The sequence below is a fragment of the Myotis daubentonii genome, chromosome 13 (assembly GCF_963259705.1).
Source record: "Myotis daubentonii chromosome 13, mMyoDau2.1, whole genome shotgun sequence".
Classification (NCBI taxonomy): Eukaryota; Metazoa; Chordata; class Mammalia; order Chiroptera; family Vespertilionidae; genus Myotis; species Myotis daubentonii.
Window position 1 is genome coordinate 59,903,604 of NC_081852.1, and position 71,676 is coordinate 59,975,279.

Below are 71,676 nucleotides of genomic sequence, written 5' to 3' on the forward strand. Positions count from 1 at the left end.
TTCCTCATGTTGTGGTGACCCCTGACCATAAAATTATTTTTGTTGCTACTTCATAACTGTAATTTTGCTACTGTTATGAATCGTAATGTAAATATCTGATATGCAGGATGTATTTTCATTGTTGGCGACCCATGGGTTGAGAACCGCTGAAATAGAGAGTGTGGCCTCCCTGTCATATGTCTGTGTTCCTGCCTCTTCCTTCCTCCACTTCTACCCAAATGGAGCTAAGCTGCTGTCCCACACGGGATCCTCCCACCATGGGCTGAGCCGAGCCGTCCCCTCCCTCCCTCCCTTCCCGGAGCCTGTCTCGGTTACCCTCCCGCTGTGGCTGCCTGCTCGCTTCCCTCCATCCCCCGCGGAGTGCCAACGGGTATCTCGACACAGAAAGTAACAGACACGCTGGCAAAACCCACATCTCCCACCATGCACTCCCGGCGCTGCAGCGGGGCAGGCTCCTCGCTGCCGTGGGAATGAAATGCCACCTCCCGGCCAGGACCTGCTGCTTCCATGGGGCCAGGCTCAGAAGTCAGGTGTCTGCCCGGCTACCCCATGCCATGGATCCACCTGGTGTCCCATGACTGGAGGGGGCCCTCCCGGAAGAAGCCCCAGGGCTCATAGTTGGGACCACCCCGTGACCCACGAAGGAGCATCGGGACCCAAAGCAATCGGCTGGCTTAGCTCGCGAGGCAACATCCCTGCGAGAAGGCAAGAGCCAGCGTTCGGGGTTCCGTGGGCTCAGACACCATGTGATCGAAACCCCAGGAACAGGACGGAACCTCAGCAACAGCCTTTTGTGGGTGCAGTGATGATACTCTGGTTCTGGGCCCTCGTACACAGTCACAGAGGCGGCTTTGTGTGGTGTTTTTTTAAATCGACAAGTGGAGGTAAATGATTAAGGCTATTGTCACCATCAGGTTGAATTTCTAGCTTTCGCCTTGGCCTAAAATATGGCTTTTAAAACATTCTAAGAATCCAAAATCAGTGTCATTTAACCAGCTCTTTAGCAAAAATCTTTTAGAGGTTAATGACAGAGTAGCTGAGCTGAGCTGTGTCACAGATAACACTCACAAAATCTGGACTAAAAATGTATTTTTTTAAAGGATCTCTTTGCAGGACCTGGAGAAAGACCTTGGATAGGCAATTATTGCTCCGTGGGTGCAGAGTTTCTGTGTGGGGTGATAAACAATGTTTTAACTAGATAGTTGTGGCCATAAAACACGTGACTGAAATTGTACTGTGAAACGGTATGCTTAAAATGGAAAATTATATATATATATGTATTTTACAATAATAAAAAGTATACATGGGTGCATAAAATTGTATCTGTGTAAATTATAAGTAGGCATATAGGCAAACACTAATCATGAGAAAACAGGAGTGGCTACGTTATTAACAACATGCAAACCAGATCCTAGGACGAGAAGTACTACCAGAGGCCAGATAACGTTTCATGATAAAAGGGTCCAGAGATCAGAAAGGCCTCACCGAAGTGTCCGTGCCTAACGGAGCTTCAGACATTTGAAGCAAAAACTGAGCTAAAGGGAGAAACAGGTGAGTCACAGGCGCCGTCAGCTCGCAAACGTGCCCAGCCTCTCGGGGCTGAATCCGCGGGTCCCAGGCCACCTGGGCTCCCCACACCCATCCTCTTCTCCTCGCTCCTCACAGGGAGCGGGTTCTCACCGAGCGCCAAGTCCCTCCTGAGCTTCCGAACCAGCTGCCTCGGAGTCTCATCGGCCCCTGCGAATGGGATCCCGACTGGAAGCCGGGAGCCTTCCGGAGGAGAAGCTGAGGCAGGGAGTAGCTTTCTCGGCCTCCGGACCAGAGACTGCGCCGCCTCCCAGTGCCCAGGGCCGCTCACACACGCCTTTTACTATTCCCGGTTTCTTTCCCCTCCTCGGTGCTTAATTCTGAGCCTTATAACCTGAGTGGCGTTATCTGATTTCTCAACATAATAACATGTTCTACATTGTGATGTGAGGCGATGCAGAGGAATGCGCATTTGTGATTAGAATAGGGAGATTGTCTCATTTCTGCTGTTTTGTTCTCATTTTAAATTTGACAAATGGAACACTGAATGGAATCCTGAAACCCTGGCAGTGTACATTACTGACTTGATTCATTTGCTTAGTTATTCATTCATTTGGGCGAACAATGCCTTTGCATTTGGAGGCTGGACAACACACGGACCCACTTAGCATTCAGGGAAGGGATCCCTTAGCGGGCGGCGTCCGCACACTGCACCTCAGAGGCTGGGCCTCCGTCTCCTCTCTCTCTCTTTTTAAATATATTGTTATTGACTTCAGAGAGGCAGGGAGAGGGAGAGAGGAGAAACGTCAATGACGAGAGAGAATCATTGACCGGCTGCCTCCTGCACGCCCCTGACTGGGGATTGAGCCCGGAACCGGGCATGTGCCCTTGACCAGAATAGAATCCGGGACCCTTCAGTCCACAGGCTGATGCTCTATCCACTGAGCCAAACTGGCTTGGACAAGGCCTCCTCCTTCTCTTTGCTTATGTGAACTTGGGCTCTGAGAGGGGTGCCCCTGCTCCCTTCCCACAGCCCCACCCAAGCCCACACTCACCACTCTGCTGGCCTGGAGCCCATTCTAGCCTCAGCAAGATGAATAGGTCCCTATCTCTAACCAGGGGTCTCGCCTCTCTCCAAGTTACTTTCTCTCGCCTCCTCTCCCCAGGGGCTCTGGCTCACCAAGTGGTCCCCAGTGAGCATGGGAAGTGGGGTGGGCTGAACAGTGCCCCCAAAGATGTCCTGCCCACCTCTACGTGGGAACGTGACCTTATTTGGAATAGGGTCTTTGCACTTCTAGAACTATATCCCAAGAAACCAGAAACACCGATCAGAAAGGACATATGCACCCCTATGTTCATAGCAGCACAATTTACCATAGCTAAGATTTGGAAACAACCTAAGTGCCCATCAGCAGGTGAGTGGATTTAAAAACTGTGGTACATCTACACAACAGAATACTACGCTTTTATCAAAAAGAAGGAACCTTTACCATTTGCAACAGCATGGATGGAACTGGGGAGCATTATGCTAAGCGAAATAATCCAGTCAGAGAAAGATAAGTATCACATGATCTCACTCATATGTGGGATGTAATGATCAACATAATTTGATGAACAAAAATAGATCCAGAGACAAATGGCGGGGGGGGGGGCGGGGGGGGGGGGTGAGAGAGCAACCACAGGACTTGTATGCACGCGTATTTGCATAATCAGTGGACACAGACACTGGGGTGGAGGGGGTTTGCCCAGGGTGGGAATGCCTTGTGGGGGGCGGTCAAGTGGGGAAAAAGGAGACATATGTAAAACTTTAGACAATAAAAAAAGAAAATTGTGATAAAATTGAAAAAGAAAATAGGGTCTTTGCAGATGTAAGTAACATAAGGTCTCATGATGAGACCCCCTGCATTTAGGGCGAACCCCAAATCAAAGGCAGAGATCGATGTCCTAAGAGATAGGACAGGGGGTCCACAAGGGGGGACATGGGTAGAAGAAGGCGTGTAAAGACAGAGACCACCATTAGAGGGACGTGTCTATGGCCCGGGGATGCCAAGGCCTGCTGGAGCCGTCCTCCCCTGGCACCTGCAGAAGGAGCCGGCCTGCCCACACCGTGGCTCAGCCTCCTGCCTCCAGCGCTCAGAGAGGGGAGCTGGTTTAGGCCGCCCGGTGCGCGCTCTCTGCTCCTGCAGCCCCGCTGATTCACACGGGCCACCAGTTCTGCCCACACAGGCCCCGCTCCTTGGCCGAGGTCCCCATGGGGCAGCCACGGCTCTCATTCCTCCACCCCTCTCCACATCTGGGTACTTGGCTCCTGCCCTGGTAAAATGAATGCCTGCTGCCTCAAGCCAAAAAAAGCCTCAGGGGAGAGCACCTGTCTCCTATCACTGCCCCAGGCTGGCGTTACACCTGCTGCCTGCGGGGGGAGCTTCCGAGGAAACCACCCCATCAGGGAGGGGAGGAGGTGCTGGCAGGGTCTTTGCAGTGCTGGCCGCCATGTGGTTCTGTGACCCTCCAGGCCATCCTTTCCCTGAGCTCAGGCGTGAGTTGTCCCTCAGGCCCGTGGTCGGCAAACTGCGGCTCACGAGCCACACGCAGCTCTTTGGCCCCTTGAGTGTGGCTCTTCCTAAGCCTTAGGAGGACCCTAATTAAGTTAATAACAATGTACCTACCTATATAGTTTAAGTTTAAAAATTTTGGCTCTCAAAAGAAATTTCAATCGTTGTACTGCTGATATTTGGCTCTGTTGACTAATGAGTTTGCCGACCACTGCCTCAGGCCCTCCTGGGCCCCCCAAGGTGGCTCCGGGCAGGAGGGATCAATGCGGGGGACGCACACCTGGAACCAATCACATGACTGGAAGGACGCGAGCTCTTCACTGGAACGCACGGAATCAGCTTTGTTCTCCCCTTAAATCATCCCGATTTATTTATTTATTTTACTGCAAATTTCTCTGTTCGCCAACAGGAAGCGATTCGGGAAGTTTCTCCCAAATTGGCAAAGCTTTTAAGGCTGCCGGCCGCTGAGATTGACGGGCCTCGCAGGCGGGGAGGATAATGAGCTGCCTGGTCCGGGCCCAGCGAGCGCGTGCGAACAGGGAGGCGCTGGCTCAGACGGCCTGTTTCTAAGCCGGTGAAACGGGGCAGAGCTGTCACCCGGAAACAGGTGGCCGGCTGGTATTTGTTTTTAAATGTGTCCAGAATTAATTGGCTTCTGTGTCTGCTGGCACTGGGTCCTGACTAGCTGCTGCAGGACACGCTTTGAAACAGCTCCCACTGAGCCCTGAATACACAGACGGCACGTGCTGTGGATTCAGGGGGCACCGCAGCCCCCGACCTTCCTGCACGCGGCCCGCGCAGTCCCAGGCGGGGCCTTCAAAAGAAACCCACTTCCCTGGCACAGGCCGGCGGCTCGCCCTTGTTCTCGTGGTTTCTCGGATGGGACTTTTGTGACGATCATTAGCTTGTTTACAAATGTTTTTAATTAAAGCCGAGAGAGGCTGGGAATCAGGCCTTTGGATAAACAGCTTGCCATTTTAAAGGGCATTTCCCGAATGTGTGACAGGCCGGGAGTCTTTCTGGCCAATTCTGCCCTGGGAGTGGGGAGACGGGAGCCACGCCGAGATTTGGGGAGACTCCAGAGGGGTCCACTTGGGGCTGGGGGGACGGGGGGTCCTGGAAGGCCTGCTCTGACCCAGCGCCATGGGTCCAACAAGCCCCCAGGCTCATGCAAACACAGTCACACACATGGCCAAGGTGGCAGCTTGTATGTTTATCCCAAATCGCCAACCTCACGCCAAGGCCTCTCCACCTCACTCCGGGGCGGGGGCGGGGGCGGGGGCGGCTGTTTCCCGCTCCTCTGCCAGCTAAGCGGCTGGCTCTGGGTCCGGCTGGTCGGCAGCCCAGCCCGGGAGGGGGCGCCCTGGATAGAGGTGGCTGTGGACACACCAAACAGCGCCAGGCCCCACCAACCTACCTGGTGTGGGTCACGGCGTGGGGTTCCCTCCTCTGTGTGTGGCCCAGACTCAGGGCCGCGGACACCGGGATCCCGCTGCTGCCCAGAGCCGTCCTTCCCTGTGGCCCTTGCGGGACTGACTCCCCCCCGTGCCAGCCCCTTCCTCCTCCGGCCCCGCATTGGGCGGGCTCTCCATCCGCCTGGAGGCAGGACGAGTGGGTAATTGAAGCCACCCTTGTTTGGCTGCAGGTGCCGCTGGTAGAGCTGGAGGCCCGTGGACAGCAGAGGGCTCCCCCTCCCTGGGAGGCAGGGATGCTCAGGCGTCCACGGCTGGGCACAGGCAGGAAGGGCACGGTCTCCGGCCCCAGCAGCCGGCTTGGAAGACAAAGCACTGACTTGCCAAGCCCTGGACAGCGGCCGGCCCCGGGCGGTCTCGGCTCCGCCTCCTGCGTGTTGTGGAGGAGGAGTTGCCCAGACCAGCCCTGGAAGCGTCTCTGAAGCAGCCCTCATCCTGGGGTCGCTGTGCCCGCCCTGGGGCCTCAGAATGGGGATGGGAGTGGCTCTGGGGCTGGGCCACCTTGGACCTGGGGGAGACGTGGTGTTTTTCCCTCATGAGCACTTGAGGGGACCCTGCCAGTTCCAGGAACCCAGGGATCTGACTCCATGGTCCCACTGGGAACCACCTGGAGGCTGACCCATTGACCCTGGGGTGCGGCGTCAGATGCACCACCAGGTCTCGTGGCCGCACAGACCAAGACTGGGGTGCCAGCTCCTGAAGCGTCCAGTCCCGTCAGACATCCGCACCCCCTCCAGAGCTGGCCACAGAGGGGGAACATGTTTGTTATAGACATAGAAAGGCATGCGCACACGGAGCCCACTCTGACTTACAGGGGCGCGTCCGCCCTCGCTCACCATCCCACCAAGCGGTTCTGCCCATCGTTTGCCAGGGGAGGGAGAGGAGAGACATCGCTCTGCAGAAATCATGCCGGGACATTGTCTTCATTGAGCCGTTGTCCGCTCCTCAGAACCCCGCAGGCCTGGAGACAGTAGAAGTGACGCTCGGGACCGGCTGAAATAATACATTGATTTCTCTATCCCGCTTCAGTCTACGCCACTGCGAGTCATATTTTCTCCGGTGCCCAGTAAATGACAATATCTGGTCGGCCTTTCCCCCGGTGGACCGCTCACACAGCCCATCCATCACTGGGATGAAGGCGGAACAGCATTACAAACCCATCACCTGCTCCTCTTGCCATGCTGCACCCCCCACCCCCCCATGCCAAGACCAGCTCCGAAACGAGATAATTCAGCTAAGAATGCTATCAGCCGATCCATCATTTCACGGGAGAGAGAGGGAAGGAGTCTGGGGATTGCTGTCTCACTTCGAAACCCGGCACTTTGGTATGGGGTGGCCCGATGTGCAGGTGAGAAAGCAGACTCCACTTCCAGGAACACGGACAGCTCTGTGCTCACAGAATGACGGCAAAACACTCATGTGGGGAGCGGGGCTCTCGGAGGGAAGCTAGCGGGAGGGCCCCTGACACTGCTCCCCCATCACGGTCCAGTTCAGAGGAAGGAGTCGAGACCCGAGGTGCCTGAAATAAATGTCTCTCTGGAGAAATGCGCCCACGCCTGACGGGCTCCGCTCTGTTAGTTTTATCCCCTCTGGCTTCCCTTCAAGGCGATTGGTCAAGCCCCTGACCCAGCCACCTGGCCTATAATTAAAAGTTTGGGAAGCAGTGGGTGTGAAATGGCCTGGGCGTTGAGTTCCTGCTTGGGAGGGGCCAGTGAACCTGGCTCCCCTCCTGAGGCCGGGGGACAGTCTTTGCGGGTGACTTTTCCTTCCTTGCGACGCTTTCTTCTCTTGGATTCTGGAACATTGCACATACCCGATCTTTATTCTCACTTCCTCACCTGGGCAACCTGGGTGAAAGAAACCTCATCATGGGTGGACAGCAGGTAAGCCACCCAGCAGGGTCTTGCCTCAGTAACAGGAATAATTAGCCTCGGACAGAAGGCTGCTCTGGCCCCAACTGAGAAAGCTGACAAGCAAGACCTGCAAGGACCAAACCACTTCCCGGGAACCCAGCTGCATCTCAGGACAAATCCCAAAACATCAACACCCAGCACAGTCCATTCACAGCGATTGCACGGTTGTGAGGCATAGGAGGAAACAGGAAAACACAGTCCATAGTGGACCAAACATGAAGCTGCCCAAACTGAAAACGGACACAGGGGACTGAGTAGGTGCCAGTATTAAATAGTTATTGTGATTGTGCCCCGAATGTCTGGAAAGGTAGAGGAGAGACAGAATATGTTAGGTAGAAACGATGAAAACCTAAATTGAATTTCTAGAGATGAAATCTGCAGTGCCCGAGGCTTGGAATCTATCGTGTGGGGTTAATGGCAGATTAGACTTTGAGGAGGAAAAAACCATGTAACTTGAAGATATAGTGGTAGCAACCATCAAAAAAAAAAAAATCACACAGAGAAAAATAATTTATAAAAATGGAAAAGAGCTCAGTGTTGAGGTGCTTGGTGCCCTGAGGGGGAGGGGGCGGGAAGAAGAACATTTAAAGTGATAATGGTAAAAAGAAACTTTACAAACCTGATGAAAACTATAAATCCATAGACTCAAGAAGCTGAACAAACCCCAAGCACAATCCATATAAAAAGAACTACACACCAACAGCACCATCAAACTGCTCAAAATCAGCCAAAGAGAAAATTCTAAAACTGCTCAGAGAAAGAAGACGCGTTCCATACAAAAGAAGAAAGGTAATATCGGTGAGGCCTTCGTGCTGGAATCAATGGGGCAACGTCTTCAAAGAACTAAAGGATGGGGTGGAGGACCTATAACCTGCCTCCGGGGCCCAGGGAAATGGGTCTCAGAAAGACACTGCACACGGTTTGGGTCTCTCTCTCTCTCTCTCTCAGATACCTTACTTTTATTTTTTATCTTTTGGTGCCACAGGAACCCATTAAAGGCTTTCAAATACAGGAGAGATATATGGCGGGAGTGAAATATGATTTGTGTTTTGTTCATGTCTGGGGTGCTGAATTCTTTCAGCTTTTGTGCGTCTGAAAGTGTATTTATTTCTTCTTCATTTTTTAGATTCATTTTTTTCTAGGTATCCTGCATAAAAAGGTGTCACACCGCCAAACAAGCCTGGGGAAATGCATCCCATGCGCTTTGCTCCAATCTTCGTATGCTAATAGCTCTGCGAGGTCCTATAGTACAGTTAATCCTTGAGCAATATGGGGAGCTGGAGGCCTGACTCCCCACACAGTCGAAAATCTATGTATAAATTCTGATTTCCTAAGAACTTAGCTACTAATCGCCCTGTTGACCGGAAACCTTACCAATAACAGTCAATTAACACCCACTTTACATGTTATGCATATTATATACTGTATTCTCACAAAAAAGTAAGATACAGAAAAAATGTTAATAAGAAAATCATAAGCAAGAGGAAACACATGTACAGTAGTAACTGAAAAAAATCTTCACATAAGGGGACCCACACAGTTCAGGCCCGCGTTAAGGGTCAACTGTAAGTTATCATCTTAAAGTGTACTCTGTGTTCACTGGGGAAAGACTTCATTACTCATTTAGAGACCCAGTGAGGGAAGCCTTCCCTCCCTCGGACCCGTCTTACTTAGAGAACCAACCATACTGTTGGCAAGGTTTGGATTCAGGTTGCCCATCAATCTATTCATAAGTCCCCTGGGCACATCTATCCCGTCAGCCACCGGGTTGGAAATTGGAGCATATTTCACACTTTCGTATATTTGCAGATCCAGGAGAAACATGTCTGTGCTTGTATTTACGACACTGTATTACTTGGCAGGAGTTACTTTTATGAAATCTTTAGAGTCATTTAAAAAATGCTTAAATAGTAAATGGCCAGTTTTGCAAAGTGGTTAGAGCTTCGGCCTGTGCACCCAAGGGTTGTGGGTTTGATTCCTGGTCATGGGCACGTACCTGGGTTGCAGGTTTGATCCCCAGGCTGGGTGGGAGGCAACCAATCGATGTGTCTCCCTCACATTGATGTTTCTCTCTTTTCCCCTCCCTCCCTCCTTTCTAATCTCTCTAAAAGTCAATGGGGGGAAAAATCCTCAGGTGAGAGTCAGCAAAAAGTAAAAAATACATTTATTATCTGAATATATTGTGTTTTCTATTGAGATAGCCTATGTTTCTTGCTGATATAACAATGTGATGCAATAAATGAGACTATTGACTAATTCCAGGTTCTTAGGAAAAGCTCCATATTCTAAATGCCATGCAGTCATTCGGATTTTCATTAAAATGCCTACGGTGGGGCAGGATTGTTCCATTTTCTAAAAATACAGTAAAAAATGGGCAAAGTCCCTACTGAACTTACATTCTAGCAGGGAAGACTCATAACAAACAGGCAAACAAATAAGATTTCAGAACAATGATAACACATAACACAATAGGAAAGGGGGTGAGAAATGCACAGGGATTGTGGCTGCATTAGTTGCACCTAAAACCACTAACAGAATGAAATTTGAAGATAAAAAACAACAGCAGAGGTCTCTCCTGTCCTCCAGGGTCACGTCCCCTCCAAGGGAAACCCTGCCAGGCCCACGTGCCGTTATAGCAAAGTTCTGGCCAATCTTCCGGAACAGAATCCTCCTTGTCTCACACAAATAGTCTCATAGTCTAAGAGATAAAACAAGAAACACACCTAACCCACTTTTTCAGGCTGGCAGAGCCAAGATATCAAATTGGATTCAGACAAAAGAAGAAAGAGGACATTCAGTACAGTCTCATTTGTGAAAATAGAGCCAGCATTTCTGTAAAGGATATTACACACCCAGCCCAGCAGTGTGCATGGCAAAAAAAAGGACATCTTGTCCAAGGAGAGTTTGTCCAACATATTCAAAGGTGAGCTAACTCATTACAGTGACAGGGTAAATAAGGGGGGCATTTTTCAGTAGCTGCAGAAAAGGCATTAATGAAACTTTATGGTCAGTAGAAAAGAAAGGCTCAGGAAGTTAGAAGAGGACCCATCTTAATGAAGGTGGGCGCAGAGGTGTCCTGCGTAAGAGGTGTCCTTGCCTCGCTCTACAAGGAAACAATCGTTGCCTAGCTACATGAGTAGAGGCAGTGCCCGCCTCCTGCGGTCTGCCCCTCAGTTTACCTCATCAGTACAGGTGCCTCTCCCTGAGATGATGCCATTCTGGGGCAAATCTCACCTGGTCACTGTGCTGGGCTTTTGGCCCAACGTGGAACAACTCTGGGGTGATTCTCACCCTTCGTTTCCGCCCCGCAGGCTACCGAGCTTTGTCCAGCGTCTCCCTCTGCCCATCCAGTTCCCCCCAGCACAACCCTTCATAGGCTGATCCCTCACACACATGCTTCAACCCAAACTCCATTTCAGCAGGCACTTCAGAGAGCTGGACCTTGCCAGGAGGCACGCCAGAGCATCTTCCAAAACCTACACCAAAATACTAAAGGACCATGTTTAAAGATTACAAGTATTCTTCTGGCTCTGGCCGGGTTTCTCAGTGGTTAGAGTGTTGGCCCTCAGACCCAAGGGTCCAGGTTCAATCCTCAGTCAAAGGGCACGTACCTGGTTTGCAGGCCTGATCCTGGCCTGGGTCAGGGGTTGGGGCATGTGCAGGAGGCAACCAATTGGTGTGTCTCTCTCACATTGATGTTTCTCTCTCTCTCTCTCTCTCTCTCTCTCTCTCTCTCTCTCTCTCTCTCTCCCCTTATCCTCCCTCCCTTCCACTCTCTCTTAGAATCCATAGGAAAAATAAATTCCGGTGAGGATTAACAACAACAAAGAAGTATTCTTCCTTTAGTCAGAAGTAAGATGTGCGGTTGTCATCACTCGGTGCCCTTCAACATTCCATTAGCATTTCTAGAAAGAGAAGTAAAATGGAAAAAAAATTAAGTTGTAAGGCATAAAAGGGATGAAATACATTTATCAATGGAGCAGATGCAAGAGATTCTGTAGACAAAGTTTTCAGACTCGCCGGGGAGTGCACAGGGGTAGCGGATACAAGATGAGACACGGCGAGCCGTGTCCTCCCAGACACAGCAGCACCAACTGGAAAGCACAGCCCTAGAGAAGACCGCGCCACACTGCACTGACAACAAAATCTCTCTCACAGGTCCATCAACACAGGGCCTCGTGTGAAAAAGTCAAGCTCTTTTTAAGCAACATAAAAGGCAGCTTGAATAAGCAGAAATACAGGTCGAGACCATCTAGTGCTAAAAACTCATGTGCAAGTCAGTGCAAAGGGGCAAAACTGGCTGAAACAACCGAAAATCCTAGCGGGAGCGGGAGCACATCGTTCATACGATGCATAATGCGACAGTAATAAAAAGCATGCGATGTTGGTACAGGCCTTAGACAACTGGCCAAGGGGACACCTCGGAGGTCCAAACACAGATTCTCACGTCAGGACCAGAAGGCTTTGATGAGTGGGGGGAGAGAGAGCATTGTTTAAATAACGGTGCAGAGGCGATGGGAAGATCAACTCCAGGTATATTTAAAGCTACATGTGACGAGCAAAACTTTAAAACGTTTGCTAGAAAATGTAAAAATTCCATTACAATTTCATAAAAGCAGAGACTTAAAAAAATTTTTTAATGTTTTTATCAATTTCAGAGAGGAAGAGAGAGGGAGAGAGATAGAAACATCAATGATGAGAGAGAATCATTGATCAGCTGCATGCCCTCCTCCCCTCCCCGGCACTAGGGATTGAGCCCACCACCCAGGCATGTGCCCTGACCAGGAATAGAACCCGTGACCTCCTAGTTCATAGGTTGACCCTCAACCACTGAGTCAGACCATAAAATGGGAGATTTCAACAATAAGACACAAAGAGCAAAAAGGTTTGAAAAATATTAATTCAATTCCATTAAAATCTTTCAAAAGCTTGCATTAGAAGAAATGTTATATAAGGAAAGAGGATTGTCACAGACTGAAAAGAAGATATTTATAAACAGAGGATAACATAACACAGAATGAGTAACTTCTACAAATTAATAGTTTTCTTTAAATATACTTTTTTTATTGATTTCAGAAAGGAAGGGAGAGGGAGATAGAAACATTAATGATGAGAGAGAATCATTGATCAGCTGCCTCATGCATACCCCCTACTGGGATCAAGCCTGCAACCCAATCTATACTAATAATAGGATAATATGCAAATTGGTAAGGACGCTACCACATTAACGACTGATCAGCAGTCTGCGTGTGCAGCAGGCGGGGGTGGGCAGGGACTTGCAGTGTTGGGGACGGGGGCCGAGAGGCCTCTCTACCGTAGGCCAGCCTGGGGGCAGGGCCACAGTGGGGGCCTCCGTGCGCCTGCACCAGGGGTCCGCAGGCCTCTGCTATGACCTAGCCTGGGGGTCCGCAGGCCTCCCCTGGCCCCGGCCTACCTCTTTGGGGCAATGGATCGCAAGGCTCCCGGACTGTGACGGGGCACAGGCCAGGCTGGGGGATCCCTCCCCACCCCCCTGCCACCCCCCAGCCAAAGTGCATGAATTTTGTGCACCAGGCCACTAGTAGGTTTTTAAAAGAAAAGCAGCCCAACAGAAAAAGAGGCCAATAATATGCCCAGAAATTCATGTAAAAGGAACTGCAAAGACCCAGAAACATGTATGATTCAGTAACACCAGCAATTGGAGAAAAATAAAATGGAAAGAGTGTAGGATTTCATTTACGCAAAATGTTCAGAATTGAGACCTAAAGTGGGTTCACGGTTGACCAGGGCTGGGGAGCGACTGCTGATAGACCTTTGCTTTCTTACTGGGGTGAAAAAATGCATAATTGGATTGTTTTGATGGTTACACAACTGTTGAATATAGTAAAATAAAAACCATGGAACTGCACACCTCAGTGGATAAATTATATGGTATATGAATTATATCTCACTAAATCTGTTTAGAAAATGGAGTGATGATTGAGTCATTGGTGAAACAACACACTGGAAATGTTAAATGCTCAACAACATATTATACATACTTGTGGGTGTCCAGCCCCACGGCGAGAGTACGTGGGGGAGGATCACAGAATGCTGTGCACCCGGAGGAGGGGAGGCTCAGGAAGGGGTGCAGTCACTGTCTTTTTCTCTCTTAAAAAGACTGGACATCGACGTTTGTCAACCTGGACAGTCACGCGTGGCTGTGACTCTGAGGAACTTTTCTGTTTGTTTCACCTTCTATTTGGTCCCAGCTTTCCTGCTCCTCAGCCACATCTGCATTGCTTTGTGGTTTATCCCTGTGCAGTGTGTGTACCAGAAGCCTGGAGAGAGAGAGAGAGAGAGAGAGAGAGAGAGAGAGAGAGAGAGAGAGAGAGAGAGAGAGAGACACCTATGTGTACATTATACATCAAAATGTAGTCAATAACTATTAGGGAAATTGCATTTCTCTTTATCTCCTGTAATTAGGTCTTAGCTACAAGCCCTGTTCTTTGTTCTCGTCTGCAGCATGACCGATGTGTGCGGCACCGTTCACTGTAAACCCCCAGTAGCTGTGAGGCAGCGACTGCATCCATCTCTCCACAGAAAATCACTCAGTGCTTATTTATTGTGGGTCTAGCCCGGCCCCCGACATGCCATCCCCAGGACATGGCCCAGGAAAGAAGACGAGCCCCCTGGCAGGGCTGGTATCCATCCGTCCCAGCTCTCGGCTTCCCATCCAGCAGAAGAGCAGGCAGGCAAGGGGCGGCTGGGGGGCGGCTCTGGGTCCCTTGTCCGGGACCCGGTTAGCATAATGTGGAAATGGGGGCTTGGGTGGGAGGGGCGCCTCGCTGGGGTATGTTTAGTTGTCCCTGGATTTATGGGTCTGGAGTTGCTAATTTTCTGTAGAATAGTCATTGCTCTTATTACAGAAAACGGTCTATTTTTTAAAGCTGCAGAAGGCTCTGGAATACAAAACAGCTTTTGCAATTCTTTTGACTGATTTATTTATAAGGGAGTTTGTTTGTTTCTTGCCGTTAGTTGATTTTGATGGAAGCTGCAAAATTAGGCAAGAGAGTCTGGGGGCATCCGTATAGCTCCGTGAAACTAACCTGCTAAATTTATACTTACATTTATACTTATGTTTATATTTGAGTAGAAAAATGACAGCAATGATAAATGGGCAGGAGGAAGAAAGGAACTGGGGTTATTCTGTTGTGATAGGTGTTAGCACTAGCCTTGAAGTGGCAGACCTGGATTAGTTGTAAATGTATATTGCAGACTCTAGGACAACCAATACAAAAAATTGTTTTAAAGTAGAAAAAATAAACTGATAAAGAAGAGAAAATGGAATCATATAAAACATTCAGTTAAAATCCTAAAAGGCAGAAGAAGAGTGGAGGACAAAAATAGGAGACAAGAACATGGGCACCAAATAGAAAACAGCCATGAACGTGGTAGCTGTTAATCCAACCACATCAGCAATCACTCTGAATGGCAATGGTCCGAATGCATTAATTAAAAGACAGAGATTGTCAGTGGATCAAAAACACTACCCAAGCTTCTGTTGTCTACAAAACAAACAAACAGCACACATTTTAAGTATAAAGACACAGACATAAAACGTAAATGGATGGAGAAAAACATAGCATGCTAACACTAATGAAAAGGAAGCAGGAGTCACTATATTAATTTCAGAGAGAGCAGACTTCAAAGTAAGGAGTAAAAGAGGGCATCGTATAATGATAAAAGGGCCCGTGCTCCAAGAAGACATAATTTTTAATGTGTATGCGCCTGACAACAGAAGCATCAAACTGCATGAGGCAAAAACTAATAGAACCGCAAGGAGGAATAGATGGCTGTTTCATCATAGCTGGAGACTCTAACGCCCCTCACTCAGACACAGACAGATCCAGCAGGCAGGAAATCAGTAAGAACAGAGTCAAACTCAACAACACCATCAATCAACCGCACGTAATTGACATCTTCAGACTACTTCATCCAATCGCAGGAGAAATCACATTTTTCTTACGCTCTTGTGGAACATTTATCGAGATAGACCCGATTCGGGGCCAGAAAACACACTTTAAGAAATTTAAAAGAACAGAAATCATATATTGTCTACTCTCAGATCACAATGGAATTAAACAAGAAATCAATAATGGAAAGACAGCCAGAAAATCCCCAACTACATGGAGATTAAACAACAGATTTCTAAATAACCTGTCGATCAAAGAAAAAAATCTTAGGGGGAATTAAATATATATATATGTATATATGTATATAGTATTGGATGAAAATAAAAACACAATTTCAAGATGTATGGGATGCAGCAAAATGCAGTGCTTCAAGGGGAATTTATATCATTGAATGCATATATTAAAAAGATGGAATATCTAAAATCAATCATCTAATTTGTCACTTTAGGAAAAGAAGGGCAAATGAAATCCTAAATAAGCAAAGAAAACAAGCAAGAATTACAGCAGCAATCAGTGACATTGGAAACAGGAAATCAATCGAGAAAAATCAACAAAACCAAAATCGGGTTCTTTAAAGAGATCTATAAAATTAATAATCCTCATGACAAGCTAACTGTGAATAAGAGAGAGAGGACACATAGTATTAATTCCAAAAAATGAAAGTGGAGACATCACTACAGAGACAATGGAAATTAAAATGATAATAAATATTACGAAAGAACTTGATAATCACAAATTTGATCATCTATGTGCAATGAACCAATTCCTTGAGAGAGACAATCTGCCAACACTCAGTCACGAAGAGACAGATGGTCTGAATAGGCCTGTATCTATCAAAGAAGTTGAGGTGATCATTCATAACTTCCACAATGGAAGCATGAGGCCCACATGAGTTTACTGGTGAATTCTACTGAACATGTCAGGAAGAACTTGTAACGAGTGTCCACAGCCTCTTCCAGAGTCTAGAAGCAGAGTGAATACTTCCCATTCTCCTCTCATAGATTGCCATTATGCCAAACCAGACAAAGACGTTATAAGAAAACTACAGACCAATCTCTCTCATGAACATAGATCTAAAAATCCTCAACAAATAGCAGCAAATCAAATCCAACGTTGCACAGAAAGGACTGTACACCTCCACCAACTGTGATTGACCACAGGTATGCAATGTGAGCTCAACATTCAAAAAGGAACGCCTGTAATCTATCACATCGACAGGTGAAAAGAGAGAGAGCACACGATCCTATCCATAGAGGCAGAAGAGCATTTGCCAGAATCCAGTGCCCCTTCGTGATAAAACTTCTCAGTGAACTAGGACTAGAGGGGACCTTTCTCAACTTCATGACGAATATCTACAAAAACTACAGCTAACATCATACTTACCGGTGGAGAACTCAGAGCTCCCCCATTCAGGTCAGGTACAAGGTCAGGATGAAACCTCTCACCACTCCTTTTCAACAGCATACTGAAGTCTTTGCTACTGCAATGAAGCAAGAAAGGAAATAAAAAACATTCAGATTGGGAATGAAGACATACACTTGTCTTTGCAGATAACATGATCATCTCTGTAGAAACCCCAGAAGAACTGACAAAAAAATTCCTGGAACTAGTAAGGATTTACAGCAAGGTTTTAGGATCCAAGATTAACATTCAAGAGTCCATTGCTTTCAAATAATCAACAAGTGGAATTTGAAATTAAAACCACAGCATTTACCTTAGTACTCAAAAAATGAAATATTTAGGTATAAATCCAACAAAATAGGTACAAAATCTATACAGAAAAACTATAAAACTGATGAAAAATCAAAGATATGAATAAATGGAGAGCTATTCCATGTTGATGGTTAGAAAATCAATTTTGTAAAGATTCAATGCCATCCTCATCAAAATCCCAGCACGTTATTTTATAGACACTGACAAACTAATTATTTTATTTTCTTATTTTGGCTCCACCTCCTTACAATTCCTAAGTGCGCTCCGAGGCTGGCGAGGAGAAGGGAGAGGTTGGCAGCTTATTCATTTCTATCTTTTTTTTTTTTTTTTTTCAGTGAGCACATTTTCTTGGTAACGCTTGTTAAATGAACAAAGCCAGAACTGGGTTCAAATCCCAGCTCTGATCATCACCTTCTACGTGAACTTGGGCGCGTTACTTGACCTCTCTCGACCTCGGGGTCTTCACCTGGAAACGGAGTCATGCACAGAGGCTAAGGGAGGTGTGACCGCCTGTGCGGTGTGAGCCTGGTGCCTGGCGCGGAGTCAGTGGCGAAGAAGCTGGTGAAGAACCTGCCGGACACCCTCCGGTCTGTCCCCGCGTGTCCTTAGAAAAGGCGGTGATGGCGCCACCTGCCTGCCTTGTGTGGCTAAGGGGCCACCCGTCCATCAGGCGGCTGGCCTACGGCAGGTGTGTGGGGAGCGCTTCCACGCACGGCTCCATTAAATCCAGTAACCACACTGACTAGGTCCACCTGGTGGACGAGGAAAAGGAAGCACAGAGCCGTGTATGCCTTGCGGGTCGGGCGGCGGTGAGCGGCTGCCCGCCTTCAGAGTCCCTGGTTTCACGCATACCGAGGGCTCCTCGCATCCAGCCCACACGCCAGTTCCCACGGAAGAGGGCGATGATAAATGCGTCTGCAGTCTGCATACTTGTACGACATGTTGCCTCGGGTCCTTGCCTGGTTATACATTTAGGATCAATTTCTAAGAGCGAAATGCTTTTGAATACGTTTTGAGCTCTTTGAGGCCCGCTGCCAAATAACCCTCTGGATCCTCCCCCGCCCCCTTCCCCACATTTACAGTCCCGTTAACAGGAAATAAGAGCACTCGATAGACAACATTATCAGAGGCCACACATTTTTCACTGGATGTGGCTTCCATATCAGACGTTTACTTTAATTCTTCGCTGCATAAATAAGACCCTTCCCCGCATCTTGATGAATAAAGTACTTTCTCTTTGAGACCGACTTCTTTGATCAAATGCTCACGGGTCACATATCAAATTACTTCCCAGAAGAAGGTAATTATTCCTCATTGCCGCCCAGACATGGACTGAGGGCCCGCTGGGTGCCGCCTGTCCTAGAGTCCTCCTCCTGGGGAGCTGCTCCTATTAGAAATGAGTGCACCCTAGCCCGCCGGCGTGGCTCACTGGGTGAGCATTGACCTATGACCCAGGAGGTCACGGTTTGATTCCTGGTCAGGGCACATGCCCGGGTTGTGGGCTCGATCCCCAGTGTAGGGAGTGCAGGAGGCAGCCGATCTATGATTGTTTTTCATCATTGATGTTTCTATCTCTCTCTCTCTCTGTTCCTTCTTCCCTGAAATCAATAAAAAAAAAAAAATTTTTTTTTTTTTAAAGAGATGAGTGCACCCCTGTCTGTGCTTGGAAGAAGTCTCATCATCCTTCATGACCCTCAAGGCCACGGCTTGTAAAACGCCCCTTTTTCGAGGGGGTTGCAGAGACCTGCGTCAGCCTCCTCCCCCACCCCGCTCTTCTCCCCCCCGCCCCCCGACCACACCCGAGCCTGGGCTCCAAGACGTGGAGAGAGAGCCGCAGGGGTCCAGGCGGGAACTCAGAACAGACACGCTCTTGGACGGTCGCGTTGGTGATGCGGGCTTTACTTTATTTAAAAATAGTCTGGTTTTCACACGGAATTCGTTTTGTTTTTAATGCTGCTAAGCACTTGACAGAATGGAGATAAGACATGACAATTTTTATATAAATTAGCGAGCTCTTCCATGCTCGGCGCTCTTTTCAACACCTGGCCTTCGGCGGCTGTGAGTCTGCCCCGGCGACGCACGCTGGGCTCATGTGCTGGTCCGGGAGGGAGCTCTCAGGGGGAGCCGAGTTGTGACCTGTAAGTTGTATGACAAGGCGGGACATGTGTCCAGCACGATTCAGGCCCGTGAGTGCCCATCATTTGTCCAAGTATTTTTCACCCTCTGTCCTTTTCCCAGCTGGCATGTACTGAGTTACAAACAGGGTCCCAGGGTCGCCCAGGGAGGGAAGAGAAGCTACTGCTCCCGATGGCGTGGCTGAGCCTCATCCTGTGACCTCGTGTCCTGCAGGGATGTCACAGCCTTGGGGCGGAGGACTCGGAGCAGGACCTGCTCCAGCTCAGGCAGGTCCTGGGTGGCTGCCAGTGTGACGAGGCCCTGCAGGGAGTGTGACCAGGCCTGCCTCGCTCAGGGGAGCCTCTGCCATTGCTCAGTGGGTCGTGTGGCCTCACCAGGGGCGTGAGAAATGCAGAGTCCCAGGCCCCACCCAGACTTACTGACCCGGACTGTGCACTTTTGTGCAAGAATCGCTGGCTGAGGCCCATGCGGGTGGCCAATTCCTGCAACAGGATCACGTGGGAAACCGTTTCTAAATGCCCATGCCAGGCACCCATCACAAAGGTTTGTGCCATCAGAGTTTTAGAAGTGCCCTATGGGGCCGGGGGAGAGAGCCAGGCCTCGGGCAGATGGCTTCTCAGTACCCTTTAATTTTGATTTGGGTTTGAAAAAAAACGATCCTCATTAACAAAAGTTTAGTCCTTTGAATGCTGGGTTCTGACCCGCTGGAGAGGGGCTGTTCGACCTCAGCGTCCCGGCGACACCATAAAGCGAAGCAGCGTCACAGGCCGCGGGCCCCGCCTGGCCTGCGTGTGCGGTGTGGGTAACTGCAATGTCACGGCGCTTTCAAGCCATGATGGGGTTTATAACTATGATAAAACGGTGACAGCCAGTAAATTCGGATCCAGGTTCGTTTTTATTCGGAGGTTATAACCGGCAGCGCCTTAACGTGCCTGTGGGCTCCGCGGCGTCTGGCCGGTGGCATCGCTGCCCAGGAAGGCAGGGCAAGGGGTGGCGAGGCTGCAGGCAGGAGCCCTGGCCCCGCGTGTGGGCTTGTCCCGGAGCGGTCATCATGCCCCACACAGCACCAGGAAGGACGTCCTAGGAAGATGCCATGTACGTGCTCATGAACTGATTTTGTGCCCTCATCGTCACCACCCACACCGCACACACGTCTCAGGGGCCTGGGCTCGAGGCGAGGTCCTGTGGGAACTGGATTCTGGGACGGCCCCCTGTCCCCCCAAAGTTACCAGGCTTTTGAGAGAAGCAGGGCCGTTCTGGGTCACGGTTAAGGCCAGTGTCACCGCAGAATGCTCCGGATTCAAGCGACCGACAGCTCATTAGTCAGCAACCACCTATTTCCACCCCCAAAAAGCTTTTCTTTTAAAAAAACATTCCATTTTGCTGGTCTGTCACCTTTTACCCAGGCAGTTTTGAGGGGGTCCCAGGGAGTGAAGACTGCCCAGAGAAAAGCCCCCCCCCCGCCCCCCGCCACCCCAGGGCCGTGCCCACACACGTCTGCACCTCCAGGAGCGGGACTGAGCCCAGCCACACCCGCGCTTCCCCAAGGTGCACTCCCAGGTGACAGTCATCCTGGGACCCTCAGTGCTGACACCAGGCAAGGCCGGGGCACAGGGCTACAGATTGTCTCCCCCCCGGCCCCCCTCTCCCCCCCCATGAGCTCCGAGTCTGAAGATTTCAGACAGACCCGGAAGTCCTGGGCACCCTCTGCATGTCACCTCCCACCAGCCTGCTCACAGCTTGGAACCAGGACCCTAGGTTTTCATTTACCTCAATCAACAGCTTTTACTCCGTCCTTCCTAGCTGTGGGGGTTGAAGAAGCATAGACCACGAGAGCTGGAAAAGACACAGAAAATGTAGCTAGACCCGACTTCTTCACTGGAGCGCTGAGGCCTGGAGAGTCGAGACCATCGCTCGGCCAATTGCTGGTGAAACTGGGGTTAGACACGGGTCCCCTGACTTCTAGTTATCACTGCTCCTCCATGTGTGCCCTTCTCCCCCCTCACCCACCCCCAACACCACCCAGGTGCTCTAAGAACTCTTACGACCAGAAATACTGACAGAATGCAACATACCATGAACTATATACTAGATGGTGTTCTTACTAAAGTGGGTCATTGCTTTTGGGGTAACCAGGCAACTAGCTGTAATTGCTGTGCTATTTCTATGATTCCATGCCAACTCAGTGAGACATGAAAAGGTAACTTACCGGCTTTCAACACATAGGACCAGGTTCGGTGCATATGTTATTTCCATATATTTGATAAAGGCAAACATCTCAAAAATATTGCAAGCTTTAAACAGGGAGGTGACGAAACGCAGCGTGTGCTGGGGGCGCCTCCCGGTTTCTTTCAGAGTCCGGAAAGCGTGTCTACTATTTATGCAGGAGGACGGAGCGTGGCTGCGAGCACCTGCCGGGACAGCCCCTTCTGAGTGCCACGCCGCCCGCCGTGTCTGCGTGCAAGGCAGCCCGTGGCGGTGCGGCGTGCAGGGAGCTGAGCACAGCTTGTGCCAGGCAATGCCCAGGGCCTGGTGGCCCTGAGCCCGCCCCGGCATCCACAGCTCCAAGGTGCAAAGGGTCACAGGGTCCCTCCACGTCTGGCTGTTTTAGTCACGGGAGTGTGGCCCCAGGCGAGCACAGCAGCATACTATCGTTTTACCACTTTCCCCATTTTTCACTTGGTTTTAGGCCGATAGACACACACATCCACGCGGGGCTCACCACAGCCTCCTGCCGAGGGCTCCAGGGACCGAGAGCTGGCAGAGCCCCTCGCCTGGCAGACGGCTGCAGAGGTTCGGCGGGCGTGGCTGTCATCGAGGCATCTTTCCTAGAGAAAAATCACACAACTTAGGTCTTTATGCTGCTTTTCCCCTTCAAAGCGCTGGGTAAGGGAATGCAAACTTACAAAGGTAACACCATAAAGGTGCCCAGAAATTACTAATGTGCCACATGCAAACTTTAGCTGTAGTGACCACAGAAGCACTTTTCATGCCTAGAAAACTTGTGACAGACTAACTATAGAAAACACGACTCATGTAGTTAAAGCCTGTGGTCCTGTGTTTTTAAGCAATCATCCGCTGTGCATGTCCACCATCCGCTGCGCACGTCCAACATCCGCTGCGCACGTCCACCATCCGCTGCGCACGTCCACTATCCGCTGCGCACGTCCGTCATCCGCTGTGCATGTCCACCATCCGCTGTGAATGTCCGTCATCCGCTGCGCACGTCCACCATCCGCTGCGCACGTCCACCATCCGCTGTGCATGTCCACCATCCGCTGTGCATGTCCACCATCCGCTGTGCATGTCCACCATCCTCTGTGCATGTCCACCATCCACTGTGCATGTCCACCATCGGCTGTGCATGTCCACCATCCGCTGTGCATGTCCACCATCCGCTGTGCATGTCCACCATCTGCTGTGCATGTCCGTCATCTGCTGTGCATGTCCACCATCCGCTGTGCATGTCCACCATCCGCTGTGAATGTCCGTCATCCGCTGCGCACGTCCACCATCCGCTGCGCACGTCCACCATCCGCTGTGCATGTCCACCATCCGCTGTGCATGTCCACCATCCTCTGTGCATGTCCACCATCCGCTGTGCATGTCCACCATCCTCTGTGCATGTCCGTCATCCGCTGTGCATGTCCACCATCCGCTGTGCATGTCCACCATCGGCTGTGCATGTCCACCATCCGCTGTGCATGTCCACCAGCCACTGTGCATGTCCACCATCGGCTGTGCATGTCCACCATCCGCTGTGCATGTCCACCATCCGCTGTGCATGTCCACCATCTGCTGTGCATGTCCGTCATCTGCTGTGCATGTCCACCATCCGCTGTGCATGTCCACCATCCGCTGTGCATGTCCACCATCCTCTGTGCATGTCCGTCATCCGCTGTGCATGTCCACCATCCTCTGTGCATGTCCACCATCCACTGTGCATGTCCACCATCCTCTGTGCATGTCCACCATCCTCTGTGCATGTCCACCATCCGCTGTGCATGTCCACCATCCGCTGTGCATGTCCATCATTGGCTGTGCATGTGTCCCCTTCCGGCCTCCATTGTGTCCCTGCGGCCTCAGGTGGGAGGTCCCTCAGCCAGAGCTGCTGCCCTGCTCCCCGGGGCCCCGAGCCCTGCGGGCACGAGTCCTGTTCCATCCCTGGGGACGGTGACCAAGGTCTTTCCTTCCCATGGTCTCTCCGTGGGACTAGCACTACCTGGGCTTGGAGGACGGAGACCTACGCTCCAGGATCTGTTCACTGTGCGGCCACGGGAAGATCAGGCGACTCTTGATGCCTCGGGGATTAACCTGACTTGTGACAAGTCTGCCAGGAGTCCTTCTCTCTCCCTCAGAGGCTGTCAGGAATCAGGTTGAAGCCGCGCTGCCTCAGGAAGCTCCCGGCTGTATCAGGTCACCCTCCCTTTCCTGCTCGAGGCCACCTCCTTGCCCCACACACCGGGCAGCTGACTTTTCCATCCATTCACAAGGCATTTGCTCAGTGAGCGCCTCGAGACTGCCCAGCCTGGGCGAATAGAGTGGAGGCCAGAGTGACCAGAGGCAGCAAGGGGTCAGGTGAGGGACGCAGACGGGTACACTGTCCACGGTCCTTTCAGGCGTGGCACCCTGACAAAGGCACCCGGCCGGGGGAGGCTGACTCGGCTGGGAGACGAACAAGAAAGGCCCTCGTTCAACATGCGGCTCCTGGAGCCGGAGCCAAGGAGCTGCGGCCAGAAGGTGGCAAAAACCAGGAGGGCGGGGATGCAGCTGCCCCGGGCGAGAAAAATGAGGCGGATCCTGACGTTTTGATGAAATGTCTCGAAGGTTGAAAGATGCAGTATTTCCGTGGCGCTGCAGGTACATTGTCATTGATCAAAAGGTCCTGGCGACACGGAAGGCGTTCAGGTCCGTGTGTGATCGGGACCATAAATCAGGCCGACTGTGTCCTCCGGTTGCCTGGCTGGAGGAGGACGGAGAAAGTTTGTGATGGATTTACTTCCTTTTTGCGAGTCTCTGAAAGTCGTTGCAGGTATAATTCACAGGTCGCATCCGGGGAGGCTGAGGCCAGCTCCTGAGGCGCCTGGTTCAAGGTATTCAGCGTGGGAACCCCTGGGCGGGGGTCTCTCCAGGAGCGTGGGCCTGGCCACACATGACCCGCAGCTCAGGGTCGTCCCGCTTCTGGGCCTGCCCCGCCCACGGCGGCTCCCTGCCCTCGCAGACCTGCTCATGGGGCCCAGTCCAACATCGGTGCTGAATGGTGGGTGCACGGTCCTTCCCCTAGAGCTGCCCATTGAACAGAAGAAAAGGTGGTGCAGGCCTTGCTGAGCCAGGATGTCTCTCTGGGTCAAGCATCCCAGGAGCTCAACAGCCCTTCGCACATTTGCCTCGGACACACTGTCACACCGTCACGCCGCAGCGGTGGCCCCACCGGAGTCCGGCTGAGAGCTGAGACTTGTCTGGGTCCTTCTCAGCCTGAAGGGCAGGCGGGCTGACCTTCACTGACCCGTGACTCCCAGCGCTGCTGCAGCCAGGCCTCAGCACCCCTGCTCATGCCCCCCGCGCCCACACCCCTCCTTTAGACTTCCGTCTGGCCTTCCATCCCACCGATGGGCCAGGGGCCTCCTGAGGCTCTCCTGTCCCGGCTGTGACCCTGCTGGACCTCGGGCCTGTGTCCTGAGCAGGTCCACGGTCACTGCAGCCTGGGGGGGACCGGCCCCTGGCGGAGAAAATGAGAATGTCACCATGCTCCTGAGTGTGACAGAAAAGGCAAAAGAAAAACTGTCTTAATCCGGAGCCTCCGATTTGCATGCAAACCACAGCGAGGTTTCTCACGGCGATAAGATTTGATTTTCTCTGATAAGCAATTACCATTAATGGAATACTCCTTCATGTTTGTAACAGGAGTCATACCATCGGCAATTGTCATCACACACAAAAACGAAAAAATAAGAGAGGGCTGTGGGGTGGGATGCTCACCGTGACAGAGCAAGACCCTGAGTGGCGGGCGGGGGAGGGTCTCCGGGCACAGAGTCACTGCTCAGAGGGTGACTGGTTGGCCCTTGTTCAATTAATACATTTCCAACACGATTTCAATGAAATGATCCCCGCACTGTGGTTGTGGAGAGAGGAGCAGGCTTTCGCTCTCCACCGTGCTGGGCAAGCACACAGAATCCAATGGCTGAGTGGCGCGTGCTCCATGCCAGGCGATCCTGAAACTGATGAAAGTCCGCATGTGCCCCGGCCTCGGGCCTCGGCCCTCAGGCATTGGCGTGCTCCCAGCCCTCAGGATCAGGCTCCACGGAGCCAGGGGTGCAGGGCCGAGTGCTGGCCTGTCTGGGCGCCGAGCCAGGCTTTCTGGCAAAACGCATCTTTCTATCGCACACACGATGAGTTTCTCCATCGGCACCCTAACCCGAGGCTCTGGCCTTCACCTCCTGCCCGCCCACAGCACCCGGCCCCTCACACACCCCGCAAGGCGCTCGCCCCCAAACCCTCTCCCGGGCCTGCGTGCTCAGGGCTGCAGGTTTTCCTTTTTTCATAAGTAGGGGAAATGAGGAGCACGATGACAAACCTGTGTCACAGGGAAAGCTGTGAGCTCGGGCCTCACTGTGAGCATCTCTGGAAACGCTGGCTCGGCTCGTGTTGCCCGAGAAGAAGGCTGGGCGTCGGGTCCTGGTGGGAGCTGCAGGGGGTTCTTCTGCATAATCCGATCGCGCGCTTTTGCCGGCAAATCGGTTCCTGCTACTGAGCTGCTGGAAACACAGTGCCCGGCTCCCTCCCTGCTGCTCCCCTGCTGCCTGGTCCTCTGCCTCCTCCCAGGCCTCAGTTCACTCCCTGCGGTTCACCCTGTCACCAGCCCCCGCCTCCCCCACCCCCATCCCCCTGCGCCTTCCCAGGCAGGATGAGGGCGCACGCGCTGGAGCCCAGGAGCCAAACAGGCTCGCCGTGGTTTTCAAAATCCATCAGCAACAACTCCCTCTTGCGAGGATCTTTTCCTTCTCCCGAAAGTACGGTCATATGTTAAGTTCTGCCACATTGTACGTCGTATAACCTTCATCCATGGTTTACTTTTTAAAAAATATTCTGTTACCAAAAAGCACTGGGCAGCTTTTTGCGTTGCTTCCGCACGTGGTACACAGCAAAGGGAACGAGTCGGCCGCCAGGTTTGTGGGGGGCTCGCCTCCCGAGGGGGATGAGCCAGGATGCGAGTCCGAGGCCAATGCCCCAGAAAGTAGACGTTCTGTTAGGCGACACCCCCGCCAGAATCTGGGCAGCGACCCGGAGTCATTGCTTTCAGGTCTCTGCAGAGAAATGCATGAATATTCACTGGAGAGGAACGAATGCAGATTATAAACACTCTGCATCAGCTCAGATCGGGTTTTGTTGCCAAGCCAGGTTTGGCCGTAATGAGGAACAGAAAAAGGATCAGCTTGTGGGGCTGGGAACTGGGGATCAGAGGCTGTGGCCCTTCCCTCCCTCCACGTGTCCTTGCGGGACAGGACAATGGTCAGGGTCAGCGTGGGGTAGGGGTGCTGCTGTCCCCGAGGGTCTGAGGCCTGGGCCCAGCCACGGTAGCTGCAGAGGGAGACACAGGGCCGAGGGCCGTGGTCCCTCAGGAGCCCCGGGAATGACACCGAAGGAGGAGCAGAGACCAGACCTGGAGCTGAGGGGAGGCCAGGGCACGCAGAGCAGAAGGCACGCAGGGCCCGGTCCCCACAGCATCCGGTCCCGTCAGTTTTCTGACCTGCAATTCCATCGCACGGTCCTCCTTCTGCAGCTGTTAATGTCTCTGCAGATCAGACCCTGACCAAATGCCAGAGGTTCCCCCAGGTGATTCTTCTGCCCTTTGGAGATGCTGGGCGGGTCCTTCCTTGCTAATGTGTCTCCTTGACCCTCCTCCATCCGCCTGATTTGAGGGAGGTGTCATGCCTTCCCCATCATCTGGGCCTGTGAGCAGAAAACAAATATATTTCCTTTTCGGTGACAGTGCAAACAATTGCCCCTACCCAGTAGCCGGGTGTGTGTGTGGGGGGGGGGGGCGGTGAGAGGGGGGTGGTCTGTCTCCTGCACCTCTCACCCCTTCCTCCTCCCCTTCCCACCTGCCCTGCCCTGCCCTGCCCTGCCCCTCCCCACCAGCCAACATTCTCTTCCAGCGTCTGCAGGAAGCCTGAGATCTAAAACCCAGACTCCCGGCCCGACATCAATCAGGACAGGAAGAGACGCGGCCATCAGCTCCTCTGGGCCAAGAAGGGACTCCTGCCCAGCCTGCTTCTCTGTTTTTCCAGGAGGCGCCCGGGCTGGCTGGTGGCCGTGGGCTGGGACAGGCAGAGAGCTGAGTGCTTCGCTGTCCTGTCTCTGGGATCGGGGAGATACAGCGTTTCATTAGTCGATGGCGTTTCTGCAGAAACCAGGGCATGCAAATGTTACCTTGGTTTGAATACCGCCAGGTGCCTGCCCCGTTTAAGAACCTTTTCTGTAAGCACGGCCTTTCAGTAGAGAACAGCTTAAAAACACCCTGAAATGCTGAAAAACACGCCTTTACTGAACCCGAGGCAGACCCGAGAAGTGACATTCCGGGGCGAGGATGCGCAGGAGCAGAGACGACGTTTGAGCAGGTGCCTTTGCGCTGAGACGGCGCCTCCGGTTTCCGCAGAAGCCGGGAGGGCGCTGCTGCTGCCACCGCCGCCGCCGAGATATCTGAACCTGCGGCTCTGCCTCTCAGCCGATGGCCGACCAGGTTGGGAGATGCCTTCCCTCCCCTTTCTCGGTGACAGTATTCATGGCAGCCATTTCCTTGAGCCCCTGAACCTGTAAGACACTGACAAGATGCATCGTGTCTGGGGCCACAGGACCCTGAGGCATTTGTCACAGACCCAGCAGACAGCGTCTTCACATGGATAATTCCTGCCAGCCAGTCACTGAGAAAACCAAGACAGAAAGGCATGTGTACATGCCCATGCATGTGTGTGTCCCTGCATGTGTGTGCACGTGTGTATGTGTATGCCTGTGTATGTATGCATGTGAGTGTGCACATAAGTGTGAATGTGTGCGCGTGTGTGCATGTGTGAGTGCATGTAAGTGAGTGTGCATGTGTGTGCATGTGTGAGTGCGTGTAAGTGAGTGTGCATGTGTGTGCATGTGTACGTGCACGCGTGTGCTCACCTCCCCATACTCTAGGTTACAAGAAGGAGCATGCTGGCCCGGCCAGGACAATGGGCAGGGTCAGTGTGGGGTAAGGGTGCCGCTGTCCCCCGTGTGGGGCGGCAAGAACACGTGTTCACTCCCTCACGCGTCCCCCCTCTGCTTATCCAGTGCCGTTTCCCTCTGGCAGACAGAATCCTGGGAAGGAGGCCATCAGAGCAATGCGGGGCCTGGCTTCCCGGAGTCACACCTGACCTGAGGACACAGTCATGGGTGTAGGGCTGTCGTGGGACAGGGTGGTAGGTGCTGGGACAGAGCACCGGCAGGGGTGGGGCCCAGCGAGAGGGGTTGGGGGAGACCACACCCCCATCCTGCCCCATCCGGTGTGTGCCAGGCGCAGGGGGCCTGGGGCTGCGGTCAGGACACCCCACTCGGGATTAGGCTGAGCAGGACCCCACTTGGCACGACATTTGCTGCTTTAGAGAAAAACTGGCCCCTACCTGGCCAAGGACAGGAGCTTGCAGGCTGCGGGGAAAGTGGCCTTTCCTGCTGTGTGCAGCCTGGGACAACCTGAGGCTCCTGGCTCCAGCCCACCTACCCTGCCCTGCCCCTCCCCACCTGCTCTGCCCCTCTCCACTGCCCTGCCCTTCCACACCTGCCCCTCCCCCTGCCCTGCCCCTCCCCACCTGCCCTGCCCCTCTCCATGCCCTGCCCTGCCCCTCCCCACCTGCCCTGCTCTCCCCTCCCCCTCCCCCCTGCCCCTCCTCACCTGCTCTGTGCATCCTCTCCTGCCCTGGTTTTAGCTGCACCATCGCCCAGCCATTCTGATGCTTACCCTTTTCCCTCACCTGCCGGGGCAGGAGGAACTGTATGAAAAAGCAGCAATGTCAGCTGGAGCCTTTATCATGTTCACTCCAGCCTGAGGTCTGCAGGCTTGGTAAGGAGATTCCAGAGGGAGCTCTCAGGGGTGACCGTGGCAGGCCCAGGCTCCCCGAGGTCCCAGCCCAGGCACACTGTCCGGGGGGCGCTCACGTGGCCCGCGGTGAATTATCGAGGCAGGAAGCAGACACACTGAGGCAGTGCGGTATTACTTCAGTTACAATGGCTCAGGGACAGTAAGCTACATCTTCCTTGGCTTGATTTTCAGTCTGTTATTTAGACGGATGTTTATGTTAAAGTCTGGCTTATATTTTCATTATGAAATCTCAGAATCCATCCAAGCCCCCGGCACCTGCTTCCATTCCGAGTCCCCTCATTGGACAGAGACAGGGACAGAGCTGCCCCTGGGAGGCTGGCTGTGGAAAGGAGCCCCACACACTGGCTTCTCCCCACAGAAGGAGGCCCCACAGCACATGGCAGGACGTCCCTCGTCCCCCCGGTCAGCAGGTGCATCGTCCTCACCTCACCAGGACCTGCAGGTCTGTGGGTTCTGAGGGCAGGTGCTCTGGGCAAGTGTGGAAGGTGCCTCCAACCACGTCCAGACTCCCTCCCAGATTCCACACGCTGACCATGAACAACCTGGCCTCGTACCACAAGGGTTTGTCATCTCAGAGAACAAACCACAGGTGGGAACATGTGAGGTGTGGCGATCCTCCAACTTGGGGTGTCACCAACCTAGGCATGTTTGTCCCTGCCTTCCACGTTCCATCCCTCCATCCCTCCATCCCTCCATCCATCCCTCTACCCATCCATCCACCTGTCCATCCATCCTTCCACCCATCCATCTATCCATCTCTCCACCCTTCCACCCATCCCTCCATCCCTCCATCCATCCCTCCACCCATCCATCCACCCATCCATCCACCTGTCCATCTATCCATCCACCCACCCTCCACCCATCCCTCCACCTGTCCATCCATCTCTCCACCCATCCACCCATCCCTCCACCCATACATCCATCCCTTCACCCATTCATGCATCCCCTATTTATATATCTATCTACCCCTCTACCTATCTATCCATCCATCCATCCACCTGCCCATCCATCCATCTGTCCCTCCACCCATCCATGCATCCCCTATTTATATATCTATCTACCCTTCTACCTGTCCATCCATCCCTCTAACGATCCATCCATCCATCCATCCATCCATCCATCCATCTCTCCACCGGCCCATTCATCCCCCACATGCATATCCATCCACCCCTCTACCTACCCATCCATCCATCCATCTCTCCACCTGTCTATTCATCTATCCTGTCCATTCATCTATCCACTCACCCACCCATTCACTAAAACACACACAGAGGCAGAGACTTCCTGGAGAGGCTTCCAGCCTATGAAGAGTCCTGCCTGGTGCTGAAAGGAAGGCAGGCCGTGCCCACATTTCCGGTTGACTGATGAGCTGTGTGCACCCGGGCTCTCCACGACTCTAGAGCAGGCGTTGGAGCTTCTCGCTTGCCCCTTTAGGGCTGATGGGTGGGCTCTTGAAACCAAGAGGATTATGTGCCTCAAGTTCTGGTCTCCGGCTCCTGGGTTCAGGAGGGCCATTTGTATATCAGAAGCAGCTTTAACGCCCCCGTCCCCCTGTCACACTGCAGGTAACAGGGATCCTGGAAAGTTTCTCTTGAATTGAATGCAAGGGTGACACCCGAGATGCTGACTTGATTCCCCTGATTTAGAAGTCCGTGTGTTTTATACAGTAAGACCAGCCAGGGGTCCCAGGCGAGGGCCCCGTGCAGCCCCACGTCTGCACAGCCGGGTCCTCCACGGGGTAGGGGTGGGGACTGCCAGCCCGTTTCCCTCGGCGGCCTCCCAGCGGAGCAGCTGGTCCCGCCACATTCCCAGCATGTGAGACAGCCTCCCTGTGTCCTCCAGGTGTCCCCACGGCCAGCTGGCTCCCTGTCAGAGCTCCAACAGGTCCCAGCCCACGGGACCTCCTCTGAGCTCGGGCCCCCTCCCCTGAGCTGAGCAGACGTGCGTCTCTGCTCCACAGGCCTCTCCTCCGAGCCTCCAAGTTTCCATCATCCCCACTTCGCTGGTCCACGCCTGGTGAGAGCAGCTTCCGCAGCCTCTACTCCGAAGGTCACGTCAATCTCTCGTTAGCATCTCTTTCCATTCATCTCTGCCGGTGAAGATGACAGCTGGGACCGCCGCCCTGACTGGCCCCTGACGGCTATCGGTGTTTATTAAATTATTTCAAACGCAGGAAACAGCCAATGTTGATCAACAGAAGCGGAGTGTCTGGAGGGAAGTGTCTGGGAGGGAGTGTCTGGCGCGTCCAAGCCCAGAGCCCACTGATGGTGGGGGGCAGGGGGAGACCACCTCGCCCCTAAGTTTGGCCGCAGATAAGGGGAAGTTGGGCCTGAATTCTGGGTCCTGGGCCTGTGCGTCCGCTGACGGCCAGGCTATCGTCCCGCTCCCTGCTCCAAGGTCAAAGTCCCTCCAGCCCCTGCCCCCTGTGTCTTTGAGATCCACGGTCGGGCCAGGGCACCTGACTCCTCTTATATTCTTCTCGGTGCTTCTTTTCAATATGCAGTTCATTCAAACAAAATTACATAGTTGCAACGCTATTTCTCTGGGCTGACAAGTCTGGAAATGGTTTCATAGGGCAGTAGATGAGAGAGCGGTTATTGCACTCGGCGCGGGCCTCCGGGTCATTACCGGGGCGGTGACCTGAAGAAGCCCGTGCCTCCTGAGCTGATGCGTCTGCAAATCTGCTCGGCGGGGCGGGCGCCACCTGCGCCTTCGGGCTGCAACTCTGGGCCCTCCCTATGGCTCTGCTCTGTGTCTGGGGCTGGGAAGCTGCTGGCTATCCGCTTACAGGAGACGGCGGGAAACACCACTTTCTGCGGAGAAGCTGTCGCAGATGATCCTCCCCGAGTTGCGAGAATGAAATCTGAAGCTCGTTTGTGCCTCCCACTGAATTTTACAATAAATATTAGATCATTTTTGCTTCGCGGCGAAGAAGAAATAGATATTAATGTCAAACTCTCGGCGTCACTTGGAAGGGAGCGGCCTGGGAGGAAAGAACACCACATTGACGAGGGCCGCACAGTGGCGCCGGTGAAGTGCTGAGCAGTGGTCAAACACAGCTTTTAAAACAACGGAATCTATGCCACCGCGGCCGCTGCCCCTCGGCTGGGACGCATTAGGACAGGATCACTGTGTCTGCAGCGCAGCGGCACGGGCACGCAGGACGCTGGGTGGCCAGGCTGTGCCGGGCAGCACCCGGGTTTCCAGGTGTGCACACCGGCTCGCTCTCTGGCTGCGCCCTGAACCTGGGCTGCAGTTGCCGCTGAGTCCGGCCACCTGCTCCCAAGAATGCGAGCGGGGCCTCCTTCTCCTTCCATGCAGACGGCCAGCGGGCCTGTGGGACGTCACTGCGCCCTCACGGTGGCACCAGGGCGCGGGGACCGTGCAGGTGACGGGGCATAGCCTTCCCACTGCCACGGAGACCGAGCAATGGAGCGGGTTGAGACTCGGCTGACTTCCTTGTGCGCGGTCCCGGGAATATCGCGACGAGCCCCGCATCCCGGAGCTTGTGGGCGGCTCAGCAGGTGTGATTGTTGGGTGGTTTGTGGAGGAGAGCAGCGTCCTGGGAACGGGCGGGACTGTCCACAGAAGAACGCTTGTTGCCAGTGAGAGTTAAGCTGTGTTCTCCGTGGGATCCCGGTGTGGGTGGGGTTATCTGAGCAGACGCCCAGGCCGAAAGAAAAGGCGGAATTAGCCGTGATGCAAAGCCTCGAGCCCTCCCTGGGCCACGTGCTGTCGGCCCGATGCTGCTTGGTCAGACCGTGGTTCCCTGTCACCCTGAGAATGTGCTCCCGTGGACCCCCAGGGGACACACGCCGTGGGCACCGCGTCCACTGGAGGAAGATGCCACGCTAAGGTTTCCTGAATGATTGTGAGAGCGGCCACCTCAGTGGAAGGTGAATTGAGACGCCCCAAGATTCCTTCCTCTTTCACGGGGAAGAGAGAAAGAATCGTCAAGTCCCTTAGAACAAAAGTTTTGCTTGTGGCCAAGAGCGTTCTATAAACCTCCACTCTGCCCAAGACGGAAGCTGCTTTAGGTGGGACCTGCAATACGTCAGCTTCAGAGCTCCTCATGTCTAAGACGGCCCATTGCAATGCAGTTGAGGAAAACATAAAGACATCATTACCAAGAAAGTGTGCTCATTAACAAAGCGATAAAAAAGAATAAGTAACTAACTGCCGTTACCTACCAGCCTCTCTGCCCTCATCGCCCGCACAGGCAATGCGCTGGGGGTGGGGAGGAGGCGGCGGGGGGGGGGGGGGGACGGTGGGGGGGAGGCTGGGCTCTGGTGAACGTAAAGAATCAGCTGTCTTTTACTTTCAGGCGCAAACGACGTGTGTAATTAATGAATAGTCTGTGGGAACGCTGGCCCTTGGAACTTGGTGAATCCGGACAGCAAATCAGAACGCAGTCCAGACCTGGCCGGCGTGGCTCAGTGGTTGACCGTCGGCCTATGAACCAGAAGGTCATGGTTCGATTCCTAGTCAGGGCACATGTCGGGTTGCAGGCTGGATCCTCAGTGTGGGCCGTGCAGGAGGCAGCCAATCAATGATTCCCTCATCATGGATGTCTCTCTCTCTCTCTCTCCCTCTCCCTTCCTCTCTGAGATCAGGAAGGCAGTCCAGGGCCCCTCTGGATTTCTTCACTTAAGAGAAGAAATTGCCTCACTGTCTACTGTAAGTGCTGTTAATGGGGTTGGTGGTTCTATGGAAGGTACATCTTCCATGCAGGCTCCCCGTAGTCTTACTGACACGTGGCGTCTCGGTGGACACCTCTGTCTTCCTTTCACTGGGGCTCTTCCTGGGCCTTCGGGCCTGGCAGAAGCACCATATGGCCGCGTGAAACAGATAGAAGAGATTTATAAACAGAGACTATTTAGATCCGGGCAAAATGTCATCTCTCTGGGCGGAGAGGCTTATCTGCCGTAGATGTGTGTTTGTCGAGGGAAATCGGAGCGCGTTGAGCCTCGCCGGTCTATTTTCCAAGGACATAAAACTCCCATTGATGAGCCCAGTGTCTAGCAGGGCTCCCGTCCCCTGGGCTCCCGGGCCAGATATATTGGGCTATTTCTCTCCCGGGCAGAGCGACGATGATTCCAGCGCAGCCTCGGAATGAAGAAGAGATCGAATGCGCGGCTAATGTCGCCGGGCCCCATGTCGAGCTCCAAGAAGCAGAAATAGCATTTCCAAAGAGATGCGTGCGCAGCGTTAAATTTCCGGCTGTGCTTATACGGCACAGATCATCCGGTCGTGACTGGAGGCTAAACACATACCTAGAGAACGCCTCTCTCTCCCTCCCACCGAAGGAGGCGAAGGGATCATTTCCTCCACACGACGTGGGAGTTTCTAAAATCCATCTCTCGCAAACTCATCCAACTCTCCTCTCTCCTGCAGTTTGCAGGGCCCCTGAGCCCCTGGACAGGCACAGACCTCGTGGGTTCTTGTTCCAAAGGACACCCTCTCAAAGGCACCACGTCTCCCGAGAGTGTGACCGGCCTTCGGTCCAGAGGAGCTTAAAGGCTCTTCCCAAAGGATCTACAGCCTCTGGCCTCGTGGAAATCCTTCCACCTCCTTAAACGGTGAGCGTGGGATCCTGAATAAATCTCGCGTCAGAGCTGACTTCCCTTTGCTTTTGGAAAGGGCAGCGAACGTCTGCTTGCTGACCACTGAAGCCACGCGGGAGCCGCAGGAGAAATGACGGCGTGTGCTGCAGCCGTGTGTCCCCTGGCCCTTCGGGGAGCATGCGGCCGTGTGCGTGGCATCTGAAGGAGCCGAGGTGGACTGCATGGCGGCTGGCTAGGCCTCCAGCAGGGCCAGTGGGTGCTGGGCCCGCACCGTTGGTGGCAGCGACAGCAGCTCTCGCTCCGCCCTTCATCTCCGCGTGTCAGCGCCCATTCGAGGTTCTCTGGCGAGCTCTGCCTGGCGCGGCCTGGCCCCTCCCAGGGCACGCGCACCCCGTGAGGGACAGAGCTGCTTTGCCTAAGAAATAGGAATACGTCTTCGTTTACATCCTGGTTTCTATTCTTGGCCGGAGACTGAATCCTGAGTGGGTACTTACTCTAATTTGATTGCATTTCCGTGTAAACTCAGAGGCCGGATCTTCCCCACGAGGGCTTTTGGAGCGAGTGTTTTGTCAATGCCGGTTCCTGAGGTCCTTTCCGCGGGCCGGGAAGATGCGCGATGAGGTGGAAAGCAGGGTCCGCTATGGCATCCCGGTCTCCATTCGCTCGGGTGTCTGTCCGTGTTCATCTGGAGAAAGTCATGGGACGGCTACTGTGGGCCCAGCTCAGCCACGGGCGCGGGGAGGGAGGATGGGGGAGGCAAGGCCTGTCCCCGAAGAGCACGGTCAAGGCCGGGTGACCACATCCTCTGGGTAGAAGCCTTCTGGAGGCTTCCTGGAAGAAGAGCCAGGTGAGCTGAGTGTTGCTGGACGAGCCACACTTTCCAGCCTCTCCCGAGGACGCCTGAGCTCGGCAGAGCCCGGGGGCGGGCGCGTCTGTGCGTGTGGGTTTGAGGACAGACGGTCCGCCCCTGGGGCAGTCGGGAGGGCCGTGTGGCTGTCCTGGTGACAAGAGAGGAAGCCAGAAAGGCGATCTGGGATCAGCACCCCGATATCCGTCTCCCTGCCCGCAGCGCAAGGGAACAGCAAGTTCCAAAGCTCTTTTCTAACCTCACTCTGGGCCGTGAAAACCGAAAACCTGGGTCAGGACAGAGGGCCTGGGCCGAGGGAGACACATCCTGTTGCTCTGCCTTTTTTCTAGGCTCCGGTTGCTCTGGGGGCTCCCGTTAGCCGGACGCAGCATCCGGATGGCAGGGCTAATCTGTGTTACCAGGGCCGTCATCAGATACAAGTTCATGATCACGTCCATGGGGTCGTCGCGCCGCCGCCCGAGTAACTTGCACAAATCTGCCCTCCCTGCTCCCCGTCTCCCTGCATCGTCCTGTCCCTGCGCCTCTGGGGTGAGGAGCCCCCACGTGCAAGGTGCACCCGCATGGGGGTCACACCACCGGCAGCCCGCACCCCTCCCCCGCCTGACTCACTGGCACCTGCCGTTTCTCCTCAGAGCTCCCAGGGCTGTGGGACCCCCCAACCCCTGCATTTACGTGGGCGACGGGGACCCTCACCGTCGCTCCCGGTACCTGTGAGTGCCGGCATTCCCTGCGCACAGCGGCACCGAGAGGCCGTCCGCCGGCTAATTTTAAAGTAGCGGGTTGATCACTCATCTCCGGAGCGTGGCGCCCGCAGGGCTGCTGGGGCCGACACGTGCTTATTACCACACTTGGGTTTTGAGACCCAACTGAGCGATTTGACGACCTGTCTGGAGAGAGCACTCAGAGGCGTCCGTCAGGGCAGCACCATTTAGAACAACCCTCCCACCCGCTGAGCCGAGGACTCGGCGTCTCCTCACCGCCCGCCGCCCGGGAAACGTGGGCCTGTCTTCCTGTAACACGGCCCTCAGGCTCGGGGGAGGGCAGGAGCCATAATAACTGTTTAGTGGACACTCCGCATGTGTTATGTTTTAGCATGAATTATTCAATTCGATGTCCAACTGCTCCAGCCGTGGGTGCTCCCACGGCCCGTGTGTTTTATGGGTGAGAACAGAGGGGTGTGAAGGTCACCTGGCTACCCCGTCACCCCCTAGGGAGGGAGGGAGGGAGGGAGGGAGGGAGGTGGGTCTGAGTCTTGTCTGAATCTTGCTCCATAAATGGCAGTCCTGATTCTTTACAATCTCTACTGTCCGTTTAAAAATTAAAACAACAAAAAATAGGGCAGCTATACACCTTGCTCAGTGATTGTTACTCTATGGGCAGAAGGGGATGGAAGATTAAAAGTTGACTTCTACTGCCCTTGCCGGTTTGGCTCGATCCCCAGTAGGGGGCGTGCAGGAGGTAGCTGATGGATGTTTCTCTCTCATCATTGATGTTTCTAATTCTCTATCCTTCTCCCTTCCTCTCTGTAATATCAATAGGAATATTTTTTTTAAAAGAAGTTGCCGCTCCTGTGCCCTCCCCAGGAGCCTGCCCCCGTCCCCTTCTCATCCCTAACCCTGTGGGCAGCAGAGCACTGGGCCCCATTCTAAACCCACGGACAGTGAGGTCCAGGGGTGTGAGATGACCCACCCAATGGCACGGCTCCCGGGTGGCCGAGTTTGGATTGGAACCCACCACTTCTGATCGCCAAGCTGCGCTGCTTTTAGGATTTGCTTGGATGCCATGTCCATACACAGGACGAGGGGAGGAATGGCACTTGGGAGGACCGGTCCTGTCCATGGGCGAGCTCTGCGGAGGGCGGTGGGAGGCTGTGCGCGCCCGCGGAGCACTGCCAGGCTCTCCCTCTACGGAAGGAAGGGTCGGAGGGCATGCTGCTCGCGGAGGCGACTGGTGCACGTCCAGCGGCCCTTCTCTCTGGCTTCACAAAGCAAACGGACACGGTGGGGCCAGCCAGCGGGACGGGTTCAAACCTGCTCCGTGGTGTTCAGGCGGGAAGAAGCGCTGGGTTCATTCTCCTCCTCTGATGGATGTTCTCACAGATGCAACAGTAGCCGTGGCGCAGCAATAATCCACGTGTTCCCAGGACCATTAAGCCTCCCCCCGGCCCCACCCCCTCTGCCCCGGACATGGGCTCCTCTGTGAGTATCTTAGCGCCCCGTTGACTGAGTCCTGTCCGTGGTGCCTGTGGATGAGGGAATGTCCATTCATTTGACTTTGGTATGTGGGGCTCTCCCCAGACAGCACCCCCATTGTGTGGGCAAAATCCATAACATGAGATGGTCCCCCCCAAAACTCATAGAGTCACCACTGCAGCCACATGAACCTACAAGACAAAAGTGACACCTGGCAGGAGCGGAGGAGCCCAGAGGGCAGGCGCTGACTCTGAACGTGATCTTGGGAAAGCAACATCAACATTCTCTTCCCGCAGATCGAATCCGTAGCTGGGATCTGCTCCCGGGGTTGTTCTGAGGGTTGAGGGAGATGCAGGTGACCAGCACCAAGAACAGCCGGGAACAGAAAGAGTGGCAAGCAAGCATCAGCAGCTGCTGCTGTTGTTGTTGTTATTATTATTATTATTACAATTGCTCTACAAATGCGGAAGAGTACTCTTCAAAGGGCAAAAAAAAAATAAAAAAAAATCCCAAGTTTAAAACCTCTTAATAACATTTATTAATATATTTTCATCAAGGCAGATTTTCTACCTACATGCAGCTAGAATAACAATGAGTATTAAATAAAATGTTACTGCAATCGTCATTGCTTTTTAATACGTTGTATTAATTTCTATTTGACCTGCATGGAATAAAATATGAAAGAAATAAAACCGAGGAAACAGCTTCTTTTTAGGTGAACGTCTCCTCTTTGCTTCATACAGGATTCCTGAGATTTAAAGAAAGAAAGACATTCTGGGAAAGACTGCGGTGTGTGTCCTCCACGGAGAGAGCGGCTCCATTCGCTCGGTAACGCCCGAGTCACCTTCGGAAGGGGAGGCCGCGCCCCACTCATGCCTCCACGGCTCCCGCCTCTGAGAGCGCTGGCAGTATTATTTTGACTGTTGTTGTTGACTCATAAAATGTGCTGTTGTATCGCTGCCATTCTCACAAGTGTGTATCATCCGCGCTGTGAGGGGTGGGCCGGCCTCAGCGCAGCCGGGCGCGCAGCCCTCCCGTCCTGAGAGCTCTGTTTTTATCCATCCCTCGGTTTTTAAGATTCAATTGTCCAGCCAATGTTTCAGGAGGATGTGCCGCGGCGACAGTCCTTGAGCCTCTCCCGCGTCCGGATTGGCTGCCGGAGAACCTGCGCCTCCACAGCACGATGGACGTTTCCTGCTACTTACTCCCTCCGTTTATCGTCATTGTCCTAAAACGACAGCGAAAATGGTCCATAACGAGGTGAAAAGGGGTCAACTTGCGAGGCGCTGCAGGAGCACCAGCCTCACTCTGTCACGACCAGAACCTGGCTGGGCGTGGCCATCGGGACAGGTGGTACCCAGCTGGGCACAACCGCCCCAGGGGCCGTGCCCCCCTCCCAGCCATCGCCCACATGGTCTGCTCTGATGGAGGAGGTGGCTCTGCAGGCTCACCCCAGTGGTGGGCGGAGGGACCAATGTCCTAGATTGAGGCTCCCCACTCCTCCCCACGTCCAAGCTCCCACCCGAGACACCGCCCTGCATCTGTCTGCAGACTCCCTTCACTTTAGTGGGACCTTCTCATGCAGGGCAATACACTCCCCTGGCTTTGGTTTTCCAGAAACATCTCTACCTTACCTTAAGAAAACCAATCTGAGCCCTGGCTGGTTTGGCTCAGTGGATAGAGCATAGGCCTGCAGACTGAAGGGTCCCACGTTCAATTCTGGTCAAAGGCACAGGCCCAGGTTGCGGGCTCAATCCCCAGTCAGGCGTGTGCAGGAGACAGCTGATCCATGATTCTCTCTCATCATTGATGCTTCTGTCTCTCTCCCTCTCCTTTCCTCTCTGAAATCAATAAAAATACATTTTTAAAAAAGAAATCAGATTTGATGTATAATTTACGTGTAACAACACGCACCTATAGTAAGTAAAGAGTTGGGTGAATTCTGACCAAAGCACTCATCCACATGGGCACCCCCAAGAAAGGTAGCATTTCCACCCCCAGAACTCTCTCATGCCCTTTGCATGGGTCCCCACCCAAGCGACCCCCTGTCCTCTTCCCATCACTGCCTGTGTCCCCTGTTCTAGAACTGCACGCACATGGGATCACGCCTGCTCTCTGCGTCCGGCCTCTGTACCCAGCTCCCTGCTGACCCGGCCCGGCCGATCCCGGTGGGATCAGGGATTCATTGCAGGTGTGTCCACGTGGCCCTTCCGGGCGGGAATAAGCCAGAGCGTGCTTATCCAACCCCTCTCCGTGGGCGTCGGTGTGGCTCCCAGTTTTTGCGCCTTCATTTTTAAACAATAATATAAGTGGTCGTAAACATGGAGGTTGGACGGGTTTTCCTCCCAGCTCTGTCTAGACGTCACCCCAGCGTTTCCAGCAGTGGGGGTAACAATGGCCACCGGAATCAGAATAAAAAATGGCACACAGGAAGAGAAGGAAAGAAACATTCTCTGCGTAACACAAAGGCATTTGCTTTACACAGAGAGAGACCGCCCGTGTCTGTTCCTATTGCGGTGGCTGCGGGATGTTATACGACTTACATTGTCAGGGCGACTCTGTGATTGCGTCCGGCGCGCAAGTTTTGGGGGTGACGGGGGGAGGGCCGCGTGGCCGTGGATGCTTGGGATCTATTTTTCCTCTCAAGGTTCCAAATTTTGCCATCTCCCTTTTTCCTCCCGCCACCCAATGTCCAGGGGTGCCAGTCCCTCCATTTTATCCTCTTCTCCTCCCAAAACAGTGCCTGCCGAGTCCCACTTAATGTAAGAACCTCCCCTCCCACACCCCCCCACACCCTCACCCCGACCCCCGCCGCTTTCCCCCCCTGAACATTTGTTATTTACTGAAACATTTTGTTAGTAACAAAATTAAAAGGTACTTGTCAACACTCTCACATAGGGAAAAGCTAAAAGACGGTTGTCTTAAAGAATGATAACCATTCCAATCCAAGAGTTACTGTGAGCACAGAACGCAGAACAGAACCAAGAACTTGCAGTTAGAAAGTCGCTCCACAAAGCAACTCCCTAGTTAGAAGGATTCACTCCAAAAAAAAAGGCAAACAACCCGCTACATAATTTTCTCTTCTAGCTGCAAATTGAAGCAATTTGAGTGTGTCTTTCACACGGACACATTCCTTCTCCCGGCCTGCCAGGAACCAGCCTTTCCTGCCCATCATCCCCAACGTTACGACAACACAGCCATGAACCAAAGGACCCGTGAAATGACAGCATGGCAGCACCCTTAAGACATAAAGGACATAAGATGATCCAGGCCAGTCGACTTTTAAAAATAATATATCTACCACCTATGAACCCACCACCCAACCCATGGGGAAGGGGTCCATGTCCTATGCTGCGTGGCCTCTGAAAACAATTCCTGGCTTTGTCTCTATGCAGAGCGTATATTTTCCCTTATAAACCTAACCTTGTAGCTAATGTTATAGGGCTTATCCTGACATTTCACTTAATGAGGTGGTTCGTATGTGTTCTACACATCAAAAGCTTAGATCTTAACCAAGTAACTCCATGTCTAGGAATCCTATGAAGCTAATTTGAGAGGGTACAGAATAACTAAATGAGCAGGGTTCTCATAATAGTGTTATTATATCACACACACACACACACACACACACACACACTCCATCAACCAACCCAAATGACCAGCAATCAGGGAGGAGAAGCATAAAAGGATGGTGCCTCCCTAGGGTTAATTACTGCGCAGTAACTAACCATTATTATTCCAAAGTGGGGGGAGGTGCCGGGAGGCCTCATGGACTCCTGAGGCTGAGCCCTGCAGCCTTGGGGAGGTGAGTGCCAAGGCCCTGTGGTGCGGACGTTGTTGGAATATTCAAGGGAGAGGCAGGTGTACTGGTTGGTACATCGCAGATGACAATAAACATTTGCTGAACGCGTTTACAAAGTCTTAGACGCTCGGTAAACATCTGTTGCGTGAAATGCATGTGCACTGCCTCCTACACACGGAAATGACTGCGGGCGTGGCTGGGTCTTGCCTGGAGGCCCAGAGCCTGGGGGAGCAGCAGTGCAGACGTGTAAAGACAAGCGAAGTAAGGAAGTGAGCCCTGGGACAGCGAGCCCTGCTTCCCCGGGCCCTGCGCAGAAATACCCGTCATCCGAACGCATCACTCCCCACAGCCACGGGACTTCCCAAAGCAGATGACAATTACTGCAGAGAAATGAAGATGAGGTCTCGTTAGTGTTTCTGTCGAGGAATCCACAAATGGATTGTGCTCCTGTGAGGAGCCGGGAAGTGAAGGCTGCCAGCAGTCGAGGCTCCGGGAGCATCTTTACACGGCGGGGCTTCCGGCAGAGGCAGGCAGGGGCGGGGGCAGGGGCATCCAGGCCCCAGTCTGGTCCTCGCTCACCTGTGGGGAGATGGCGTTGCCTCCAGTCTGTTTGGAACCCCACAATCTCAGTGGTCCTCACGGGTGCCAGTCTCGTGCACCCCGATCCTTCATCTCAGAAACAGCTCTGTGCCGCTCACGGACGGCGGAGGTGGGCGTGAGAGCTCCGCTCCTTCCCCCGCGTGGCCGTGCCCGTCTCCCCTCAGCGCGTGCCTGGGCCCGGAGGCCATTGCCAAATGGGCCACTGGAGTTATCCTAGTGCCATTCGTCCCGCCAAACCCCTGCCCACAGAAGCTTAGGGACACTTTGTAGAGAAAAATGCAACCACAAAGAGCTGTAACTGTCTTTGATGGGTGATGGGTGGACACACTATCCAAAAAGGAAGAACGAGACGAAAGTAGAAAGATGCCAGTCCTCTTCGGGCTGAGGGATGCATCTGGGTCCATGGAAATTATTTCCACCCGAGAGGGCGGGGTCATGGGCAGTAACGGCCGTGGACAAGGAAGACTGTGTGCAGGGCTCAGAGCCCAGGGCGCCTCCTGTGCCAGGCGCAGGCTGCACTGAGGCTTCTGAGAGGCGGTGCATGTGTTCCGGGCGCAGCGGGCGTGTGTGGCTCAGGCACCCTGGCAGGCGGCGGGTGCCCCGGCACAGCCGCCTGCACCGCAGTCCAGCGGGCAGGCCAGGCCCCTTGCCTCCTCCCTTCTCTCTCCCAGGGGGACATTAGCGGTAACAGCTCACACACGCACCCTCTGTCACTTTATTTATTTATTTATTTATTTATTTATTTATTTATTTATTTATTTATCCTTCACCCGAGGCTATTTTTCCATTGATTTTTAGAGAGAGTGGAAGACAGAGGGAAAGACTGAGGGAAATATCAATGGGAGAGAAACACATCAATTGGTTGCCTCCTACCCATGCCCTATCCAGGGCCTGGGCCAGGGAGAAGCCTGCAACGAGGTACATGCCCTTGACCGGAATGGAACCCAGGACCCTTCAGTCTGCAGGCCAACACTCTATCCACTGAGCCACACTGGCCAGGGCCACCCTCTGTTACTTCAGGAAAAAGACAAGGACACAAAGGTCCTTGCAGCCAATGGGCGTCCGACCCGCTCCCTCCCTCGCCTGCTCGGGGTGCTCTGTGGCCGATTTGCTTCAATGTGTCCTGAGCACAGACTCTGTTCTCTCTCGTCTAGGGCTGAAGTCGTGGGGAATGGCCAAGGGCGGCCGCAGCCAGGCGTCTGCCCAGTGGTGCCGGCCCGCTCTGCCACCGTCCTGACTGACCTGCACCGGGGCCTGGGCTGCCCCCCGCCTGTCGGGTGGCCGGGCACGAGGCCCCAAAGCTCAGGCTCGCTCTCAAGGCTCCAGGATCCCTGCTGTTCTCTGCCGGGAGGGACAGGGCGGTGGGGGGTGCGGGGTTGCTGGGGCTTGTTCCGTAGAAAATCAGCAAAACAGCCTTGAAATGGGAGGCTGAGCTTCATGAAATGATCGATTTTCTTGGTGTGCGAACGCAAGCCTTGTGTGGGGCAGGCGCCGTCTTTGTAGAGTAGCCTTTGTGTGGGTGAAATTTTAATTTTCCATCTGCCAGGTGCTGGAAACATCCCGGGCAGGAGGGGGGGGCGGGGCGGGGCAGTGACACCAGCAGGTTTGCACATGGGGCCCCTGTGAGGCTTGGCCTGCAGGGTGGCGGCAGACTGCTTAATAGCAGAAGTCAGGACAAGAATTTACTCTGAGTTATAAAAACAACATTTTAATGAAAACAAAACAACACATGAAACAAGCCTGTGTGCCAGCATGCCTGACCGTCCGCTGGTGCTGAGAACGGCTGAATTCTCGCGGAGCTGAGCTAACGCCTCGGCGAGGCCCATGTCCTCCAAGTTCACAGTGTGGGCCGCTGCCCCGGGGGGTCCGCAGCCCCTGTTGGCGAGGCCCTGCCCCTCCCGTGGGGCCCCCTCCTTGACGGGCAGACCCTCCTCACTGCCGGCCGCTGGCTGGGAGGGGATGGAAGGGAGACAGTCCCTGCTCTTTTCAAAGGCTCGCTGCTGTTTCTCCAGGCGTTTGAAGGTACTTTTCGAGGTACTTCTGGGGGAAACGTCCGTCCGGATTATTTCATGTTGAAGGCCAGTGTTTCTGGCTTTTTTTCTCTAAGCGAATCATCATCCCATGTTTCACACGGGATGGGCGACCTTCCGTGACCTGGTGTCACCTGGCTCCTTCTGCCCTGAGGTCGCTTTCTCTGTGGCTTCAGCTCGGCACCCCGACCATGGATGCGGGAGAAGCACCATTAATGCCCCACTCCACGCCCCCCTTGCCCCCGCAGCCCTTTGAAAGACCTGGGGCTGTGGGCACGGCTGTCTGGAAGCAGCTTGCAAAAGGCCCCGGTCACCTGCTTACGCGGAGGCTCCGTCTCCAGCGCCAAGAGCCTTTGTGATGCTTTGGAGGCTCATCCCCAGAAGGGCCGCGTGTGGCCCCCGCGCCCGGTGCCGCTTCCCATCGTGAGACAGATGCGAAACGTGTCAGCTCAGATACAAGCACAGGGGCCTGAGTCATGCGCGGCTGATTAGGGACGCGCAGAGCTCATCACTTCAGACTTCAAAGAGAGGTCATAAAGGCAGTCTATTCAGTGCACGGTGCTGGGAAAATTGGACAGATAGGTGCACAAAAGAATAAAACTAGACCACCTTCTGACAACATGGACAGGAATAAACTCAAAACAGATTAAAGGCTTAAATGTTAAGACTTGAAACCATAAAAAAAAAATTGTTTAAAACAAAGGCAGTAAAATCTCGGACATTTCTCGGAGCAATATTGTTTCTGACATATCGCCTCGGGCAAGGAAACAAAAGAAAAAATAAACAAATGGAACTACATCAAACTAAAAGGTTTTTGCACAGCAAAGGAAACCATCAGCAAAACGAAAATGCAACCCACTGAATGGGAGACTATCCCTGCCAATAGTACATCTGATAAGGGGTTAATATCCAAAATTTATAAAGGACTCATACGACTCAACACCCAAAGTAACAAACAATCCAGTTATATATGGGCCAACAACCTGACATATAGTTCTACTAGAGGCCCGGTGCACGAAATTCATGCACTCAGGGAAGGGGGCCCTCAGCCCTGATTGAGAGAGGGTGCAGGCCTGGCTGAGGGACCCACCGGTGCAAGATCGATCGGGGCCAGGGAGGGACACGGGAGGTTGGCCAGCTGGGGAGGGACCATGGGAAGGCTCCAGGGTGTGTCTGGACCATCTTGCTCAGTCCTGATTGGCCGGACCCCAGCATCTAACCTACCAGTTGGAGCATCTGCTCTCTGGTGGTCAGTGCAAGTCATAGCAAACAGTTGAGCGGCCTTAGCATATCATTAGCATATTACGCTTTGATTGGTTGAATGGACCACCGGACAACCAGACACTTAGCATATTAGGCTTTTATTATATAGGATATGGTCACTTCCTCTGCCCTTTCAGAACCATAGGGAATTTTTTTTCTTGGCTCCTCTGTATGAGAATGTGGGGGGTTGCTGGAGGTAAAATCCATGGAGGTGTGCCCCCTAAAACCGTAGCCCCAGGAATGTCTCACTCATACCAGTGAGCCTCCAGCAGTTCATCAAAATCACCAGCAAATCTCCCTTCCAGTTGCGGCCCCATTGGCCTCTGTTCCCGGACGTGGACCCTGGCTTTGTTCGTCCTCTGGACCCACCTCCCTCCAGGTGTCAAGGTTTGCCTGCAGCCTCACGTCTCCGCTGGGTGAGAGCCAGGCCACCGCTTCCCCATTTGTGCAGCTCTGCCTTGTTGTCAGGGCAGCATGACGCCGTGCACAGTCGTCATACGTCAGCGCTGCGGCCGCAGGGCCTGTCTACGCTTTGAATCAGTTCGCAGAACAGCACGTGGCCGGGGCCGCGGGGTGTCGGCTCCCTGCCAGTCGGCCGGCATCTGCTGTGAGAAGCCGCTGCCAGATCGGGCACGTGGCGCAGACGTGACCGAGGCTGCCGGCCCCGTCCTGCTGGGTGGCGTGATCAGAACCAAATGCCGGTAATGCCTTCAGGAGGTGCTTTACAGAGTTCTGTTTGATAAACCGAGCGAAGTGTTATTTAGCAACTGGAAGATAATTAGGAAGCGATTACTGAAACAGAAAGGCAGCCTGAGTACCCAGGAAACAATCAGAATCCAGCCGAGTTTATGGTCACCCCCGAGCCCCTGCTTTCATGCCAAACGAAAGCTAATTTGCATGAGGGACGTGCCTGTCATAGAAACTGGATTTCTAGTTGCCCATGTGGCCGAGGAGGGTGCCGACCCCTCCCCATCATGTCGTCCTGGGTAGTGCAGTAGGTTTCCATCGAGTTTCTGCCAGCGCCCTTTCGTGGGGCCTCTTGCTTAAGACTGGGGATGCCTTTCAGACTGAGCTGGTGAAAACGTAACATTTGATCCCTGGGTATACGTGTGTGTAGGTATATCAGTATGTGTGTGCTGTGTGGGGATATCTGTGTGTGTGTGCATGCATCTGTATGTGGGTGTGGGTGTGTGCTGTGTAGCGATATCTGTGTGCGTACATGTGTGTGCGCATGCCTATGTGTGTACGTTGAAGACGGCTGTGGGGGCCGGCCCTGCCCGTGTCTTGCGCACACGCTCTCTGTGTGCTGACTACCTAAGAGAACGCAGGACGGCATGGGGTGCACCTGACCAGCTTTCGTGGACAACCGCAAACTGTTCTGCAAAGCGTTGTACCCATTCACCCTCCACTCACGAGAGCCCAGGGCCTCAGGTATCCCCGCCATTCACCGCTGTCTGCCTCCTCGCCCGGCCTTTTCTCTTCGGGTCCCCTATGCTTCTAACTTGCATCTCCCGTGACCACGGATGCTGGGCACTTTGTCATGCCCCAGGTCCATCTGGATAGTCATTTTTATACAGTGCGTCCTGGTCAAGTGTTTGGTCAGCACCCTCAGCAGCTGTGTGTCCTGGCACCTGCTCTCAGCTCCCGTTCAGCTTGGGGAGGGCTCTGGCCCTACTGGCAATGCCGGCGAGTTTCCCCTGTTGGTGGAGGTGTGTCGTCTCGGGTGCCAACAACACCGATGGGTCTGAGCACTTACTAGAACAGTCTGACTCCTTCACCCACCATTGCGGGCGGGAACAGAAGCTGGGTTGTGGCTTTGCTCTGTGGCGTGGCCGTGGCTCTCTGGAAGCGGGGCTGATGGGAGGCAGCCAGCTGTGTCCCCGGTCACCTCGCGCGTCCTCTCTGGGCCGCAGTGCGAGCCTCGCGTTCTCGTCTGAAGACTCTGGTTTCTGGATCGCTGCACCCACTGCCTGCTGCTCTAAATGAAGCCCATCGGTCTCTCCCGCTCGCCGCGCTGGAACTCACGCATCCGCTGTTCTGAAATGTGGATGCCTGCCTGGGCACAGGCTGGTGGCAGAGTGAATTCCAGTTCCACTGTCACAATGTTTCATTAAAAGAAAAACAACCAGAGCAGCGTCTCGATGAAGAAGGATGCTCCTGTCACTAGCTATCCCACGGGGAGCCCGTCTGCGTGGACACGCACCTGGTGAAGAAGAAGGTGAGCTCTGGGGCTGCAGGCTCACCCTGCGGGGGTCCGGGGCCGGAAGGGTGGCAGGTGAGGGCACACGGGACCAGAGGAAGCCGGCAGGGGTGCTGCTGTTTCCAGCGCCACGGCGTCTGACTCACCCACAGAAACCTGGGGCCACACGCTCTCCCCCTGAGCTCTGAGCCCCAGCGCGTGGCTGCCCCCACCCAGCATCTCCCCTGCAAAGCAGGTGCGTGAAGAGGCTGCTGCTGGACATGGCAGGCTTGGGCCGAAGGCTTGCGCAGGAGGCGGCCTGTGCCCTCGCAGATCTCCACCTTTCCTTCAAGGGGGTGCTAGCCCCCCGAGCTGTGCCGAGGGCCCCTGGGATGCTGGCTGTGGACTGTGACTGTGAAGGCCAGCCCGCGTGGGTGCTCGGAAGGGCAGGCACCCTACTGGGATGGCGGCGCTGGGATGTGCTGGCAGAGTTTTGACTGGAGCCTGTTTGACTGGCATGGCCAGGGAGCAGAGAGGGCACCGTGCTGGGGTCCGGCCCCTCCGAGCCAGGGGCTGCTGGCCGCGTGGCCTCCAACATGAAGTCCCTTCCCTGGCCCCGGCCCCAGGACGGAGTCTGGGGACCCAGCAGTCACCCACGGAGGCAAGGTGAACTGTCACCATGAGCACAGAGTCACCCGCGGGACTGGGGAGCGACACTCCCAGCGTGGGGGCAGCGCTGGCCGGGGCGCAGGGCACGGGCAGCCGGAAGCGGCCGCAGGAGGCCAACCTCGTCTTCACCCCCCTGCAGCGGCCCAAGGCTCGAGTCAGGCTGCGGGGAGGAGTGCATGACCCTGAGAACATAAAGGACAAAATATTTCCGACAACGAGAGGCTGGTCTTGGCCAACTTTGATGTAAACTTCCCTTTGGTTTTTATAAGATTTTCTCTCCCTAAGCAATAAGCGAGAGACTGATATGATCGTTTACATGTGAATTCACATGAACACAATATCTATGACTTTTCATTTCTTGCCATTTAAACTTTTTAAAAGTAAATTGAGACGGATGACTCAAGTTATTTCATTTGATTTCTTGAAAAATGCAGGCTTGAGAGGAAAAGTACAGGGAAGTGATTTTCTACCTGGTTAAAAAAAATTGAGAAGAAACTTTTAAAATTTAAAGATAAATATTAGAATATAACTAATTAATGTAGAAGCAGGAGTAATTAAAACAAATGAGGTCACTGAAGACTTAAGCAGTAAAATAAATTGAGTTCATGCAAAAGTTGGGCAACGTTGAATAACAGTGTACATTTAATCACGGCCCATTTGAAATTGATTAACTATGCCCTTGAAATTAACTATTGAACATTTTTAATTGGCTAGATGTAGCCCATTTATTTTCCTAAGGACTTGGGCTAAATTTTATAACTTAAGCAGTTTCTAAAAAACACATTTTTTATTGATGATGCGGCATTCCGATGGCGGCGTGAATTAGGCTGGCGAAGTGAGGGGCAGCTTTTGTGCAGTGATCAGTGCACCTGGGGTCCGAGGAAGACGGAAGTGAGACCCCGCATCTGCTTAACCTGCAGGTCGGCCGGGCTCCGGGCCGCGTGTTTCCCACATTTCATTTTCAGACGGTGTATGTAGCGTGGAGCTCAGACGGTGCATGTAGCGTGGAGCTCGGACGGTGTATGTAGCGTGGAGCTCGGACGGTGCATGTAGCGTGGAGCTCGGATGGTGTATGTAGCGTGGAGCTCAGACGGTGTATGTAGCGTGGAGCTCAGACGGTGTATGTAGCGTGGAGCTCGGACGGTGTATGTAGCGTGGAGCTCAGACGGTGTATGTAGCGTGGAGCTCAGACGGTGTATGTAGCGTGGAGTTCAGACGGTGTATGTAGCGTGGAGCTCAGACTCGGGAAGCGGGCATTAGTGAGTATTCCCCCCCTTTCATTTGACGTGTAGATTTCTCTCCACTTTCTTGTCTGTCTTCACGCTCAGCTCTTCCATCAGCTGCACCCCCAGGACCTGCCCGTCCCCCACTGGACACGAGGAGGAACTCCAGCCCCGTCTCAACAGGAGGATGCCTGGCTGCCGGCGCTGTGGCCAGGGTCTGGGTTGTGGGGTCCGATCCGAAAGGCGCCATGCGGGGAGCTTGCCCAGCTGCGAAGCCGGAGCTGCTCGGTGGCTTGGGTGCCAGGGGAGAGGCGTTTGGGAATAAGAGTTTGTGTTATCGGTTACTGACTCGGGGAAGGGTACCACTGGGTGCCTTCTGGGCATGCCCGGAGCACAGAGAGGACTTGTAAAGGGCTTTTCAATAAAAACTTTGTGGCCACACAGCCTTTCTCTACACACAATATCGAACCCCTCCATCTCCTGAGCGTGGAGCTCTGTTGCGAGCGTCCACTGAAGGAAATAACGCAGGCTGGGTCATCAGGGCTCCAGCGGAGGGAAGCCGCTGGGCTCAGATGAGCTGAGGATGGAGAGCTCTGGCTGCTCAATCAAGGCTGCTTCTCACTTCGGGGCGCACCTGCGTGAAGATGGCGTCCGGGATGCTGGATGGTGGACGTGTCCATGAAGCTGGGAGGGGTGGGGCCCGGCTGTCTGAGCGCGCGGCCTGGGGTTCCAGGTAGGTACGTGTCATCCGTGGTCAGGTGGCCACCAGGAAGGGCCATTCGGTCACCCAGGACAAGTGCTCACACTACGGTCCGTGTTCTTACTTGCTGCACGAATACAGGGCTTACCCATGAACCATGGCAGCAAGACCAGTGGTTTCCAAACTTCTACACGGAAGAACCCTAAACCATCTCCTGGAACCCTGAGAGAGGATGAAAGAGGCGACTCGCAGGGGCGTGGCGGCGGGTGATGCAGGTCAGGGAGGGCGTGGCTGCTGAAGCCTCTCTGTGACTGGGGGCGGCCACAGACCCCCACTACCTGGCCAGTCTCTGATGCTCTGACCCCTACCGATCTCTGCGCTCCAGCGGCAGTGGTGCCGACACGCAGCGTTCTGTGGCCTTTATCGCGGTTCCGGGGAGGGGAACATGGTCTCCGAAGAGCTCCCCTCAGAAACGGAAATGACTGGGAATGTGGGAAACACTCCCCTGGCCGCCTCAGGCAGGGGAGGCGCTGATTATCATTTCAGACCGTACGGATCTCTGGTTCTTGTGGTGCCTGTCCTGTCATTACTTGTGGCTGCGTACGAACCATCTGAAAACTTGATTTCAAACAACCACTGTACTTCCTCACAGCCGTGCGAGTCAGGAATGTGGAGCGGGCTTGGCTGGGTGTTTCTTCTCGGCTTCCAGGGGCGCATCTGGGGCAGTGAGCGGCCCTTGGTGTGTCTCTCTGATCCTCATTCTCTGTCCTCTGTGTCTGTCTCCATCTATCTCTGTCTCTCTGCCTCTCCGTTTGTCTCTGTCTCTTTGTCTCTGTACCTCTCTGTCTCTCTGTTTCTGTTTGTCTCTGTGTCTCTCTGTGACTCTCTGTCTCTGTGTGTCTCTCTCTCTCTCTCTGTCTCTCTCTGTCTCTCTCTCTCTGTCTCTCTCTGTCTCTCTGGCTCTCCCTGTTTGTCTCTGTCTGTCTCTGTGTCTCTGTACCTCTCTGTCTCTGTGTCTCTCTCTGTCTCTCCGTGTCTCTGTGTCTGTCTCTCTCTGCCTGTCTCTCTGTGTGTCCCCACCCCCGTCCCATGTGAGGGCCCATCGCTAGACCAGAGCCTGTGGCGGCGCTCGGACTTCCCGCAGGGTTGCCTTAGATGCCGGATTCCTTATGTGGTGACTGGCTCCATGTTCTCTGGTGCAAAGCAAGTCACCATCCCCCCAGGTTCAAGGGGGAGACTAGGGGTACCAGCCTCCCGTTCCAGGTGGGGGACAGCAGAGCCACATGCAGAAGGGACACAGTGTGCAGCCAAACGTGGGAGATAAAATGGGCCACGTTAGGGTCCTAAACATACACGCTTCCAGGAGACGCACAGACTGGGAGCGCTCGGGCCACTGAAAGGCCGACGCAGACCCTGACGGGGGACTGGAGCGCTGGGCGGGGAGCCGGAGCGGAGCGCTGCTCAGTGTCCGGGAGATGGTCGCCCGCCCTGGTCCCTCAGGGAGCCCGGAGGCAGTGGCACCTCTGCCCTTAAGGGAACATCTATACCCTCCGGGGTGGCCTCGGGCCATGGACTCACACCTGCTCCCGCCAGTCCTCCCACCACAGCGGGCCACACATGGGCCAATCCGCACGCGTGAGGAGGCCGGGACCTGCACCGGGGACCCTGACCTCTCAGAGTGTCATCTCTGCCCAACGGGATCCGAACGCCGGGCACCAGGTGAGAGGAGAACCAAGGAGACTCACCAGGGAAGGAGTTCACGGGCAACACAGGGAAGGGATCTCCCCTTGGAGGCCTGACGCGGCCAGGAGTCTCCTGGGCTCCAGGAGGGAGGGGCGGCTCGGTGAGGGTCAGGGGGACAGCTGAAGCCATGACCCCGAGGACACCAAGCCACGAGCGGTGCCTCTGCAACCAGAGGTGAAGTATCACGTGCAAACCAAGCTACCCTTGACTTCCTGTCTCCACCCCCAAAAGAGAGGCCCGGCCATCCAGAAAGCCAGCCAGGGCCGGCTCAGGAGCATCGTGCCGAACATTGTAGGTTTAGGAACTGAAACTCAGTACGTTAATTAGTCCGAATAGCAGGGAACTCACAGCCCAAGCGCCAGGGGAACCCACGTCAGGCTGTTACTCATGTTCAGCATAAACGGTTTTGAAATCTCCCGGATGCCAATTCAGAGGAGAGGGCGCTCTCCTTGCTGCCTCTGTGACCCGGAGGACAGGCAGGTCGCGCAGGAAGCCGGGTGGGGTGGGCAGGGTCCCAGGCCCGTGCCCATCCGGCCTGGTCCTGTTGGAGGGCTGGGTCCTCTGACTGATGTGCCCGTGCGCCCTGGCTTCTCCGAGTTGCTACGACCGTGCTTCCGCTCGGGGATCAAGAAGGAGGTCACAGTCTGTCGGGGGCACGTTTGGTTTCGCTTGCACGTAAGGAGCTGGAGCAGACGGCGGGGTGGGGGGTGAGGGGGGCATCCACCCCCCGAGGACAATGTCAGTGAAGTCAGGGCACAAGGACTCTCCGTTCTCACCTGCGCATCAACCCTCTTTCCTGACGAGGTTTCTTTTGTTTCTGAGACACCTTGTTCTCATACCTGAATCTCTTTTCAGACGTGTGTTGTGAGTTTCCCCTGATGACTAAATCCTGGGGAGGGTATTGAAACACCAAGGTCCCGGGCATATATGTTCCTGACTCTGGATTCACGGACTCCTGCAGGGAGATCACCCCATCACTGAGTCCACACCCATGGGGGCAACATACCCAAGGGGATGGGACACCCACTGTGTCCACAGCAGAACTTGACATTGGTGAAGCAATGATTCGGCTCTTAGGACATTTCCTGCTAAAATAACCCCAAGCAAAAAGATCTTTCTTGGTGTAAAGCAGTGATGGCGAACCTATGACACGCGTGTCAGAGGTGACACGCGAACTCATTTTGGGGATTGATTTTTCTTTGTTAAATGGCATTTAAATATATACAATAAATATCAAAAATATAAGTCTTTGTTTTACTATGGTTGCAAATATCAAATAATTTCTATATGTGACATGGCACCAGAGTTAAGTTAGGGTTTTTCAAAATGCTGACACGCCGAGCTCAAAAGGTTCGCCATCACTGGTGTAAAGTAACTGCATTTGGTCATGTGTGTGCATGTATGCATATGTGTATGTACATGCACGTGCACACGAGTGCCTATGTGTACACCCATTCATGTGTGCATGCGTGTGAGCGTGCATGTGTGTATGTCTGTATGAGTGTACATACAGGTGTATATGTGCATGCATATATGTATGTGCACATGTATGTATGTATTGGTGTGTTTGGGCATACATGTGTGTGTGTGTGAGTGTGTCTCTGCCTATGTGTGCATGTGTGTGCATGTGTTTGGCGGGGTCCCTGTCATCTGGGCCCACGTGCTGACAGCACTGGCTAGGAGGGCACCAGGCTGTGCTTCCTGAGGAAAATAGATGCTTTCCCTTCCTGAGACAGATTTTTCCTTTGTGGCATTTCCTCATGATTTCTGGCTCTGTCTTGTGAGCAAATACAGGACGTACTTAGGGGTTATTTATTATAAATGAAGTAAGCGGAAATGCTCTGGAGAAGAAAGAAATATGACCACCAGGAAGAAGCAGAAAATTGAGCTTTCAACAAATGCACCTGTGGCTGGCGCTCCATCTGCCGCTGCCTCTCTTTCCTCTTCCTCAACTGCACTCACACTGACAAGGAGCTAATTAGGTTCTGCCTTTTCAAGAGCAAAAGAGTCGTTAATTTCAGTGTTTAAGATCCCACACTTCTCCTGCCCTTCCGGAGGCCTGCGGGCACCGCTGGCCCAGCAGCCTTCCGCATGGGGACCCTCGCCGTCCCCCGTCCCCCGGGAGGCTGTGGGTGAGAGCCAGCCGGGCCGGGAGACCCCGCAGAGAACCCGTGCCTGAGAGGAGCCCCAGGCTGTCGGGTGACTTTTGGCCCAGACGCACGTCTGCAGCCCCAGCCCACACCCCGCACACCGGGCCGCGCCTGGCCCAGCACCATGTCTGCAGGAAGTCCGGAGGCTCGGCTCTGCCAGAAACACTGCGGTGAGGGTCACCATTCATCCCTTCATCCACTCACTGATCACTTCTTATTCACGCCACGTGTGGACGGAGTGTCTACACAACAGAGGAAAATGCCGCATTCTCTGTTTTAGTTCGTGTTTACCTTTTACTCACCTTTTTTTTTTTTTTTAATGGATGCACCCAATGCCATTTCCCCCCTCTTTCCAGTTATCCAGTGGAGCTGTGTGCAGCTCGCCGATCAGGGTGCCCCTGGCCCCATGGAAGCGGGCTTGCTGGTGCGTTCTCTCTGCTCTAAGCAGCGAGCAGTCCCGTCAACGGGAAAAGTGGCAGGACTCTGTCTGTCTGTCCTTCCTCAACTGGGTAGCCAAGTCTCTCCAGTTAACAGGTGTGTCTGTCTCCCTCGTCCCCAAGCCCCGTGCAGACACCCACAGACAGCCCGTGGCGGTCAGGGCCCGTGCAGACACCCACAGACAACCCGTGGCGGTCAGGGCCCGTGCAGACACCCTCAGACAGCCCGTGGCGGTCAGGGCCTGTGCAGACACCCACAGACAGCCCGTGGCGGTCAGGGCCTGTGCAGACACCCACAGACAGCCCGTAGCGGTCAGGGCCCGTGCAGACACCCTCAGACAGCCCGTGGCGGTCAGGGCCCGTGCAGACACCCTCATCACCCATGGCAGCGTTCAGTGCTCATTTAAGACAGTCCGAGAAGGCGGCCTCATCTCTGTGCAGTCACACCTACAGCCACTCTCAAAGCCGACCCGGAGCCATCGGTGAGTGCCTGGACCCGTGGCACCCCTCTCCAGCCCTGCAGGACTGTCACCAAGGCCGAGTCCCGCTGCCCTGCCCCCAAGCCAGCCGCTGTGTCATCCTCTGCGGGGACAGCTGTCTGAAGGGAAATGCGGGGAACGCTCTGTTCAGGACACAGCAGTGTAGCGTTGGTGTTTATTTGCTCCATTGAGAACATGGCCAGTTCCATTAAGGTGGGAGGGAGAGAACTCTTTCTCTGGCCGTTACCAGGCTCGCCAGGAGAAGTGCCCATTTCCCACCGCTGGGTAGTGAGTGGCCTCCTTTCAAAGCCCAGAAACATCAGACCAGACCCAGGGCTCCTGTCTCCCAGCAATGACGAAGCCGCTGTCCCGCCCGAAGCCAGACTTGGCAGAGCTGGGTCCCGCCCCCGCTCACCACGACTCTGTCCTCCGGCCACAGGAAGTGGGTCTGTTGGCAGACGGAGCACAAACCTCAAGATCCTGCAAATACAACGGAAGGGAAACGAAGGCCCAGAGGAGGGACGCTCTGGGGGGTTCTGACAACCGCCCAGCATTTTAAAGGGTACAGCGGGGGGGGCCAGGAACTAGGGGTTTCTCGTCTCCAACAGTCTCACCAAATCCTGTTTCCTACGAGGTCCTCCTCACCCTGCAACATTGCCTGCAGCCCCTCACGAGCTCAGGTTGCCTCTTCCTGTCATGAGTAATGACCTCACCGGATGATCGGTACCTGTCCACGCAGGCACGGAAGCTCCGTGCAGGCCAGTCCCGGCACCAGCTGCTCCCCGGGGCCCAGCACTGAGCGCGCGAGAGGCCTCTCTGTACAGTCGCACACAGTCACTCACTCACTCACGGACACACATATTCATCAGAGAACAGAAGTACAACTCCTATATCTATGAATGAGCGAGCTGGATACGTCCTCGTGGCCATCTTGCACTTTTGCCAAGTGGTAATGGCCCTCTAGGCAAGGTATCGACGTCCAGGGCGCTGTGTAAGGAATGCATTAGTGGCAGAGCTAGAGGGTTACGGAGCGCACTGCGGGGGCGAGGCCCTGGGCTCTGGCCGCCGGGGCCCGGCTCTCCCGGGGCTGGTGCTCGGGAACCGTGGTCTGGCGCTCCCTTCTGGGAAGCCATCCGCCTAGCCCTGGTGGAGCCTCTGCAAATCCCCGAGGCAGATGCTCTTTCGATTAAATATTAAAGATGAGGAAGGAGGACGGGAGAAAAAGCCGGAGGCACGAAGCCTCCCTCCAGGCAACATTCCTTTGGAAAAGCAGTGGGCAGCCAAGCTTTGGATGGTGCCGTATGCCCGGTGCACCAGCTGCCTGGTGTCCATCACAGTGGGCTCGTACACGTGGGACGGCGTCTCTCTCCCGTCCAGCCTCTTCTGGCTGTGAGGCCCTTCAGGGTGAACGGCCTGGGCTCTGCCCCAGCTTCCCTGGGGGGGCAGGGGGAGGCCAATGGAGGGCACTAAGGCCCCACACTCCAGTCAGCAGGGCCACACCCTTGCAGAATGACACCCCCTCACTGGGTGCCAGGGTTCCCAGGGATCTCAGAAGCCCAGGCCTGGGCTGCATCTGTGATAGACAGTTTGAGGGTTTGCAGAGAATGTGAGAAGACTGGTGCCCCAGCCCCAGCACGCTCCTGCACAGCCGCCCCGCGCCCCCCACGCCCCCGCTGGCCAGCCGGCCCCGTCAGTGCTGTGGCTCTTCTCAGGCTACAGGAGGCGAGGCGGGAGTCTGAAATGTCCCAATTCCCGGCAAATCGAAGCTTGAGTCCCCTGTGGAGCATAAACGCATCGGGCTATTTATGTCTCTCCTTCCTGCTGGGAAAATCCACTTTGAACACTTGAGCCCCAGAGCCGCTGGCCGAGGAGCGTTTTAATTTGTGTGAGGACCTGGCGCTGCGTGCGGCAGCCGCCTGGCAACAGAGAAGAGAGAAAGCGGAGGGGCCGGTCTTGCCCCCTGACGGCTGGAGCTTGGCATGCGTGGCAGGCCCTCTGCTCTCGCTGACGACTGCCCAGGGCTGTGACAGACTGTGGGGCCGAGGATGCGGTCAGCACCGTCCTGCCCGCTCAGAGCGAGCGGCCGCACTGCGAGACGCCTCATCAGAGGAGCTGACTGTGTAACGTTGTTTGGAGAACCAGCACAGCAGGCTCCATGAGGCCCCCCTGCCCGGCTGTGGCTTTGGAAGGCGCCTTGTCCCTAGAGGTGGGGGGTCGGGGGGAGAGGGGAGGCTGAATTCCGAAAGCAACGGGCGTGGCCAGGGGCAGGAGCGGAGGGAATTTTTGAGGCTCTTCCAGGAAGATCATCGGGGCCTTTTCTTGGGCGCTTAAAGGAGGATGGGAGGGTGCTCGTGGTCCTGGAGCCGGAGCTGGGCCACCGGGCGGGAAAGGGCTGTAAAGCAGACTGCTGGTCCTCACGCCGGGGGAGCAGGGGCACTTCTGTCCCCCACGTCCCCTCCCCCGATTCTGCCCGACATCCTAACTGGGGCCGCTGGGAGCTTCCCCGCTGGGCACCAAGGAGACAGGCGCATGAACCATCTGCTCGCTACATCAACTCACCACCACCCACCCAGGCTGGGGGCCACCGGCCAGAGAGGGGCGGGCCTGGCTGAGCCCGGCTGGACTTGGCCTGCCCAGGGGGCCCCGCTGGCCCTGCTGTGCCGAGGGGAGATTCTGAGAACAGACATGAGTGGACCCTGCTCCACTCCGCAGGGACCTTTCCCTGAGCCCCCCTAGCCTGTACCAACAGGGTGACTTCTAACCCCTGAGCCTTCCGGGGATGCTGTGCTTTCTCCCTGGCCTAGAAGGTTCCGCAGTCCTGGCCCTACAGGCATTTCTGTGACCGAGTGTCTCCCAAGTGCACCCAGCAGGGCCAGAGGAGACCCTGCCCAGGGAGAATGGGGGAAAGGACCCCTCCCTGCTGGGGGCCCCGTGCTCCGCCCACCCCAGGGGCCCTCTGTACAAATCCTTCCAGCCTCGGCTGGAGCACAGACCCTCCACACCCACCTGAACACCTGGGGTCCCACCTGGCATGGCACCTGGGCACTGCTGCCTGAGAGGCAGAGCACTCCCAGGACCCCCCTGCAGGGCAGGCACTCAGCTTGGTGCCCCAAGCGCCATGGCCTGTTCTCCTGCTCAGACCCTGCTGGGTCCTAGAGTTCCTTCTCAGCTGTCCCCACGGGCCCTGCACACCTTTCCGGACCATGTCCTTTCCCGTCCGTCCAGCGGCCTGGCTTATCTTCAGCCAGAAAAGCAGGCCCCTCCGTTTTCACCCCTTGGACATCCGGGTGAAGACAGGAGATCCCCTTGCTCTCGGCAACCAGAGCAGGAGATTCCCACCGCTGTGGCTCCCACGTCTGAAGCCTTGGGCCACTCCCAGGCAACCTACAGCGAAGACAATCCATCCCAAAAGGTCCCTGCCTCTCACCGCCCCTCCCCGCCTCCAGCCTCCTGGCTCCCACCACTTTGGAAACAGCAGAACATCTGCCGGTGCACGCGGCGTGATTTGTTTGGCAAACACAACGCGCCAGAACATGTGCTGTCTGTCAGCACATGGAAGAGCAGACACATCGTTCCCTCGCGAGCCGTGGGCTTCTGTGTAACCGGGGTCTGGAGGGCGTGAGGAGGCCATCAGCTGGATAAATAGAATCCCACCTGCACCGCCAGTCATCCAGGCACAGCGACGCCAAGCCCAGAGGAAGCTGGCTGCCGAGAACAGGGGAAACTGAGGAAGGGACTCAGGCGCAACCGAAGGACTTAGTCTGCAGGGGATGTCCCCAACGCCCCGTGTGATGGGCAAATGCCCAGTTCTGAAGGACCTGCACCCACGGGGAGGACATGGGGAGGTCTGCAGAGCTGTGAGGAGCAGGTGGCCACGCTGAAGACCAGGACTGTCCCTGCAGGTCAGCTGCACCTAGCAACACCTGGGAAGGTTAGGGGGAAGGGGCCTGGGGAGGAAGAATGACAGCCCACCAGACACACACTCGTCCAATTAGGAGCTCTGCCGGGAGCCGGTCCATCCTTGCTGTTTCAAGGGACCTGGCATATATGGCATACGGTTCTTAATATGTTTGCTCACCTTCTTGGCGCTGTGTTTTAACCAAGGTCACCTCTCTGAGAAAGGTTGTTTCCCCAGGTAGGGATTTTCCCCTGAAGTTAGGGAGGGAATAAAACCTCTTAACTAAGTGCCAGGCGGGTAATTAATCACTTTAACCACGAACAATCATGCTTAAACTACATAATCTTTTCTCCCTGGAATGGAGATAAGAAACGCCCTAACCTTTGTAATAGAGATTGATAGGATTGAATCAACTGGTATAAATACAGTTGTAACAAGACAGAAACACACAGAACTTAGAACACAGAACTTAGAAGACAGAACTCAGGAGACAGAATTCAGAAGACAGAACCTACGCGGAACCTGGAGATGGAGGAGCTTCGATGGAGAGAACATGGCAAGGGATCCTGGACTGAACCTGACTGCAGAGGTTGGCAAGAGAGCCTGACTAGAACCTGGTGACCGAACCTGGCTGGAGATCTCAGACAGAACCTGGCTGAAGAACCTAGCGAGGGAACATGGCTACAGAACCTCGCTGGAGATCCTAAGCAGAACCTCTCTGGAGATCGAGACCAGAACTTGGCTGGAGATCCTGGCTAGGCTGCTGATCAACTGAACGCTGTCTCCGTGTCATTCCTTCTTCGCCGACTCCGTCCACACCTTTGGGGACCCCTGGACCCGCTGGGGTTGGACCCCAGCAGGGCTCACGGCCCTGCAGGGAGGTCCTGAGAAGCCCACACTGGGCAGGGGCCAGGGGACACAGCTCACACGGGGACACAGCACAGGTGGCACACCGCACCGGTGGAACCAGATGAGGGCAGTTTGTTTTGAGGCCACAGTTTGTCTACTCAGGGGGCTTGGCCACCCCCCAACACTGCTGAGCCACATCACGAGGCCACAGCGCACTTCAGACCTGCCTCCAGCCAGCCCTGCCCCTGGCTCGGCCTCCCCTGCCCGGCCCCGGCCCTGGCCCACAGCGCGGGCTCCCAGCAGTGGGAGGGCCTGCTGCCAGGTGGGCGGCTGGGTCAGGCAGCCCTGCCAGGCCTGGCTACAGAGGACACAAGGTACCCAGACATCCACCTCTCGGCCTTCCTCAATAAGGGAGGGTTTGCCCAACGTTTTCATGGTTTGGAGGGAGAACAAGGTGTTTGAAAAGCAATAAACACCTGACCTCCACAGGCAGGGGGCGCCTTCTCATAGCCCACCTGGGCGGGGAGGGACGCGCCCTCTGACTCTGAGTCAGTAGCCTGTGTGGGGCTGTTCGGCGAGCAGCTCGGCCACGAGGGCTCTTGACGGTGACCCTGCCTTGGAGCCGGCCAGAGAGAAATCCCTCTCAGACAGCCGGGGGGGCTATCGGCTTCATTAGCAAACATGCAAATCAGCGCCAGAGCGTCATATCCAGGCCATGACACAGGAGGTGATTCAGGGACTGATCTGCTGGCGAGGAGGGCTGTGCGTCCGTGTCCGCCTGTTATGTGGATACAAACACTGTTTGTCAACGGAGAGGTTGACATGGCCCATATGTTAAAACGTTTCTATTTTGAAACTCCCAATACATCAGATGTTATTTATTTCCTATTTAACGTTTAAATGAGGAGGAAATATTTACCCCCCGAGCAAATCAAGGCCAGAACCACAATCTCGCGAAGGTCAGCTTCTATCACTTTGGTTAATTGGATCTGTCTTCAAAGCCACACTGCCGACACTTGCGGGGCCGCGGAGGGCACGGGGCTGTGGAGACTGATGGGCGTGAGGCCTGGGCACCCAGCCGTCCTCCTGCCATGTTCCTGAGGGCAGCGATGGGGCTGGCGGCACCCTCGGGTCGTCCTGGATCGGTGAATGAAGGTCTGTGCCCGGGAGATTGGCAGCCTGCTGCGTGCGCCTGTCTCCAGAGTCTGTTTCCTTCAACCCCACAGAGAATCCAATGCCTGCCCAAGCGCTGTGGTGTGTGGCTGCAGGGGAGACCTGAGCCGGGGTTTGTGCTGCGGCCACACCGGGAGGCCGCGGGGTGCCCCATCCTCGTGGCTGCCGCCGCCCATCCTTCTCCTGATTCTGTGTGAGGCTGGGATCACAGGGCCTCACACACCCCTCTCTCTCTTTGTGTCCAAACCGGTTTCTGTTCAAACCCAGAGAGGGTTCCTGAGCATAAAGTGAGAAGAAACAGCAAATCCGAACTGCCCTTCCCTGGAGGGAGCCCGAGCGCGACTGGTGGGCGCTGGTGGGAATCAGAGGGGCCGAGAGGGGCCTGGCGCGCGTGTCGGGCGCGGAGGTGCCCACGCAGGCCCTGTCGTGCTTGTTCCTGGCGGTCAGCAGGCAGCACGCCTCCTGCCTGTGGTTGGCGGCGGTGGGTGCTGTAGCATTAATGAAGCCCGAGCGTGGACCTCTTGTAGATTGGAGTCAGACGAGCCGATTTCTGCAGCATGAGACGGCAGGACGTAATTGAACGTTATGCTCACCTTGTTTTACTAAGTTTGGGGTTATTTTGAGGCTTCCTTGTTTTTTTAAGCACAATTCCATTAACCTGCCGCAGCGGGCAGCTGGCAGGGACCATAGTCATGTCCACGGGAGAAGCAGGAGGCGGGGTTTCTGCAGGGCCACTCCACCAGCCCCCCGGTGGCCCGTGCCTCTCCTCACTGCGATGAGCAGCACACCCAGCCCCAGGGAAGGAGAGACTGTTCTAAAGCACCGTTACCGCGGGTGGGGAGGCCCCTCGCCAGGAGCTCTGCAGGAGCCACAGTTCAGGGAGACGGCGTTCTCTTTACAGGGAGGAGTGAGCAAGGCTCGAAAGACCTGGGTGCGGGCGAGGAGCGGCTGCTGTGATGGGACCGCTGATCAGGGATGTTCTTGGGAACTGCTGTTAGGAAGAGGTTAGTCCACAGAGGTTAGGAAGGGGTGCTCATGCACAGCCCCCCAGTTCTCCTCTTACAATCGCTGGGTGCTCCCTAGTGCTCATGCTGCTGCCATGCCAGCCTCCAGGGAGCCGCCCTCGCCCACAGCTCCTGTCCCTCCCCCTGCAAACACAGCTGCTACTCCCCCTGCAGACACAGCTCCTACCCCCCACTGCAGACACAGCTCCTACCCCCCCCTGCAGACACAGCTCCTACCCCCCCACAGACACAGCTCCTACCCCCCTCCCCCTGCAGACACAGCTGCTACTCCCCCTGCAGACACAGCTCCTACCCCCCTTCCCCTGCAGACACAGCTCCTACCCCCCTGCAGACACAGCTCCTACCCCCCCCCTGCAGACACAGCTCCTACCCCCCTCCCCCTGCAGACACAGCTCCTACCCCCCCTCCCCCTGCAGACACAGCTCCTACCCCCCTCCCCCTGCAGACACAGCTCCTACCCCCCTCCCTCTGCAGACACAGCTCCTACCCCCCTCCCCCTGCAGACACAGCTCCTATCCCCCACTGCAGACACAGCTCCTGTCTTCCCCCCTGCAGACACAGCTCCTACCCCCCTCCCCCTGCAGACACAGCTCCTATCCCCCACTGCAGACACAGCTCCTGTCTTCCCCCCTCCCCACTGCAGACACAGCTCCTACCCCACCTCCCCCTGCAGACACAGCTCCTACTCCCCCTGCAGACACAGCTCCTACCCCCCTCCCCCTGCAGACACAGCTCCTATCCCCCACTGCAGACACAGCTCCTATCTTCCCCCCTGCAGACACAGCTCCTACCCCCCTCCCCCTGCAGACACAGCTCCTATCCCCCACTGCAGACACAGCTCCTGTCTTCCCCCCTCCCCACTGCAGACTCAGTGGGACCAGAGGCAGCGCAATGAGCACTGTGGAGGAGCTCCCCCTCCCTGGCCTCGACAGCACAGTTGTGACACTAATTAGATCCGCCGCCCAGATTGCTCAGCAAATCGGCTCCACAAAAAGGACTCTCATGCCATTTAGTTGGAGCAATGGTTTTTATGAATAAAACAATTAGAAACAGATATGTAAGTGGACGATAATAACCCATTAGCAAAAATTATACCCTTGTATTTTTCACTCTAAGTGTGAAATGCTGAGAGTCGTGCTGCTGCTCACAGACACTCATCGGCCAAGTCTCAGAAAAACGGCCAGGCATCAGGCTCACACGTGTCATCCCCCTTAAGAAACTGGGTGCTGGCTTTTCCGCCTGTCAAGGATGACACGGAACTTAGGGTTCAAGTTCTGTAGAATCCATCTCTAGTCTGAAACCAACTCACCATGGGCTCCCGGTTAAGTCACCAGAGACCTTGCTGAGCTGCGGCCGCCTCCCCTCTGAAATGGGGTGTCAGGGAGGGAAAGGGGCGATGGGATGATGGGCAGTGGTCTGTGTTCCAGGGACAACAGGCCTCTGCTGCCCAGGGTTAGTGGGCAGTACACTGTGCCGTGCTGTCATTAGGAGCTAAGCTAAGCTCTGAGGTGCTGGGCTGCGTCATGGGGACAAAGGGCCCCTGGAGGGCTATGGGCCCGGCAGAAGCAGGAGCTGGGAGGGTCAGCCACAGGTGGGCAGGAGCTGATTCCAGGGCAGTTAGCAGAGGGCACCCCTCAAATCTGACATCCTAACCTTCCCAGGAGCTCAGGGCACAACAGTGACCTCACTCACAGCAAGCCGGGGCTGGGTACAGACAGAGGCTTGGAGTCAAGTTCGAAAGAGGTGCGGGCATGTGCCATTCAAACAGCAACCGCGAGCTGTATTCGGTCTCCCCCTTCAGGACACCCGAACCCCCGCTGTTTTAAATGAATATCACTCGAGAATAAAAAATGGCAGCGTCCAGTCGTCGGGCACAACTTTGACTTTCTTGTTGTCCCTGGAGCACGAGAAATAGAAGGACAGTGCGATGGTCTGGACACCAACCATGGGATGGAACCAGACGGACGACGGGCAAACGATTTCCATTTCTCTCCAGATGGATTCAAGCCTGGCCACCACCAGCTGGGGCCTACGCTATTCTGGTCAAACAAAGACAAGTATATTTTAATCCAAAACGTGGTACTTTCCCCTTAAAGATTCGTGTTTAAGAACATTTTCAAACTTCTGTGTAAGGCTGCTTGGCACTGGGAAGGCGGCGAGCGGTAAATCGGTGTCACGCTCTTCATCATGACCCAGAAAAACAGTCACGTTAAGCACTAACCTCATCCGTGGGTGCCGTGTAATTATTTTCCCGGGGAAATGCGCGCTGACAGCTGGGAACGTGGCCCTGTATTTTATGGTGCTAATCAAACAACGCCAGCAATAGGGGCTCGATGTTTGCATCCAACTTGCAAAGCAGAGCGCACTTTGTTGCCTTAACGCCCATCAGGAAGCACGAGGGCGCCCAAGCCCTGGACCCGCGTGGGAGGCAGAGCAGCCTGCCCTTCCTGCTCAGTGGTTTGCAGACGTCGCCGCCTCTTTGACATGGAAGCAAACATGGCTCTCGCCCAGGGGAGCAGAACAGGTGACGGAGGATTGAAGAAGCTCCCTCACACTCGTCTGTGTCTCGATTGCACGTTCCAGGCTGCTTTACGCGAACAAGACTCCCCGGGAACTGAACATGGGGCCCCCTCCTCACAGCCCCGACGGCCTGCGGCAAAGCCGGGAGAGCCGGAGACAGGCTCACTTCGCCGATTTCACCCAGGAACCCATCGGACGCATCAGTTTGGACCCTCGCTCAGAGGCGGTGTCTGTGCGTCCTGCCCAGACAAATGGCTCCTTCCAGGCAGTAAGTGGAGAGACAGGGATGCTAATGGGAGCGCAGACAGGCTCCTCCATCCTCAATGGATGGGCGCCCTCTCGAGTCACCCCCTCGCCGGTCCCCTCCTCTAGGCGTCTCTTCCATCCCCAAAGGGACCCCGAGGTTAAGTGCAGTAAAGATGACAGTCAATCGTTTCAAAAAGACAAATCAACACCAATTCCCTGGCAACCCATTCTTCTTTCCCTCTCAGAGGAAGTCGGACAAGCCAGTCGCTCAGAAAGAGCCCGGCACACGTGGTACAAGTGATTGCCCACGTCTGCAGACATTTGCTGGTTATCACTGGGAAGTAAATGGCCTCATCGCTCCATTTTTCCTCAACACATTTCTGTGAGAACACAGCTTTCTCTGCAAGCACAGGCGAGGAGCTTGCGATTTCTGTTTCTAATTACCAAATTAATTACCTCTGAATAGAGCACTTGTCTCCGCCGCAGAGAAGTGCTCTTGCTGTCAACATGGCTGGGGCGTGCACACAAGCCGGAAAGCGCAAGACTGTCCCTCCTGTCAGACCCTCAGGACTCACCAAATTGGGTGCGTTGTTTATTAAAGGTGCCCCTTTATTTTCTTAAAATATTTTTGTTGATTTCAGAGAGGAAGGGAGAGGGAGCTAAACCATCAATGATGAGAGAGAACCATGGATCAGCTGCCTCCTGCAGGCCCCCCACTGGGAATCGAGCCCACAACCCGGGCATGTGCCCTGACCGGGAATCGAACCGTGACCTTCTGGTTCATAGGTCGACGCTCAGCCAACTGAGCTGCACCAGCCGGGCAAAGGTGCCTATATATTTCATTATTTCAATTATCCTTTTTTCCCCCTACAGTGAGGATTTGATATTTTTTACTGTTTCCATAACATGAGCGGGTCTGCCCCATCTCACTGCAGAATTTAAAGAGCTGAGTAACTTATCACCCTTTTCTCTGCCAACCCCCTCAGTCGTGTTTTTTTTTGAACACCCGGAGCCACTGCACCTGCCCGGGAACAGAGTGGGCACCCAGCACCGCGGCTTGGAGACAGGCAGGGAGGACACCGTGACGGAGAATGGGCCCTTTAGACCCTTTGCGAGCGACTCCATCGCTTGCCATTATCCTGTAGAATCCCCGAAAGGGAGGGGGCAATCTTTCCACGTTACAATGGAGGAAATGGGGTCTCAGAGCAGGAAGTCTCCCTTCACAGTGACCCCGACACCGAGGGACCCAACCCCCAGCCTGTGGGACATGACCCTCACCTTGAAAATGTTTGAAAAGATGGAATAATTTTGACCAGATGTCACTCCCCTTACTGGAGGTGCAGCATCTCCCTCCCCTGCCTCGTGTCCAAGGGAAGTGTCCACGCAGGGAGCAGCCCGGGCCTCCCACCTGCTCTCTCAGAAGAGCACGCTCACGGCTGCACCTGGCATGACAAGGCCACTGCCTCCTGCACAAACACCTTCCCAGCAGCCTCACCTGCTCCACCATCCCGCCATGGCCCCACCCTCATCGGGCCCATCAGGTCAGGCAGCACCGCATCACCGACACCCGCCATGTTTTGCACCGCCCCCTGGTGGTCAGTGCACATTATAGCAAGCGGTCGAACTCCCAGTCTCCCAGGTTGAAGGTTGAACTCTCGGTCGAACGACTGCTCGAGGGGACAATTTGCATATTAGGCTTTTATTATATAGGATTACTAGAGGCCCTTTGCAAGAAATTCATGCACGGAGGCAGAGGTCCCTCATCCCGGCCTGCATCCTCTCACAATCCGGGACCCCTCGGGGGATGTCGGACCTAAACCGGCAGTAGGACATCCCTCTCGCAATCCGGGACACCGCATGCACCAGGGACCATACTTTTCATACAGGTGAAAGGCATCTTGCTGTTGTATGGGCAGCTACATTTTTTTGCCCTGCTTATAAACGTAGTACATAACATGATCCTTCTGAGGCAGTAGTACCATTTCCCCCATCTTATGGGTGGAAAGACTGAAGCAGAGAGAAGTTAAGTAATTGGCTTTGTCACACAGTTATAAGTGTCAGGATCAGGGCTGGCCACAGCATGCGCAGGCCAGAGTCCATGCAAGTCATCGCAGCATCATCCGGTTTTTTCAGTGTTAGAGGAGCCTTGCCAGGTTTTAATTTTTAAACCTAAGAGACTGTTCCCAATACATAGGGTAGGGTCCCTAGGCCTGGCCAGTGATCAGGGCCATCTGTGGGGTGACTGGCGGGTGGGGCAATTAGGGGCCCCCCACTGGCACCCGCCTTGGCTGGTGGCCTGGAGCTGCCTGCTCGCAGGCCCCGCCCCCCCAATCACCACTGCCGGTCACCTCCTTCTCGGGCAGCTCCTGTGTTGAGCGTCTGCCCCCTGATGGTCAGTGTGCATCATAGTGACTGGTCGATTTGCATATTAGGGTTTTATTATATAGGGTTTTATTATATAGGATGTCTGCGGTCCCCCCTGCCTGGCCTCTGTCTCCGTCCTCTCACAGGCCTGGATGTACGTGCCTGCTCATATGAAAAGCACTGTTGTTTCCCATAAACACACACAAGCTTCTGTTCATTTGCACAATAAATATTGCAAAGATCAAAATGAAATTAGGATGGAGCGTGAAGATGGCTACCCTCTGTTAATGTGCTCCACCTGAGTCACATCCCAGGAACCACTGTCCCCAAATCCCGGGGTTCCTGTGTGAATATTTTCCTCCTCGGTTCTCAGTGGCAGAGGAGAGAGGCCTCGCTAATGGATTTATAGCTTATCAGCGGGTCTCGGGGAGGCTGGAGATGGATGGGTTCTCGCCAATATATTCATTTAGAAGCAATCGACCAAGTCCGACCCGGCAGTCTATTTGTTTTGGTGAACTGGGCCGCTCGCTATAATTCACCTTAGCGTTAAGGAGGGCATTTACCTGCGCAGACTCGGGGACTACGGTCCTGGGGATCGAGTCATCGGGAAGTATTTGCAGAGGCGTTTTTGAGGTAAGAACGTCCATCTTATTCCTGAAGCTGCCTTGGGGACGGGGACACGGCTCTGAAGATGTAAATTTGAATGAAACCAAGTTTAGAGCATAAATTAAATGGCTTTCAGGCAGAAGCGTGACTTGGGGATTACTTTCAAATGGGGCGACAGAATGGCCGACGCTGGGCAGCCCCTGGCCTAAGCCGCTCTGACAGCGACGCTGCAGCCACGTTACAGGGGACAGCTGTGGGAAGGTGACGATCCAGGTGAAATGAGTGGCAGGTGAGGGCGGGCGCACGCTCAGCCTCTGGCCTCCCCTCCTAGAACAGGGGCTCCTTTGTAAGGGCATGTGTTCTGTTCCGGGCAATGACGGGGGCAGAGTGCTCGCCCTGTGTCTGCTAATTTCCGATTGCCTTCGGCTCAAAATATGCCACAGTGCATCTGGGGTGGCATGTCCTGACCCCCTGCCCCCTCTAAGGGAATGACTCGGGTCCTTGCACACACAGATCTGGTTCCCAGGTGCTCACTCTCTCGACCTCCTCTCAATGAGCAGCAAGCCAGGCTCAGGAGAGAGAGAGGACCTCAGAGCACGCTGTGGGCATTTACAATTCTAAATCAAGGTATCAATTGCCTCTTAAAAACCCCTGCCTTCCACCCGCTGCCTGCAAGTGGGGTGCGTGGGTGTCCGTGCGTGGGCGTCTGGCTTTCCCAGCAGCTGGGACCTACATGCAGCTGGATTAAGTGGCTCAAACCTTTGTGTTTGGAGAGGTACCGCTGAAAAGCAAGCGTCGTTTGGTTGGTGTGTTTTGTAAGAATCTGATCAATGGAAGAAGAAAACAGCATTGTGAAGTGAGTTACCCCAGAGAATAAAGTTTCCGCGCGTCTGCATAAAGCCTCGCATTTAGCTTCGGAGGTGATTTCGTTGGGAGAAAACGTTCTTTCAGGGGCTGCTACTGAGCCAGCGGGCCACTCGCTGGGCTTTAGAGGCAGCGCAGCAGGTGCGGCAGAGCCAGCGCGGATGGCGTCCGCCCGCGGAGCCGCAGGTAGTAATGCCCTCCGTGTGTACCCCTGCTTAAGTCATTGTCTGCACCGCCAGGGAGGATTTTCTCTCCACACTTTGGGGAGATGCCAATTGGCCCTGTGCCCTTCCTGGGGTTCAGTTCCTCGGGGCCAGCGGGCACAGGGCCAAGGTCGAGCCTTGTGAAGAAGAGGCTCAGAAGAACTGACTAAGGATTGGACAAGGGGAGAGTCTTTGTTAAAGGAGGAAAAAGTACGGAAGGAAAGATGGAAGGAAGGAAGGAAGGATGGAAGGAAGGAAGGGAGGAAGGAAGGAAGGGAGGAAGGAAGGGAAAAAAGGAAGGAAAGAAAGGAGGAAGGGGGAGGGAGGAGGGGGAGAGGAGAAAAACGTGTTGATAAGATTAGTTAATTGATGGGTTGGTTAATTGATAGGTTAATTAATAAGGATTTTGTTAATTGATCTAAAGCAGTTCATGTCACTTATAGGAACACATGCTGAGTGAATGAATGAATGGATGAGCATAAGAATGAGCCCACAAGTGAATTGAATAACAAATTAACGAGAACACATCACATCTAACATAAGTGGCAGATCCAGAAGTAAAACAATAAAAAGGTAATAGAAAAATAAAACATCTTGCCTGATAATGTCTAAATTATTCACACAAATTTAACTTTGTACAAATGTTATCGCTTTGATCCCCATTATATTTATACAGGATCAGAAAAGTTTAAAGACGGCCCTTGAGTGACTTTCCCCTTGTTCAGAGACTTTCTCTCATCTCTCAATATCGAGGACAAGGACTGTGCACAGCATGAACTGTGCACAACAGGAAGCGTGCACAGCATGAACTGTGCACAACAGGAAGCATGCACAGCATGAACTGTGCACAACAGGAAGCATGCACAGCATGAACTGTGCACAACAGGAAGCATGCACAGCATGAACTGTGCACAACAGGAACCGTGCACGGCAGGAACCACGCACAGCATGAACCATGCACTACAGGAACAGTGCCCAGCAGCATCATGTGCACACTGCCCTGGACCTCGCTGTCACCACCCAGGCCCCTGCTCTCCTTCAGTTTGCACATGCAAGTCAACTTCAATCTTTTAAAAACCCAACGTCTATCTGAGGGGGACAGAGAGGGACGTGATGTCCAGGTCTCTTCTCGGGGCCCTAAGGCACTTGGAGGGCAGCAGAACACACAGGAAACCCTTCCCATCTTCACAGGAGAGGGCTCGAATGGCCATTCACACACCACTTCCGACACCACGACACTTTCGAGATGAAGAGATTCTTGGATGGGGACCACTCTCTAGCCTCACCTAGGCCGACCCTGATCCATTTGTTTGCCATGAAAACAAAGTCCCAGACATAATGACCTCAAAGGACACCTACTCATAGTGTTGAAGGTACCCTGGACCTTAGAGCACTGTGCTAAGTGAAATAAGTCAGACAGAGAAGGACAGGAACCATATGATTTCACTCCTTTGTGGGATATAAGACAGGAAGCGACAAACAAACAAACCCATGGACACAGACACAGTGTGGTGGTTACCAGAGGGGAAGATAGTGGGAAGAGGGCCAAGAGGGTATAGGGGGTTAAATACCTGTGACGGAAGGAGACTATCTGGGTGGTGAACACACACTCAATAGAGTGTTATATAGAGCTAGAGGCCTGGTGCATGAAATTTGTGCATGCGGGGGGCAGGGAGGAGGGGGTGTCCCTCAGCCCAGCCTGCACCCTCTCCAATCTGGAACATCCCTCTCACAATCCAGGACTGCTGGCTCCCAACTCACCTGCCTGCCTGCCTGATCACCCCCTAACCACTCCCCTGCCAGCCTGATTGACGCCTAACTGCTCCCCTACCAGCCCAATCGCCCCCAATTGCCCTCTCCTGCCAGCCTGGTTGCCCTCAACTGCCCTCCCCTGCTGGCCTGGTCACCCTCAACTGCCCTCCCCTGCTGGCCATCTTGTGTCCACATGGGGGCAGCCATCTTGTGTGGTGGAGTGATGGTCAATTTGCATATCACTCTTTTATTAGCTAGGATTGTACACTCAAAGCAAATAATGTTATTAACCAATATCACCCCAATAAATGTAATGATAAATAAATGTACAGTCCACACTCTGAGTTCTGTGTCTCCCATGGTCATCAAGATGCAGCCATCAGAGGCACCTGAGCCTCTCCACAACGCAGGTCATGTGTCTGATCGCGGGTGAAGCAGAAGGAATCAGCATGAGCGCAAAAGGGCACCTCAGTGTTCACCTGGGGCTGGTGACAGCAGGCACAGCACTCCTGATGACCCACTGACACACATGTCCAAGCCCAGCTTCTCCCTGCACCCAGTGATTGGAGCGGCATCGGCCACAATATCCTGACAATATCCCACTCATATTCAAGGGCCTGGCGATCCCAGGAGCAGAAAGATCCGATTGTGGATCAATGGCTGTGATTGCCTCTCTCTGTCGATGTCTCCAGGGAGCTCCATCTAACAGGATGGTATTTAAATAAGAAACTGAATAATGAGTCCGTGTCCACCGGAAATGGAAGGTTTGACTTACAGGCCAGATAAAAAGACACTTCTAATGGAACAGAGTCATCTCGGTAAAGAACATGAGGGATCGTTCTACCAGCAGCCACCGTCGCCAGAAGCTAAGTGTCATTGGAACTTAGTATCCCCTCTGGCAGCAAGAGTC